Source organism: Ornithorhynchus anatinus, chromosome 5, assembly GCF_004115215.2.
Source record: "Ornithorhynchus anatinus isolate Pmale09 chromosome 5, mOrnAna1.pri.v4, whole genome shotgun sequence".
NCBI classification, from domain to species: Eukaryota; Metazoa; Chordata; class Mammalia; order Monotremata; family Ornithorhynchidae; genus Ornithorhynchus; species Ornithorhynchus anatinus.
Window position 1 is genome coordinate 67,387,656 of NC_041732.1, and position 71,399 is coordinate 67,459,054.

At 48.2% G+C, this 71,399-nt stretch overlaps 1 protein-coding gene across 1 annotated transcript; it reads left to right on the forward strand.

Annotated features, from left to right (window-relative positions):
* The first annotated feature begins 2,123 nt into the window (after positions 1-2,123).
* C5H1orf127 (chromosome 5 C1orf127 homolog) lies at positions 2,124-31,031 on the forward strand. Its single transcript, XM_029066068.2, has 10 exons — positions 2,124-2,196; positions 4,133-4,231; positions 7,111-7,235; positions 9,415-9,558; positions 18,541-18,579; positions 22,245-22,391; positions 23,220-23,304; positions 25,063-25,259; positions 25,519-25,651; positions 28,117-31,031. Exons 1-10 carry the CDS (start codon positions 2,124-2,126, stop codon positions 30,177-30,179), a joined length of 3,105 nt encoding a protein of 1,034 aa, XP_028921901.2. The 3' UTR covers positions 30,180-31,031.
* The last annotated feature ends 40,368 nt before the right edge of the window (positions 31,032-71,399 follow it).

Genomic DNA, 71,399 nt, shown 5'->3' on the forward strand with positions numbered 1-71,399 from the left:
ATCTCCCTCATCAAAAATCTCCAGTGGTTGCCTACTCACCTCTGTATCAAATAAAAACTCTTCACCGTTGGCTTTAAAGCACTCCATCGTCATCCCCCTCCTACCTCACCTCGCTTCTTTCCTACAACCCAGCCCATATACTTCCCTCCTCTGGTGCTAACTTCCCTGTGCCTCCATCTCACCTGTCTCACTGCTGACCCTTGGCTGATGTCCTACCTCTGTCCTAGAATGCCCTCCCTCCTCAAATCTTCCAGACAATTACTCTCCCCCTGCTTCAAAGCCTTACCGAAGGCACATCTCCTCCAGGAGGCCTTCCCAGACTAAGCCCCACTTTTCCTCATCACCCATTCCCTCCTTCGTCACTCTGACTTGCTCCCTTTGCTCTTCCCCCCCTCCCTGCCCCACAGAACTTACGTATATATCTGATTTTACTTATTTATATTGATGTCTGCTTACGTGTATTGATATCTGTCTTCCCTCCTCTAGACTGTAAGCTCATTGTGGGAAGGGATTGTCTCTCTTTATTTCTGTATCGTACTTTCCCAAGTGCTTAGTACAGTGGTCTGCAAACAGTAAGTGCTCAATAAATATGACTGAATGAATGAATGGAGGTGGAGACAGACATTAATATAAAAAATAAAATTACAGATATGTACATAAGTGCTGTGGGTTGGGCAGGGGGGATGAATGAAGGGAACAAGTCAGGGCAGTACAGAAGGGAGTGGAAGAAAAGAAAAAGAGGGCTTAGTTAGGGAAAGCCTCTTGGAGGAGATGCACCTTTATAAGGCTTTGAAGTGGGGAGGGTAAATGTCTGTCAGATATGAAGAAGGAGGCCTTTCCAGGCCAGAGGCAGGTTGTAGGCAAGAGATTGGTGGCGAGATAGACAAGATCAAGGTACAGTGAAAAGTTTAGCATTAGAGGAGCAAAGTGTGTGGGTTGGGTTGTGGTAGGAGACTAGCGAGGTGAAGTAGAAGGGGGCAAGATCACTGAGTGCTTTGAAGCCCTGCCTTCTAATTCATTCAAGTCACTCAATCGTATTTATTGAGCGCTTAATGTGTGCAGAGCACTGTGTTAAGCGCTTGGAAAGAACAATTCAGCAATAAAGAGAGACAATCCCTGCCCACGGTGGGCTTACAGTCTAGAAGGGGAGAGACAGACATCAAAAGAAGTAAATAGGCATCAATAGCATCAATATAAATAAATAGAATTATAGATATAGATACCTGCGTCGGCCCCCTCGTGTGGTAGAAAGGCCAGCACCAGAATACTAGTGGGTCACCTAATATATGACTGACTTGGATCATTAAATAAAAGCAGTGTGGACTAGTGGAAAAAACACGGGCCTCAGAGTCGGAGGACCTGAGTTCTAATCCTAGCTCCACCACCTGCCTGCTGTGGGAACTTGAGCAAGCCACTTGACTTCTCTGTGCCTAAGTTTCCTCATCTTTAAAATGGGAACTCAATACCTGCTTTCCCTCCTTTTTAGAGTGGGAGACCTACGTGGAACAGGGACCATGTCCAAACTGATTATTTTGTAGTCTACACTAGCTTTTAGTAGTGTTTGGCAAATTGCAAACACTTAGCAAATACCACTATTATTATTAGTAGTAGTAGTAGTATCAATTTTTAAAAAGCTTGGAAAACCAAAACTGGCCCATCTGAGGCAAACAAAGAGCATCTTGGTAGGTTATTCTGACTCACGAGGATCTGAACTAGCCTCAGGCCCAATCTGTATGGATAACTGGCTTCACTAGTAGAAGAAGCACGGGCTTAGAAGTCAGAAGACCTGGGTTCTAATCCTGCTCTGCCAGTTGCATTTGTGACTTTGGACAAGTCAGTTAACTTCTCTGTGCCTCAGTTTCCTCATCGGTAAAATGGGGTTTCAATAGCCTGGACTCCCTCCTAGTTAGATGTGAACCTCATGTGGAACAGAGACTGTGTCCAACCTGATTATCTTGTATCTACTCCAGTACTTAGAACAGTGCATGACACATAATAAGTGCTTAACGATTATTATAATTACTTTGGCTTTGAGATAAGGTGTGCTTCTGCTCATTGGCATCACCCGAAGCCACCTTGGTCTTCTCTGTTTCAGGGTAGTTGGTGTTGCCTGGGCTGTACCGATGATTTTCACCTGGACCTTCCCCCGCTTGGTGAACAACGACAGTTCACGCCAGGTGGTTGAAATCTCAGAAGGTAGAGCCTTTTCTTGAGGGCATTAGAAGTGAAAACCCAACCACTCGGGGTGAGACCTGCCTCATGCCCACGTGGATGGTACCACCTCGGCTACCAGCCTGAAGCAGAGGATGTGGGGGACTGAAGGGCCATCTGAGACCAGCCTCAGGCTGCGGGAGTTTGGCTCTGTTCTGACCTGATGGGTCCCATCAGCCTAGGGGACGTATCTGGTCTGGCAGCAAGGCCTAATGGAACTGGGAGTCAGGAAACCCAAATTCTAGTCCCAGCATTGTCCCTGGCTGTGGAAAGTTGTTAAGCCTCTCTGGGCCTCAATTTCCTCACCTGGAAAATAAGGATAGGAACTTGTTGTAGACAGGGAATGTTACTACAGACTCTGTTATTGTGGCCTCTCCCAGGTGTTTAGTACAGTGCAGTGCACACAGAAGCAGCATGGCTTAGTGAGAAGCAGCATGACCTAGTGGATAGAACATGTGCCTGGGAGTCAGAAGGACCTGTGTTCTAATCCCAGCTCTACCACTTGTCTGCTGGGTGACAAGGAGCAAGTCACTTCATGTCTCTGGGTCTCAGTTACCTCATCTGTAACATGGGGATTAAGACTGTGAGCCCCATGTGGGACAGGGACTGAGTCCTATATGATTATTTTGTATCTACTCCAGTGCTTAGCACAGTGCCTGGGGATATAGTAAGCACTTAGCAAATACCATAAAAAAGTAAGTGCTCAGTGAATACCATTGATTGATTTCTGATTTACATCTTAGAAGCCCTACTGAGAGCTCACCTTCTCCAAGAGGCCTTCCCAGACTGAGCTCCCCCCTTTTCCCTCTGCTCCCCCTCCACCCTCTGCTCCTCCCCCACCCCCTTCGCCTCCCCTCAGCTGAGCCCCCTTTCCTTCTGCTCCCCCTCCCCACCCCGTCCTCTGCTTCTCCCCTCTCCTCTTCCCCTTCCCTCAGCACTGTGCTCATTTGTATATATTATTTATTACCCTATTTATTTTGTTAATGAAGTGTACATACCCTTGATTCTATTTATCTTGATGATGTTGTCTTGTTTTTGTTTTGCTCTGCTTTGCTTTGCTGTCTCCCCCATTTATACTGTGAGCCCATCATTGGGCAGGGATTGTCTCTATCTGTTGCTGAATTGCGCCTTCCAAGCGCTTAGTATAGTGCTCTGCATATGGTAAGCACTCAGTAAATACTATTGAATGAATGAATGATGATCCTGGTGTGGGGCAGATGTTCTGCCTGGTCTGATGACTTTGTATATATATTTGTGCACTTAGTTCTGTGCTTTGGTACATAGCATGTGCTTAATAAAAATCAAAATGATTATTTCCTGAGCCCTGACAGAGCTCTACTCAGTGGGTCCTCTGAGATTGGTGCAGCTCCAGAGAACCTGAGATTCTAGGTTCAGGGCCAGAGCATGCACATTGGGAAATCAGGACAATTCCCCTGCACATCTCTGGACTTAGAACTCCCCCTAGGCCATGCTCACTCCACTGCTCTCTTTAGCCTCCTGGGGTTGTGAAGTGATGGGTGGTTCCCAAATTCATTCATACATTCATTCATTCAATCATATTTATTGAACACTCTGTGTGCAGAGCACTGTACTAGGTGCTTGGAAAGTATAATTGGGCAACAAATAGAGAAAATCCCTACCCAACAAAGGGCGCATAGTCTAGAAGAGGGTAGACAGACAACAAAACAAGTAGACAGGCATCAGTAGTGTCAATATGAATAAATAGAATTATAGATAGAATGATAGACAGAATTATAAATGGCCCAAATTCAGGGCCCTTGCTCTGCCCCTAACCAAATGCCCCTCATAGCCCAGGAGAGCCGACTCCTTCACTTGTTTCCATTCCAATCCCTTCATTTCTCAGGTTGGGGCTCGGCCAGGAGGTCCTTCTTTCTCATGAGTATTTTCTCTATCTTGCCAGATGACGTTGAATGCTTCTCGGATTATATGGCCCTCTGGATCCCCAAGAGCCACGCAGACGGACTGAAGCAGTGGTTGTCCCGGACACTGCATATGCCAAGTGAGAGGGCCCAGTTTTCACGGGGTTGCTGCCAACAAAGGCCTAGATTAGTCCTTGCCGTAAAGAGAAAACTGAACGCTTCAGGGAGCCATTCAGATTCCTAACCCCCGTCGGGCTGAGGACCAGGATAAATCATCCCTGAAGAGATGGATTTGAGAGAGGAAAAGGGGATCTCTACACCCAGGAAGGCCAAGGCTGTTTCCGGTTTAGTGGGGATGGGACTGGGCTGGGGAGAGGAAGGGGAGGCACTCCTGAGTTCACCAAGGGCTTTTTCATCTCTAGCCACCAACAGGGACTATTGTCCAAGCCCTAGGCAGCAGTGCTGCTGGGGACAGAGGGAGAGGACCTCTTTTGATGTAGGGGGAACAGAGAGAGAGATGCTGCCAAGACTCTGCAGCCCCTCTGCCAAAACTCCCCCACCCCCAGGGCACTCTAAACTCCTGCTTCTTCTCCCCAGGAGGTCTGAGGTTGAGGAGGGGAGCTCAGACATCACCCTTCAGCTTGGATTAATCCCTCAGGGGCCCAAAGCATCCTCCAAGTAATGCAAAACTAGGAATCAACCAGATGCCCCTACCTCAGAGGTGAACAGCAGAATGGAAGGAACCTGGGCAGTGTTTGTATATTAAAAGGCCATTTTCCAGGAAGAAACCATCCAGATACATTAAGCCATTACCTGTCCTTTGGAGTGCTATTATTAATGAAAAACAATAGATTAATAGTTTTAAAACACTTGTTCAATAAGGAATTTTTATGGTTCTGGATAGAGGCCATTAAACATTTCTGTGTGTTATTATAAAGGAGTTTTAGGCATAAAATTACAAAGTCAATAATCAGGGAATCGGTCTCAGCAGCCAGCTCCAGGCCATTAGTTTCAGGCTGTGTCAGGAGCACCTGTAGCTCTCCCCAGCTAGCTTTCATTTCAGGCGGAGGGGCCGGTGCCCCAGCTGGGGGCAGAGAAACAATCCTCCCTGCTGTCTTCCATAAACTTGAGAAAACAGCAGGCAGGTGTGAACAGCATGGAGCAAAGCAAATGTTTACAAAGTGCAAACAGGAGTGCAAATGAAAACCAGTCAGGTCAATTTGCACCTCCAGGTGAAGACATTTTATTTCCCCAGTGTGAATGGTCGTTTGGCATCCTTCCTTTGGCCAAAATCACAGCGCCAAGATGGAGGAAGCCCAGGCAGTTTACTGTCCTCCCCAATGTAGGGATTTTGAGGCAACCAGAAGAATCACTTTGGGAAATTCTTCTAGTTGCCTCAAAATCCCTGTGTTGGGGAGGACACTGAGCTGGGGAATTCCTAGTTGGAGAAGCAGCTCAGCCTATAGAAAGAGCAAGGGCCTGGCCATTAAAGGAGCTGAATTCTAATCCTTGCTGCTGTGTGACCTTGGGCAAGTCAGTTTACTTGTCTGGGCCTTAGTTTCCTTATCTAAAAAATGTGAGTCCTGTATATGACTGTGTCTGATCTATCTTGCATCTACCCTAGTGCTTACTGGCAAACAGTGAGTGCTTAATAAATACCATTATCATTGCACATAGTAAATGCTCAATAAATACCACTGATGATGCATTATTATTATTATTATTGTGAGATTTTGAAATCTGGTTAAACAGGAACCTTCTAGACCTGGAGCTGTCCATAGTCTTTGCTCACGACCCCATCCTTCATGGCTTGAAACTCTCTATTATAGAAGAGAAGGCCCATCATCCTCATTCATTCATTCAATCATATTTATTGAGTGTTTACTGTGTACAGAGCACTGTACTAAGCGCTTGGAATGTACAATTTGGCAGTAGATAGAGACAATCCCTGCCCATCAACCGGCTCACAGCCTAAGAGGGAGAGACAGACAGCAAAACAGAACAAGTAGAACAGAACAAGTAGAACAGAACAAGTAGAACAGAACAACAGAACAGAACAAGATGGCATCAATACCATCAAAATAAACAGAATCATAGATATATACACATCATTAATAAAATAAAAAATGAATAATATATGCAAATATACACAAGAGCTGTGGGGAGGGGAAGGGGGTAGAGCAATGCGGGGGAGTAGGAGTAATGGAGAGGGGAGGAGGGGCAGAGGGAAAGGGAGGGCTCAGTCTGGGAAGGCTCTCCGTAGGGCTTTGAAGAGGAGAAGAGAGTTAGTTTGGAGGATGTGAGGCAGGAGGGCATTCCAGGTCAATGGTAGGACGTGGGCCAGGGGTCGATGGTGGGACAGGTGCAAATGGACTGTGAGGAGGTGAGCGGCAGAGGAGGGGAGTGTGCAGGCTGGGCTGTAGAAGGAGAGAAGGAGGTGAGGTAGGAGGGGGCAAGGTGATGTAGAGGTTTGAAGCTAAGCGTGAGGAGTTTTTGCTTCATATGAAGGTTGATAGGCAACCACTGGAGGTTTTTGAGGAGGGGAGATACATGCCCAGAGAGTTTCTGCAGAAAGATAATCCAGGCAGCAGAGTGAAGTATAGAGTGAAGTGGGGAGAGACAGGAGGATGGGAGATCAGAGAGGAGGCTGATGAGGTGTTTATTGGATGCCTTCTGTGTGCCAAGCATCCTGCTCAGCACTTATTTGTATTGATATGTGTCGCCTCCCTTCTAGAATGTGAGCTCATTGTGGGCAGTGAATGTCACTGTTTATTGCTGTACAGTACTTTCCCAAGTGCTTAATAGAGTGCTCTGCATAGAGTAAGCACTTAATAAATATGATTGAATGAGTGGGAGAGAACCACAGAAGCAGAACTCACAATCACTGCCCTTCCAGAACTCATGATCCAGTGGGAGGACAAACAAAAATGATCCCAGAGTGTAGGAGTGGCAAGAAGGAAGAGAGTCATACCCTTCTAATCCTGGGCCCAACCCATATCTCCAACCTTCTCTATTACAGTGACCTGGGAATCTCTGGAATGGCCAAGCCCTTTGCTGGCCCAATGTGGCTATTCTCTGCACCCTGATCCGAATGGCGATTATATCTTCCAAGTCCTCTACACAGCCTGCTTTGTGCAACAGGAGGTGAGTGTCTTCACGATGCTCACTACTCTCCTCCCCTCAGTCAGCCAATCGTATTTATTGAGCACTCAGTGGAATATTACTGGTAGCTTACATTATTATCTGTGCAGTGGGAGTTAAATCTTGTATTCAGCAGGAAGAACAAGGCCCCACTTTTCAAAGTTTCCAATATCAGAAAACAATCAATCAGTGGTATTTATTGAGTGCTTACTATGTGCAGAACACTGTACTAAGCTCTTGGGAAAATACAATAGAGTTGGTAGACTCTATCCCTGCCCACAAAAAAATGCTGAGAGTATAAGGATATTTACATAAATGCTGTGGGGCTGGAGTGAATGTCAGAGTGCTTAAGGGCACATAGGTGGTGCAGATGGGAAGGCGTACTGGGAAATAAGGGATTTGCCGGGGAAGGGAGGATGGAGTACCTTAAAGTTAATGGTAAGGAGTCTCTGTTTGAGAGAGAGGTAGATGGGGAACCATTGGAGGTTTTTGAGGAATGGGGAGGTTTGGACTGAATGGTTTTTCAGGAAAATGATCCAGGTAGTAGAGTGCAGTGTGGACTGGAGAAGGGGAGAGACAGGAGTCAGGGAGGCTGGTGAGAAAACTGATGCAGTAGTCAAGATGGTATATGATTAGATCAGCGTACCTGCACTTCAGATGGAGAGGAAAGGGTGGATTCTGGAGATGAGAAGGAATAGTTAATTCTGTCAATTCTTCTTTCTCATCTTCAGAATCCACCCTTTCCTCTCCATCCAAAATCCAAAATCGTCTGGATTTTGTGACAGGTTGAAACAAAAGAAATGCAAGACAGGCTTAATCAAAGGATACAGAGATCAGAGATGGAAGGCTATGGAGAGAGTGACTTGAGTGAGGCAGGAATAGAGAGAGGAAGATTAGGGGAGGAAGAGATGGAAAGAGAGAGGAAGTCTAGGAGAGCAGAAGAAGGATGGGGGAGGAAAGGGTAGTTGAAGAGAAGAAGGCTGGGTCAGGACCCAAGAGGAGAAGGAGATGGAAGGTGAAGAAAGGATGAGTAAGAGAAAGTCCATTCTAGGCCCAGGGTCTCCATCCACTTGAGGACTGATCAATTAAGTACCATTTGAGTGCATACAATGAGTTGGAGCAAGGAGATAGCAGGCTCTTTCTATGCAGTAACAGTTTCCTTAATCAATCAATCAATCAATCAATCGTATTTATTGAGGGTTTGTTAAGTGCTGAGCACTGTACTAAGCACTTGGAGGTACACTACAACAGAAATTAGTGGATTAGTTCCCTTCCTATAAGGAGCACCCCTACCATCCTGATTTCTTTACATGGGGCCCAACTTAGAGGAATCCCAGAATTTGGTCTGGAGGCAACAGACTAAAGACAAAATTCAACCTCCAGATTCCACTCAGTCCCTAGCTGTGGCTGGGCAAGATGTACAGTTATTTCTGCAACATCAGAAGAACCTTGTGCTGTGGGGAAATTGCATTATAGGAACCATTTAGTCAGTGGGAATTAGTGGACTAAGAATAGTTAGTTTGAAGATACCGCCCTGAATGATTTTTATCATACAGATTCCTACAGAATGGTTACATCTACCACTAGCTGAATGCTTTACACTCTTGCCATTCATTGATACTATACTGTATTAAAACCGTAAAGTTGCCAAAACACAAAGACACAAATTATTGTGAAGATGTTGGGAAGCAGTGCTTACTGTGTGTAGAGCACTGTACTAAGCACTTGGAAGAGTACAATATAACAGACACCCCCTGCCCACAATGAGTTTACCATCTAGAGCATTACCCTCCATTGTAATTTTTAAAATCTATAGCACTATCACACTTTGGTAAAAACCATGCTTAAGCACTGAGCCACTCTTTCTAAACTAAATCTAAACTAGAGTAGATTCTAAACTGAACCTACTTGTGCCAACCTGAGTACCCTGCTATCCCAGAACACATTTGTATTATGGGAAGAACATTCCCTAAAACTTCCATCAAGACCTTCCCAAATCATGGCATGAAAACACTCCTTGCATCAACTGATGGCTCATTCCTCTTGTGATGGAAGCAGCCTAGCATATCCTGGCAATTAATGTTAATTGTATTTGCTGTGAATAGTCACTGACCTATAATTGCAGCCCATTAACCACTGTTTTCCTCTTTCATTTACACATACACTTCTGCCCCACCTCTAGGAAGCAAATTACAGGTTGGAAATCAGGATCTTCCAAAAAGGAGCAAAAGGATTCGGGCAAAGAGATAGCTACATAATGAAGTGCCCTGTGATTACTTCCTGGTTGGGCCAAGAGAGTATCCGTTGTGAACCAGAGTTCATTCAGGTAAGCGGAGCAGAGTTTTCTGTTATGGATTCTTGTGTCCTCTCCAAGAGTCGCAGTCCTGGCCTCCTGTTGACAGGCTCGAGTCTTCCTGGGCAGTTTTGTTTCACTGGCCATCTGGACCCCTTCAATTCCCTCTACGACTGAGAAACAGGCTGGCCTAATGGATAGATCACGGGCCTGGGAGTCAGAGGATCTGGGTCCTAATCCTGGCTCTACCACTTGTCTGTTGTGTGACCTGATGCAAGTCACTAACTTCTCTGAGCCTCAGTTACCTCATCTGTAAAATGGGGATTAAGATTGTGAGCCCCATGTGAGACATGGACTGTGTCCAGCCTGATTAGCTTGTCTCTATACCACTACTTAGTACAGTGCCTGGCACAGAGTAAGCCCTTAATAAATTCCATAAAAAATCCCCCAAAAAGCTCTTGTACCTTGAGCTCATTTTGGGTTGAGGCTGGAGTGGCCACCTCCCTGAGGTTTTCACTGTTGTCAAAGCAATGGAGGCAGATGGGAGCATTCAAACATTTACCCAGTGGCTTTTGAGGTAGGCAGAGCTTTTTGCATTTTTCCAGAATGGGGAGCAGCAGCACGCCTAGCCAGTCTGTCACTCAACCTAATAATGCTTTGCCAGCTGCCACCCGTTCCAGAAGCCTCCGTCCTCCACTGCTTCCGGCACCGCAGGACCTGGCCCCACCTGAAGGTGATGCAACCTGGAAAGCAGTGTAGGACTGCCTCTCAAACCAACTTTCTTCTGCCATCACCACACATGCCTGGGATGAGAAGAAAATGGGATGCCCTCCAAGTGGATTCCAAACTGGGCATTGCTTTCCTATAGATATAGGTAGCACTGCTTCTCTGCCCACTACCCTGGGTCCTTGAGGACCCTAGGTGAGGGGAGGAGGGGAGAAAGAGAGAAAGCGAGAGAGAATTCAACAGAGCCTTTGGCAATATACACGATGGAACTGATATGAAGGATCCTGGCAATTCCTGGTCAGAGGACAGCTGGGAAGCATGCAGTTTATGGATGGGTAAAACTCTCTCTCTAGGATTTTCCCAGTGAAACTAGCAGCCCTCCCCAGGGAGAGGGGAGATCGTCAGGAAAAATTCCCAAGCCTTTAAGTTTACCCCCAACTTGCAGGAAGTTCTTTTCTCCCTCCCTGCAAAATTCACACCACCACTTGGAGACCATGGAATAACAGGTGACTGTTCCCCAGGTAACTGGGATTTTGCCTCTCCCAAACCATTTAGGGGCTGGTCAGGGAGTGGTTCTTTCTAACAGCTGTCATCACCACCAACTCCTCCACCTCTTCACCCTTCTTAGCCTGACTAAAAGCACATCTCCAAGAGGCCTTCTTCAAGACCTCATTTCTTCTTCTCCCATTCCTTTCTGAATAGCTCTTGCACTTCGATTTGCATTCTTTATTCACCCCTTTCTCAGCTTCACAGCACTTATATACTTACCTGTAATTTTATTTATATTAATGTCTGTCTCCCTCTCTAGACTGTGAGCTTGTGGGTGGGGAATGTGCCTACCAACTCTGTTGTGCTGTACTCTCACAAGTGCTTAGTACAGTGCTGGCACACAGTAAGCACTCTCTATACAATGAGCACAATAAGCAATCAGATTGATACGATTGATTCAGCATGATCAATGAATAATAATAATAATGTTATTTAAGTGTTTACTATGTGCCAGGCACTGTTCTAAGCACTGGGATAGATACAAGGTTATTAGGTTGTCCCACGTGGGGCTCACAGTCTTGATCCCCATTTTACAGATGAGGTAACTGAGGCACAAAGAAGTTAAGTGACTTGCCCAAAGTCACATAGCAGATAAGTGGCAGAGATGGGATTAGAACCCATGACCCCTGACTCCTAAGACCGTGCTCTTTCCACTAAGCCATGCTGCTTCTCTGAATACAGCCCCTACTCTTTTCATGGTATTCTGTTGTAATTATCATTGCTATTATTAATAATAATTAAAATACTTGTGGCATTTGTTAAGTGCTTACTATATGCCAAGCACTGAACTAAGTACTAGGAAGTTATAATCAGGTCCCACATGGGGCTTACAGTGTAAATAGGAGGGAGAACAGATATTGAATCCCCATTTTGCAGATGAGGGAACAGAGGAACAGAGTATTTAAGTGACTTGCCTAAAGTCACAAAGCAGGCAAGGGACAGAGACAGTATTGGAATACTAATAACAACAACCGTGGTAGAGAAGCAGCGTGGCTCAGTGGAAAGAGCTTGGGCCTGGGAGTCAGAGGTCATGGGTTTGAATCCAGGCTCCACCATTTGTCAGCTGTGTGACTGTGGGCAAGTCACTTAACTTCTCTGTGCCTCAGTTACCTCATCTGTAAAATGGGGATTAAGACTGTGAGCCTCACATGGGACAACCTGATTACCCTGTATCTCCCCCAGCACTTAGAACAATGCTCTGCACATAGTAAGCGCTTAACAAATACCAACATTATTATTAGACTACTAGTCCTCTGATGCCCAGGCTCTTTCCACACTGCTTCCTCTCGATTCATAAGGAGAAGTAGGGGATGCATCCTGAAAGGAAGGGACTGGGAGGCAGGATTCCTGGGTTCCCTTCCTTTCAGTTGTTCTGCTTAGTAATCAGAAGGTCTCACCCTGAAGACCTCCAAACACAAACCAATCAGTGGTAATTATACTGTGTGCTTACCGTGTACAGAGCACAATACCAAGCATTTGAACCTCTGTAAGCTATATGGGTGGGAAGAAGCGCTCCTTATGTTCTCCAGATAGGGAAACAGAGACAATAAAGCAGCGTGGCTTAGTGGGGAGAGTATGGGCTTGGGAGCCAGAGGTCATGGGTCCTAATCTCCGCTCTGCCCCTTGTCTGCCTGGTGACCTTGGGTAAACCACCTAATTTCTCTGCGCTTCGGTTACCTCATCTGTAAAATGGGGATTAAGGCTGTGAGCCCCACAGGGGAAAACCTGATTACCTTGTATCTACCCTAGGGCTTAGAACTGTGCTGGGCACATAGTAAGCGCTTAACAAATACTATAATTATTTCCCTCTAGACTGTGAGCTCGTTGTGGGCAGGGATTGTCTCTCTTTATTGCTGTAATGTACTTTCCAAGCACTTAGTACAGTGCTCTGCACACAGTAAGAACTCAGTAAATACTACTGCATGAATGAACTGAGAGGCTATGACCTGTGATAAGGAATCAGGCAAACCAGAGAATCAATCATATTTATTGAGTGCTTACCATATACTAAGCCCTTGGGAGAGTACGCTATAACAATATAGCAGAGTTGGTAGACACATTCCCTTCCCACAATGAGAACCCAGGCATCTTGCCTCCCAACCCCTTCCTTTCAGAGACTGCTTCCAGAAAACCTCATCTAATTGAGCCATTCTCTGTGATTTTTGGAGCTGTTTCCGTGCTGCACTTTGAACTTGCATTAAGTTTTAATTAAGATAGCTACACCAGCGATGCCCTTGGTTAAATGCAGTTGTGGGCACTAGGCACATAGATATTTAATACACTGGGTCTCCCCTGCTGATAGCTCAGTGTGCCCACGGGTGTACACAGAGTCAGTGCCGTGCTGGTAGCTATCTAGTGCACTCACTTAAGTGTGCCCACAGGCACAGAACAAAATGCAGCACAATAACTATTCATTGCCCTGGGTTAAGTGTACCCAGGGGTACCCATAAACTCAATGTAGTGATTAGCTATTGCTCCCAGTAAAGAGTACCCAGAGGTTCTAATGAATGTCCACAGGCACCTAAATATAACCTTGTACAAAAAGATTCAGCCATAGATACTTAAAGAGCGCAGAACATTTGTCTCTAGGTATTTTCTAAGCTCTTCCCTCCCATCTTTACTATTTTTCTTTCTGTCAGAACGTTTCTCCCTCCCTCCTGCTGATCAGATGCCTCACTTCCCCCCCTAGGCAATGGGTAGTAGTTTCTGAGTGGCCTGTGGGGAGAAGGGGAGGGCGATGAGGGGGCATTTTAAAGGCATCTGCTCTGGGTTCAAGCCAATGGTTTTTAAGAAACACTTCGGCCTCCCTCTCCCTGCATCTCAGCAGGCATTTCCCCATCTCTTACTATCCTTCTGGAATTCATTCATTCATTCTTTTGTATTTATCAAGCACTTACTGTGTGCAAAGCACTCTACTAAGCACTTGGGAGAGTACAATATAGCAATGAACAGGCACATTCCCCACCCAGAGTGAGTTTACAGCCTAGTAAGATATCACTTCATCTATCAATCACTTGATAATGTTAATTGAGCACTTACTGTGTGCAGAGATCTGTATTAAGCTCTTGGGAGAGTAGGATATAACAGTTAGTAGATACGTTCCCTGCCCACAACCAGCTTATACTCCATCTCATCCTGAATTTATGTCACCTGTAGCTGGTGGCTCTCTCAGAGATAATAAATAATAATTATTATGGTATTTGTTAAGTGTTGAACTATTTGCCAGGAACTGTACTAAGCACTGGGGTGGATACAAGCAGATCGGCTTGAACACAGTCCCTGTTCCACATGGGGTTCACAGTCTCAATCCCCAGTTTACAGATGAGGTAACTGAGGCCCAGACAAGTGAAGTGACTTGCCCAAGGACACACAGCAGACAAATGGCAGAGCCGGGATTAGAACCCATGGCCTTCTGACTCCCAAGCCCGTGCTCTATTCACCTCACCATGCTGCTTCTCTTAATGAATCCCCTTCCTCTGAGCACTTAAATACTCACCTTTTCCTTGTCCCCATAATCCCAAAATGCATATTTTTATACTTGGTTGCTTCCTTGCTATCTGCAATTTATTTAGTGTCTGTCTTCCCCCTGGACTGTAGAATCTTTTATCTTATCTAATTCTAATCTTATTCTCTTGTTCTTGCTCAAATGTTTGCTTCAGTGTTCAGCACTCCTCTCACAGTGTGGCCTGGGGGGTAAAGCATGGGTCTGGGAGCCAGACGATCTGGGTTCTAATCCCAGCTCTGCCACTTGCCTGCTCTGTGACCTTGGGCAAATAACTTCTCTGGGCCTTAGTTTCCTCAACTGCAAAATGGAATTTCATTACCCATTCTCCCTCCTATTAGACTGTGAGCCCCATGTTGTGCAGGGACTGTTTCCGGCTTGATTGACTTGCATCTATCCAGCACTTGAAACAGTGCTTGACACACAATAAGTGCTAAACAAATACCTTAAAATAAATAAATAAATACTACTGATTGAGCATATTATCAACATGCCTCGAGGAGAAGGGCTACCTCAAACAGAAGCATTCTAGGGAGACCCATGGCTGGCTGCCAACAGATCATCTCAAATGCCATGCATCATAGGTCTCTGGGCAAAACCAAGGGTAAGGAAATTATAATTATGGTATTTGTTAAGCACTTACTATGTGCCAGGCACTGTACTAAGAACAGAGTTTTCAGGTGTGAATTGGAAAGTGACAGAAAACTAGCCTGGGAGCTGCAATCCATCGATCAGTGGTATTTATTGAGCATTTACTGTGTGCAGAGTACTGTACTAAGCACTTAGGGAGAGTACAGTATAACAGTTGGTAGACACATTCCCTGCCCACAATGACCTTGCGGTCTATATCACCCTGATGGAGAAATTCTGGAGGCTGAACACAGACATTAATATAAAGAAATAATCAGTGATATTGAGTGCTTATTGTGTACAGAGCATTGTACTAAGCGCTTGGAAGAGTACAATATGGAGTTGATAGATACGGTCCCTGCACACAACGAGCTTACAGTCTACAGGAGAAGCCTCTTGCACCACCTCTTGCACCACCAGAGGAAGGGAGAGGAGATGGGGGAATTGACAGGTAATTAGAGGCTAGAAGAGAGAGGCCATGTGAAAGGCCAGATGAGAGATGCAATGCCATTTTGAAATGGGGTGGTGTGGAAAGTTGTTCATTCATTCAATAGTATTTATTGAGCGCTTACTAAGTGCAGAGCACTGTACTAAGCGCTTGGAATGTACAATTCGGCACCAGATAGAGACAATCCCTGCCCACTGACGGGCTTACAGTGTAGTCGGGGGAGACAGACAAAAACAATAGCAACAAATAGAATCAAGGGGATATACACCGCATTAACAAAATAAATAGGGTAATAAAGATATATACAAATGAGCAAATGAGTACAGCGCTGAGGGGAGGGCAAGGGGGGGGGGGAGCAGAGGGAAAGGGGGGAAAGGGGGCTTAGCAGAGGGAGGTGAAGAGGGGGCAGAGAGGCAGCAGAGGGAAAAGGGGAAGCTCAGTCTGGGAAGGCCTCCTGGAGGAGGTGAGCTCTCAGTAGGGCTTTGAAGAGGGGAAGAGAGCTAGTTTGGCGGAGGTGAGGAGGGAGGGCATTCCAGCACCACTGGAGGATGTGGCCTAGGGGTCGACGGCGGGCTAGGTGAGAACGGGGGACGTTGAGGAGGTGGGCTGCAGAGGAGCGGAGCATGTGGGGTGGGCAGTAGAAAGAGAGAAGGGAGGTGAGGTAGGAGGGGGCAAGGTGATGGGGAGCCTTGAAGCCTTGAGTGATAAGTTTTTGTTTCGTGCGGAGGTTGATAGGCAACCACTGGAGGTTTTTAAGGAGGGGAGTGACATGCTCAGAGCGTTTCTGCAGGAAGATGATACGGGCAGTGGAATGAAGAATAGACTGGAGCAGGGAGAGGCAGGAGGAAGGGAGATGAGAGAGAAGGCTGACACAATAATCCAGCCGGGATATTATGAGAGCCTGTACCAGTAAAATAGCCGTTTGGATGGAGAGGAAAGGGCGGATCTTGGCGATATTATAAAGGTGAGACCGGCAGGCCTTGGTGCTTTAGGGTCAAGCTAGTCTTTTGTTTCCAACAGCCGCTTCTCAGACACCATACCTCTTTGAAGAGCCCTGTTGAAATAGTAATAATAGTAATAATAGTAATAGAAATAGTAATAATAATTAATTCATTCAATAGTATTTATTGAGCGCTTACTATTTGCAGAGCACTGTACTAAGCCCTTGGAATGAACAAGTCGGCAACAGATAGAGACGGTCCCTGCTGTTTGACGGGCTTACGGTCTAATCGGGGGAGACGGACAGACGAGAACAATAGCAATAAATAGAGTCGAGGGGAAGAACATCTGGTAAAAACGATGGCAACTAAATAGAATCGAGGCGATGTGCATTTCATTAACAAAATAAATAGGGTAATGAAAATATATACTGTTGAGCAGACGAGTACAGTGCTGAGGGGATGGGAAGGGAGAGGGGGAGGAGCAGAGGGAAATTTGGGGGAAAGAGGGTTAAGCTGCGGAGAGGTGAAGGGGGGGCGGTAGAGGGAGTAGAGGGAGAAGGGGAGCTCGGTCTGGGAAGACCTCTTGGAGGAGGTGAGTTTTAAGTAGGGTTTCGAAGAGGGGAAGAGAATCAGTTTGGTGGAGATGAGGAGGGAGGGCATTCCGGGACCGCAGGAGGACGTGGCCCGGGGGTCGACGGCGGGATAGGTGAGACCAAGGGACGGTGAGGAGGTGGGCGGCGGAGGAGCGGAGCGTGCGGGGTGGGCGGTAGAAAGAGAGAAGGGAGGAGAGGTAGGAAGGGGCAAGGTGATGTAGAGCCTCGAAGCCTAGAGGAGTTTTTGTTTGGAGCGGAGGTTGATAGGCAACCACTGGAGGTGTTTAAGAAGGGGAGTGACATGCCCAGATCGTTTCTGCAGGAAGATGAGCCGGGCAGCGGAGTGAAGAATAGACCGGAGCGGGGCGAGAGAGGAGGAAGGGAGATCAGAGAGCTGGCTGACACAGTAGTCTAGCCGGGATATAACGAGAGCCCGTAGCAGTAAGGTAGCCGTTTGGGTGGAGAGGAAATGGCGGATCTTGGCGATATTGTAAAGGTGAAACCGGCAGGTCTCGGTAACGGATAGCATGTGTGGGGTGAACGAGAGAGACGAGTCAAAGATGAGACAGAGATCGCGGGCTTGAGAGACGGGAAGGATGGTCGTGCCATCCACGGTGATAAGGAAGTCTGGGAGAGGACTGGGCTTGGGAGGGAAGATGAGGAGCTCAGTCTGGCATATGTTGAGTTTTATAGTAGTGTTGGTATTTGTTAAGCACTTACTATGTACAGAGCACTGTTCTAAGTGCTGGGGTAGATACAAGGTAATCAGATTGTCCTACATGAGGCTCACAGTCTTCATCCCCATTTTACCGATGAGGTTACTGAGGCGCAGAGAAGTTAAGTGACTTGCCCACAGTCACACAGCTGACAAGTGGCAGAGCCGGGAATCAAACCCATGACCTCTGACTCCCAAGCCTGTGTTCTTTCCTCTTTCCACCGAGCCACGCTGCTTCCAGGGAAGCAGCAAGATCCAGGGAGATCTAAAGGGAAATATTTATTTTAAAGGTAGCTTTAAGTGCTTACTATGTGCCAGGTGTTGTACTAAGTACTGGGATAGATACTCAAGCTTATCAGGTCAGACACAGTCCATGTCCTACATGGGGCTCACAGTCTCCACCCCCATTTTACAGATGAGGTAACTGAGGCCCAGAGAATTTAAGTGATTTGCCTAAGGTCATGTAGCAGGTAAGTGATGGAGCCAGGATTAGAACACTTGTCCTTCTGATTCCCAGGCCCGTGCTCTATCCACTAAGCCATGCTACTTCTCCAGTTATTCAGTACTCCTAGTAAATTATCAGCACCTCCACTGCTTCACCCCAAGAACAATGCCCGCCCCAACTGCTGCTTCTCTAAATTCCGCTTCCCAACCTCGGGGTCAGGTCCAGAGAAGCCACCGGGAGCTGCCGAAAGCAAAGGAGGTAGCTAGAGACAGCAGTGTCCTATCCCTGCTGGCCCTGTGAGTCTCAGAACATAACAGGCATTTTCCTCTTAATGAGCAATGACCAGAGCTTGGAACACTACTTTTGCAAGTTACCTACTGGGGTAATTGCCGGACTCTTCTGTACTCCCACAAAAATGTTTATGAGCTTCCTCTAGAGCACTGCTTTCTTTCTTATTGCTCCTCAGGTGTCTCGGCCCTTGCCCCAGCGAAACCCCAATGGACAGGTAGGTGTGGCCCGAACATCTTGCCCAGAACGGGCAGAGAAGACCCGGGCTGTCCCTCCCTCCGTGACAGGGAGGGAGTGTGTGTCAATCAGTCGATCGATCAACTGTATTTATGGAGTGCTTACTGTTTGAAGAATATTGTACTAAGCACTTGGGAGAGTACAATATAACCAAGTCGGTAGACACGCTTTGAAGCCAGTAGCTGCCTTGAATGTCTGAGGGGTCAAGATGAATTCAGTTTGGGGGTGAAAAAAAAAGAATTTACATGGGACCTGCTCCCTCACTCTTGGGAAAGATAGCGGGGGGAGCAGGGATAGACCAATTGTGTAATAATAGTAATAATAATTGTGTTGTTTAAGCACTTATTTTTTTATGGTATTTGTTAAGCACTTACTATGTGCCAGGCACTGTACTAAGTGCAAGAATAGATGCACGTGGATAAAATAATAATGTTGGTATTTGTTAAGCATTTACTATGTGCCAAGCACTGTCCAAAGCACTGGGGTAGATACGAGGTCATCAGGTTGTCCCAAGTAAGTCTCACAGTCTTCATCCCCATTTTACAGATGAGATAACTGAGGCCAGATAAGTTAAGTGACTTGCCCATGGTCACACAGCTGACAAGCGGCGGAGCCGGGATTAGAACCTATGACGTCTGACTCCCAAGCCTTGGCTCTTTCCTCTAAGTCATACTGCTTCTGTCCCACATGGGGCTCACAGTCTTAATCCCTATTTTATATTTGAGGTAACTGAGGCACAGAGAAGTGAAGTGAGTTGCCCAAGGTCACTCAGCAGACAAGTGGCGGAGCCGGGACTGGAACCCAGGTCCTTCGGAATTCCAGGGCCATGCTCTACTCACTAGGCCATGCTACTTCTAACTTATTATATATAAAGCACTCTGTTAAGCAATGCAAAGTACAGTCAGATCAGACAGACAGAAGCCCCATCCCACATTGGGCTCTGAGCCCTAAAGGAAAGGGAGAACAGGGGTTCCCCATTTTACAGATTGGGAAACTACAGCACAGAGAAATTAAGTGACTTGTCTAAGGTCACCAAGCAGTCAAGTGACAGAGCTGAGTTTAGAATGCAGATTTTCTTACACCAGCCTGTGCTCCCTCCACTAGGTCAAAGTCAAAATCTTGAAGCCCTTATTATTGTTCTAGATTTTAGTCCAGAGCCCTTGGCCCAAAGAGAGTTGGGAATCTCCTTTTCACTCCGCTCAGGGTGCAGCATTCTCCTCTCTGTCTCCACTCCTGGTACATATGAGTTCCTGGCAGGTGTTTTGTGTGAGGACAGACTTCTCCCCAATCTGCATTATGGTACTGATTGAAATTCCCCATTGGCTTTCATCTTGCGTGACAGGGTAAGGCGTCCCCCCTTCTGTGAGACCCTCTGGAGGCCTGATATTTCCCGGAGTGTTCGCCTGAGGCCTTCTCCTCTCTCTGTGTTGCTGCCATCATACTGCTCTCTCATCACAGGGCCCGGCCCCTTCCGAGGCGGGTCCTGAAATTGTTGATTGGAATCAATTATTATTATTATTAATAATCACTCAATAAATGGTGTTTATTGAGCGCTTACTGTTTGCAGAGCACTGTACTAGGTGCTTGGGAGAGTACCATACAATAGAATTAGTGGACATGTTCCCTGCCCCAATGAACTTACAATCTAGCTCCTTACAGGCAGGGATTATCTACTAACTATTGTACTCTCTCAAGAGCTTAGTACAGTGGGCTGCACGGACTACGTGCTCACTAACTATTGTTTGATTGATTGGCAAGTGCAAGCTCTAGGCTTCCCTCGTCACAGTAAGCACTCAATAAATATGATTTATTGATTGCGGGCCTCTTTTCTCTTCCCCAAAGTCTGACCCAGAGCTCACTGTAGTGGAGAGGTAGAACAGCCGAAGACAGGAAAAAGACTGCTGGGGCTTGTGATTGATCAGTAATGAAGGGGTTTTGCCTGGAGAAGCAGTGTGGCCTATCGTCTTGGGAGTCAGGGGGCCTGGGTTCTAATCCTGGCTCTGTCTTTTTCCTCCTGAGTCACCTTGGACAAGTCACTTAACTTCTCAGTGCCTCACCATCAGTGATATTTATTGAGCACTGTGCACAGAGCCCTACCCTAAGAGCTTGGAATAGTATAATACAACAGAGTTGGTAGACACGTTCCTTGCCCACAAAGAGCTTACAGTTTCCTCATCTGTAAAATGGGAATCAAATACCTACTTCCCACTTAGGCTGTGAACCCTATGTAGGGTAGGAACTGTGTCAGACCTGGTTACCTACCCCATTGCTTGTCTTAGCAGGAGTCCTGAAAGTAACTGACTAATGTGAGTGGTGAAAGCCATAGTGATTATAGTTCAAGGCATTCTGGCACAGCATCAGCATTGGGCTGTGGTCTTTTCAGCCCTACAAAGATCATTCATTCATTCAATCATATTTATTGAGTGCTTACGGTGTGCAGAGCACCATACTAAGTGCTTGGGAAAGTACAGTTCTACAATCAACAGACACATTCCCTGCCCACAATGAGCTTATGGTCTAGAGGGCAGGGGGAGACAGACATCAATACAAATAAATTACAGATATGTACATAAGTGTTGTGGGACTGGGAGTGGGGAAGAACCAAGAGAGGAAGTCAGGGTGATGCAGAAGGGAGTGGGAACAGAGGAAAAGAGGGGCTTAGTCTGGGAAGACCTCTTGGAGGAGATGTGCTTTCAATAAGGCTTTGAATGGGAGAAGAGTAATTGTCAGATTTGAGGAGGCAGGACGTGGGCTAGAGGTCGGCAGTGAAATAAATGAGATCGAGGCAAAATGAGAAGATTAGCATTAGAGGAGTGAAGTGTGCAGGCTGGATGGTAGAAGGAGTGTAGCAAGGTGAGGTAGGAGGAAGCAAGAAGGTGGAATGCTTTCAAGCCAATGATAAGGATCCTGCATGTAAAGCACCAGCCTGGGAACTCAGAGGACCTGGGTTCTAATCCCAGCTCTGCCACTTGCCAACTGTGTGAACCTGGACAAATTGCTTAACTTCTCTTTGCCTCAGCTCCCTCATCTGCAAAATGGGAGTTCAGTACTGTTCTCCCCCCTCCTTAGACTGTGAGCCCCACGAGGGACCTGATTGTCTTATATCGACCCCAGTGCTTAGTCCAGCGCTTGGCACACAATAAGGGCTTAACAAAGTGCCACCATTATGTAAACCTCTTGCTTGCAAATCTGCTGCAGCACTGCCCCCTTGGACCATTCCCTACCCTGTGAGGTGGAAGCATGACGGACAGGGATTGGTGAGTGAGAGTTTACCCAGGGTTTTGGTCCTGAAGTCTTCCATGGTTCATCTGTCATTTTGGACAGGTGACTCCATCATCCTCATTATTTTGCTGCAAGGGACTGGGAGATCTTGGCTTGCCTTTTGGATTTTCTGTGTGCTGGTTTACTAGATGATGTGACTGGATGACTTTAATGACTGGCTGACTGACTGTCTGGCTGGCTGATTGACTAACTGACCAGCTGATGGGATGGCTGACTGACTGACTGACCGGCTGACTGACTGACCAGCTGACTGACTGATTGTCTGACAGGCTGACTGGCCGGCTGACAGGTTGACTGATTGACCGACCGGCTGACTGAATGACTTACTGACTTACTGAGCAGTGTTTTTTCCCATTTGTCTAGGATGCCTGGTTGCTGTCCCTGCGAGGTGAAATGGTAGCCTCGCTTGAAGATGCCAGTCTGTTGGGCCTCTATGTGGAAACCAATACCACCACCATCACTGTCCAGGGCTCAAGACAGCCCCTCCTGCAACGGAGGGAGGTTAGAGGGGTACGAAGCATCTACTTGGGAGGCTAGCCAGGCTCTGAGACTTTTTGTTTTGTTTTAAATATTTGTTAAGTGCTGACTTTGAGCCAGGCACTTACTAAGAGCTGGGGTAGACACAACCTAATCAGGTTGGACGCAGTCCCTGTGCCACAGGGACTCACAGCCTTTAATCCCCCTTTTACAGGTGAAGTAACTGAAGTCCAGAGGTGTGAAGTGACTTGTCCAAGATCACACACCAGACAAGTGGCAGAAGTGGGATTAGAACGCAGATCCTTCTGATTCCCAGGCTTGTGCGCTATCCATGAGGCCAGGCTGCTTCACATGTTGGTCTGACTTTGGAAATTGTCACCAAAATCCCTCAAAAGCTGGTTGGATTACCTCCATGCTGATTAGACTGCCACACGAGGAACTGGACAGATTTTGACGTCTGCATTTGAGAAGCCAGTCCTATTAGCGAAAACTCTGTTCAGTGTTGTGTGGCAGATGACAGAATTCTGCAATCATGTATTCAGTCTGTGCTGATCACCGTGGCAGGGGCATAATTACCGTCGCCTTAAATAGCCCAAAGTTACCGAGTGAAAGAAGACGGCTCACATGACATTTGCTTAGCATGATATTCCTGCTATATATAGCTTGGTTAAACAATATTTTGTTGGATAAATTTCAGCAATATTCATTGACCAAGGGGCTCTGACAGCCAGGATTGTGCTCTAGAGCCTTGTGTGTAGGGGTGGGAGGTGGGGGTAAAGGGGCAGTTGGAAAGAGAGTTAATTTCTTGAAAAGGAAATCTTTAGGGATCTCAGGAAGAGACTAATTCTCGTGCCTTGGCAGGAAATGAACATGACGGTGGAGATTCTACCTCTTTGGATGGTTCAGGATAATTACGCCTATTCTTTGGAAGCCAGCTGCCCCCTGGGTAAGGGTTCTGTGTTGTTCATGTACATTCAAATCTGGCTACATTTTGGACCCAAAGGCTCTTAGTTTGATTGCCCTTTAGCCTGATGACTCCTGAGCACTCGTATCTCATGAATGATTGATTGATTGACCAGTTACGGTATCCCACCGTATGCTGAGCATTGTGCTAACACCGGGGAAATGCAAATAAAATAGTCCCAGGACGTCAAAGGGGTCCCACTCAAAAGGGAGGAAGATAATCACATTGAATTTATTTATTTATATTAGTGTCTGTCTCCCCCTCTAGACTGTAAGCTCATTGTGGGCAGGGAATGTGTCTACCAACTCTATTGCATCAATCCATCATATTTATTTAGTGCTCACTATGTGCTGAGCGCTATACTAAGCCCTTGGGAGAGTACATTATAACAGAGTCGATAGACAAGTTCTCTGACCACAGTGATCTTAAAGTCTAGAGGGGAGACAGACATTAATATATATATAAATAAATTATAGATATGTACATAAGTGCTGTGGAACTGAGGGAGGAGTGAAATAAAGGGTGCAAACCCAAGTGCCAAGGGGCCCATTGTTGGGTAGGAATTGTCTCTGTTGCCGAATTGTACTTTCCAAGTGCTTAGTAAAGTACTCTGCACACAGTAAGCGCTTAATAAATACGGTTAAATGAATGAATGATGCAGAAGGGAGTGGTGGAAGAGGAAATGAGGTCTTAGAGAGGGCTTCTTGAAGGAGATTTTACTCTCCCAAGCATTTAGTACGGTGCTCTGCATGCTGCAATTACACAATAAATATCGTCGATCGACCGATAAGACTAAGGAAAGATTGTCAACAGTGGGAGCTAAGGCAGGTGCAAGTCAGAAACTAAGACACTGCAGGGAAGAAGAGTCCCTGGAGGGAAGGGGAGTTATCGAGAACTGTACACTGTCCAGGCAGCAGTCCTTGGCTCAGCAGGCCTCTCCAACATTTTAGAAGTTCCACCAGATGGGGAGGCAGATTCTGCTGGCTCTGCTCCTCCTAATTCATGGAACCTGGGATCATTATTTCCCCAAGATGGTATGTAGGAAAGAGCATACTGACTTAGGTATCAGCAGCTGTCCTCACCTGGAGTCCCAACAAATGCCAAGCAAGTTCAACAGTTCCGCCAAAGGCAATCTTGGTTGCACGCAACATGGGAAGGATCGTCTCAGCCACGCTTGCACAACCTGATACTCTCAAAAACAGTAGAATCACCTTCAGTAATGATAGCAAAATAACTGTGGCGTTGGTTAACCACTTACTATGTACTAGGCACTATGCTAAGTGCTGGGATAAATATCTGTAATTGTATTTATTTATATTGATGTCTCTCCCACTTTAGACTTTGAGCTCGTTGTGGGCAGCGGTTGTCACTCTTTATTTCTGTAATGTAGTTGTCACTCTTTATTTCTGTATTGTACTTTCTCAAGTGCTTAGTACAGTGCATCACACCCAGTTAGTGTTCAATACAATTGACCCATTAGCTTTACAGATGAGGAAACTGAGGCGCAGAGGTTTCAACTGACAAATCCAAGGTCATTCTGCGGGCAAGTACCAGGGCTGAGATTAGGACCTGGGTCTCCTGACACCCAGTCCTGTGTTCTACCCTTAGGACACACAGCTTCAAATTTGAAGAATAGCTTCCTAGTGGTTCGAGGGGTGACAGGAGCAGTGGCTCCATCCTGCTCTAAAGTGGGCGTTAGCACTCGTGTGCCCAAACCTGTTTTTTCTCTCCCCATTGTAGTGTCATCCCAACCAGGGTCAGAAGTCTTGGTGCACATCCCTAAAAGGAGATTGGGACTGGTCAAAAGAGGCTCCCACGCCCTAGAGACTCTGAGTCTGAAAAATCTCCACGTCAACCAATCAAACACCTTCACAGTCACGGAAAACAGACATTTTGTGGTGATCGCCATCCCCGCCACCGCTGTGCTCCAGACCCAGGTCAGCGGTCTCCTCTGCTTTGAAAGTTTCCATTGTGTCTTGGCCCCTAGCTAGCAACGCAGCTTCGCTCCTCTGACTTTATAAGAGATGAGGTCAGTGGTTATGTGCCTGCGGGTTTTTGCTGGCTACCAGCCCACCATTCATTACCTGGAATGATCTAGGCACTAAGCCCAGGTGGGGAATGTAGCTGGATGGCAGGTAGGCGTGTCCCGGAGTGAAAATGCAACCAGATAACATGGGATTCTCTCTTGTTCCACAGCAGTGTCAGGAAGCCCAAGAGCCCCTGGGGTGGCAGGCTTTCTACAGATTAGACCTGAGTTTGGAATTTGCTGAAGTTCCCAGGCCCGTCCACTGGACTGTGGAGAATTTTTTCAACTGCATCGATAAGCCCGGTGAGATTCCCCTCCTCCCACACCCCCCAAGCCCCCAAACCTGTCCAGGACTTCTTTTTGTCCTTTTTCCAGTACCATTCTTGAGGCCAACGACAAAAGAAGTGTCTTGGGTGGGGTTAATTAAACAAAGGCCCAGGATTTCTGTTCTCCTCAAGTCATCATGGTATAGCACTTTAGCCTTTCTGGACTCAGTTTCCCCACCTGAAAAAGGGGGTCAAAAAACAGGAAGTATGCAAGCTACTTAAAACAGGCCATATCCCCCTTCTAAGACTATAAGTTCATTTTGGACAGAGAACGTATCTACCAATTCTCTTTGTTTCATTGTGCTCTCCCAAATGCTTAGTCCATTGTTCTGCCCACGGTAAACGTTCAATAAATATCACCGATTGATTGATATCCAGCAGGACCAGGATCTAAGCTCAACAAAGCCTAGTTAATGTGACTACTAGTAATAGCAGCAGCATGCATTGAGCACAAACCTGATGCTTAGATAGAACAAAATACCAAAGCGACACTTCCCCTGCCAAGCAGGAACTTACATTCTAACAGGAAAGACAAGCATAAAAGTTGTTACAACTAAAGTCTTCAAAATAAATAAATTGAGCAGCCATATCCATACGAGTGATGAGTGTAAATACATTCAGTAGTGCTAGAGGCAGCTGAAGGGATGATAATGATTCAGTTGCTGGGAAATTAATCTGGAAAAGCTTGTAGGAAGAGGTGTGATTTTAAGAGGGGTGATAATAAAGAATGTTTCACGTATCTGGGGGTCACAGAAATCTGGTCGTGGGAGGGTTACTTGGGGTACCAAACAGCTTGACATTGACACACGCAAAATCACCAGGAGCAAAGCTCATTAAAATGCTGTGTAGCGACATGCGTCTAATTCACAAGCGATGTTGCCCACTTTCATCTTACAAGACCTAACTGTCCTCAATAGAAGACAGACGCAAAGGAGATTTAACTCAGATGTTTGGGCCGTAGGAATGCCCTGGCTACTAGGATATGCTGTTTCAATGCTGCATAAAACTATAATTATATTTAGAATTTCATTTAGCATAAAGATGAAAGAGCAACCGCCTACTTGTTCAAGTCTGAAAATTTTGGATCAGAAGGAGAGAAGCCGGTATAATACTTGTCAGGAACTGCACAATTTTTGGTGTATTTCTATCTTTGGTGAAAATCTATCTTTATTTCATAGTTAAGTTTCCCGTAAAACACTGCCAACCTAATCCAAGAGCACTGGGGTCATTTGTAAGAGCCAGGAGGAGAAAGGTGCAAGAAACTAAAATGGAAATGACCCACCTATTATGAAAGAAATTCAAAATCAATCAGTGGTATTTACTGAGCCCTTGTGTGCAGAGCACTGTACTAAAATGTTTGGTGAAGTATAATACAATAGAGTTAGTAGACAATCCCTGCTTACAAGGAAATTACAGACTACAGGGAAAGACATTAAAATAAATTACAGATAGGGGAAATAGAGTTCAAGGGTGACAAACAAAACAGGTTTTAGAAATCTTTTGACTTCTCTGTGAGGATTTATACAAGGAGAGGATATAATTTTTTCACTGTAATAATCCAAAATGCTTATTAATAAGAGGATCAGAAGAGATATTTTTTCACTTCAGGTTTTAAACTGACAGTATTTCAATTAATCAATCACATTTATTGAGCATTTACTGTGCACAGAACACTGTCCTAAGCACTCGACAGAGTACAATAGAACAGACTTGGTAGACATATTTCCTGCCCCCAAGAAGCTTACAGAGTTTAGGGTCAATTTAGATATCTCTTTGTCTAGATAAATGACTAATTCACTATTGCCATGGAAGGAGTCTCAGCTGGCCCCCATAATCTGGGCCGAATTTTCAGGGCAAACCCCTGGTTTTATATAAAAAAAAATAGTTACATATAGACTCTGAGCTGAATCCCCTCTCGAAAGCCCTGGATTTGAAGGACCAAAGGCTTCTGGTGGAGTAGTGTATCTTCAAATGCACAAAAAGCCCATGGTCTAAAGGAAAGAGCACAGTACTGGGAGTTGGGGCACCTGGGTTCTAATCCTGGATCCTCAACTTGCTTGCCATGGGACCTGGGGTAAGTCACTAACCTTCTCTTTGACTCTGTTTCCCCATCTGTAAAATAGGGATCTAACTAACACCCCTGTTCCCTTTCTCCATGGCCCCATGTGGGACAGGGACTATGCCCAACTTGATTATCTTGTATCTACCTCAGTCCTTGGAGCAGTAAGTGTTTAACAAATACCACAATTTAAAAATTATTATTATTACCATTGTTATTAATACTAATAAAATACAATAGAAAGTTTCATTTTGCTTCATGGCTGCAGCACCTAAAGGGATTTGTAGATTAGGAGGAAAAAGTAAATTTCAGTGCTTTTCTAATCCTGAAGGACCTGTCTTTATGAGTTGGTGTTGTAGTAACTATCGTTCCCTCTTCGGCAGTACCTTCAGGCACAGAACCATCTTTCTCAACTGCCGCTCGGAATGCAACGTGTTCCTCTCCGTCACCTTCTCATCCCTCAAACCCTCCTCTAGCAGGTTGTCAGCCTGCTCCCTCTTCCCAAGTCACAGCCTGGACTTCGGGAAGAAACCTGCATGGCCGGCCTTCTGGTGTTCCAGAAAACACCAATCCAGAGCCATTTCTAGAGCTGGGAGCCTCCAGGGAACAAAGTCTTGCTGGAAACCCTGCTGTGGCTGACAGAACAAACTTCCACCTCCCTTCCCATAGGGCTACAGAGGGCACCCTTAGGACAGTCAGTGATCCCACAGTGACCACCACAGCAATCCCAGCCTCTCCCTCGCCAGATAGGGCCAGAGTCCTCAAGAGCGTCCACTTCAGGAGAACCACCCCTGCAGCTCTCTCACCTGGTCCACAACCACTTTCTCTGTCCTTGAGGAGGAACAACACGAGAACCAGGATGGGATCATTGGCGAAACAAACAATTGAGGCTGCTGGGGCTCCCCTCCCAGTATTGCCAAGAAGCACTGTGGCGGAAGGGCTGACCGCAAGCCTGCAGAGCTCACTTCGACTTAGAATGTCCACTGTTCCTGTTAAGGGGCAGGATGGACCTCTGAGAACCTCAGAGCTGGCTGGGACAGACTTCACCGAATCGGCAACACCGCCTTCAGAATACATGGCCTCTCCCTCCACTGCCCTTTCTCAGAAGAAGGAGCAAGTGCCATCCTTGAATGCTTTCCTGCCAGACGAGGCTGGTAGAATCAGGGAATCCATAATGACCAGTCCCACCCATGAGGTGGGTGGCTGGAAACACAGCATGACAACGCAAACAGCATTTGTGTTCCCTGAACTCCCAGCAGTAACGGCTTCTACCATGATTGAGAAAGACCCTACTCTTCCTTCAGTGACCCCAGCGATTGACCCCAAGGGGACAAAGCACCTCCCCATTGTCTCCTTTGTTCCAATCAAGTCACAGATGTCACCAGTGTACTCCTCCTCTGGGCCAGCTACAGGTTCCTCTCTATCTCCTTTGCTACTCCCTGGATCAGAAACAAGCTCAGTGTCCTTGGAGGAAGGAGCTTCTGCTACCCCAGCAGGCAAACCTGCCACACTGTGGCCCAAACAGAAGGCATCCCTGATGAGAATTTTCCAATATCCAACAGATAGCCGAGGAGTGAAGGTAGAAATCCAACATGGCGGTCTCAAGTCTGCAAAGAGAGAGGAGGGTGCGCACGATTCACCCAATGGCACCCGGGAATCGGCAGGCTCACAGACAGAATTCTCTAGATCAGACGTTCCTGTTCCAACCAAGCGCACCCCTGATTTTCCCCAGGTTAGAAAGAAAGGGCTATGGGTAACAAATCAGCCCCTACCTAAACCACCAGGACAGACAGCTCTGAATTCTGAGCCTTGGACAAACGTCCCTTTGCTTTGGAAAGAATCAACATATGCTACAGCAGAAGGAATAAGAAAGATCTCAGCAGCAGCTCTGGTTGAATTTAATAGCTCCGAGGCTTCCAGGGAGCTGCTAAGGGCCTCTGTGTCTCCACCCTCCGCGTCATATGCTGCCAAACATCAGGGTAGGCTCGGCTCTGCAACACACTCTCTCCCAGCATTCTCATCAATGGATAACGATCACCTGACAGTTTCTTCAAAGAGTCCACTGACCAACCTCTCTCAGCCCGCTCTGGTCATCAATAAAATCAGAGGTGGGAGGGTAAGAGCGAAACCGGCAAATAGTGACCCCGAGGACTTTGAAATGCAAAGCACAGGGTCACCACCGGGCCCGATAGGAGGCCTTGCCGAGTTGGCAGGTGTACAGAGGTTGAGTCTGTGGCCTCCCTGGATACCAACCCCTGGGCCATCCTCTTCATTGTTTCCTGAAACTGGTCCACCTTCCATCTCTAGCCTGACAGAGCCCAGCGAGGATCCACTCACTGACAGTTTATCATTACAACAGGAGTTTATGAACACCACTTTGTCAGCAGGGACTGGTGCTAACATGCCAACTGGGCTTCAAACTGATGCAGCCAAAAGCTCCCCGTGAAAGGCTGCATCTGCCCGGCTTGGCCCGATCACCACTGAAGAGTCAATAAAGAGGCAAGCATCTAGTGGACAGCAGGGAAAAGTAGAATCGTGCCTTCTGCAAAAGAGCATGTTTTGATGTTGCTTAAAGAATTTGCCTCTGTACTGATGGAGCTCTCTGGGGTGACTAGTTTTCTTAGGGAACGGGCTGTTGGAAGATTTCTCATTGCAGACTAGAGGCTTGGAATCCAATGGGCAGAGTGGCTTGCAGTGACCCTAACTAAAAGATTTTTCTCTCTCCCTTCCCGCCTCCCCTCTCACTCCCTCCCTCCCCCCTGGCCCCCCAAGCTGGTCAGATTAGGAAGTTATCATTCGTCTTTTATACCTCTTAAAAAAAGCCAGACCATCAGAAAGAGGGGAATGCCTTGGCAGAAATGAGCTTGGACAGTCATATTCTTCTGTAGGTCTGTTTCTCACTTAAAGCCCAACCTTGTCCCTGATTGGGGTCGGATGTGAATAGGTGAAGGAGGGGAGCCTGGGCGGGAAGCTGGTCCTCTGGGAGCCTTCCCCGAACTCCCCCACGGCTGGCCCAGGCTCGGCTCCTGCCCGCCCGGCCCGGCCCCTGGTGTTCCGCTGCCGGCTACTTGAGCCCGTCGACCAGCACGTGGCCGAGTGGCGGCCGCATGTGGGGCACATCCATCTGCGGTTGGAGTTCCGGGCCTGGCTGGGCGCCGCAGCCAGGCCTCGGGTCTGCCTTCCACCGGCCGCCCACCCCTAGGACCGCCCCGGGCCGCCGGAGGCCTGCCATCCCCTCCCAGCAGTGGAAGTGGGTTTTGAAATGCAGCCAAGACGAGGAGGATGTCAATTTCCCCCGAAACACTCAATAAATAAATAAATAAATAAATGAGGTATCATCAGCGCTGTCTTGGCTGATAAACTGTTTCTGCTTGGGAGCCTCTCCCTCGGCCCCCACCCCCTCCCCCACGGGCACTCTCTCAGCAGATCCAGGCCACGGAGAAGCCTAATAGCCCCATTTAGGTTTTTCCTTTTCACCACGGAATTGAGCCGCCCCTGCCATTATGAGGTTTTCAGCTTCTCTCCGAAATCAAATTACTGAAGCCATTTAATTTTTTAAAAGCTCTGATGATTTCCCCTTCTCCGATCGAAGAAGTGGCTTCCAGGCCAGACCCCCGCGCAGCCCCCCTGCCCCAAGGAAGTGGCGATGCCTGAAGAGGAGAAGGAAGAAGAGGAGGAGGAGGAGACCCAGGCCCAGGGCCCGGGCCTTGGTGTACAGGGTGAGGCTGACACCTAGAGGGAAAAGGGCCATGACGGTGGTTGCCTCAACCCCGGCCGGCCCACGGGAGACCCGCTCTGACCCACGATTCCTGGCCCGCAGGCCTGGGCCTATGGAGAATGCATCCGGCGGAGGGTGTGAGCTGGACAGTCCGTGCAAACCAAGGCCACCTGCCTGCCTCCCTACCCCGCCCCGTCCCCAGCAGAGAATTGTCCTTTCAGCTCTCCCCACCTATAGTAATAATAATTGCCGTATTTGTTGAGCACTTACCATGCGCCAGTCACTGTTCCGAGCTCTGGGGTAGATCCAAGCAAATCGGGTTGGACACAGTCCCTGTCCCACATAGGGCTCACCGTCTTCATCCCCATTTTGCACATGAGACAATTGAGGCACAGAGAAGTAGATTGACTTGCCCAAGGCCACACAGCAGAGAAGTGGCAGAGCCGGGATTAGAACCCGTGATCTGATTTACAGGCCCGTGCTCTATCCACTATGCCATGCTGCTTCCCTGTTCTAACAATCTCTTTTTGCTTTCATATTTTTTTTTTCGTATGGTATTTAAGCGCTTACTATGTGCCAGGAACTGTATTAAGCATTGGGGTAGGTACAAAGTAATCAGGTTAGGCACTGTCCCTGTCCCAAATAGGGTTTGCCATCTGACTACCCACTTGACAGATGGGTGAACTCTGTCCCAGAGAAGTGAAGTGACTTGTCCAAGGTCACAGAGCAGGCAAGTGGCAGACCTGGGATTAGAACCCAGGTCCTTCTGATTTCCAGACCCATGCTCTATCCACTAAATCATGGTGATACTTCCTTCTTTTGCCCAACCCCAGGAAGGGGTAGCTGACTTTGGGGAATGCCACCGTGGGTAGTCAGGCAGACAAGTATGCAAAGTTTACCACCTCACAGAAGCATCCAGCCAGCCTGCCCGCCTTCAGGTGGGCTACAGGGAATTGAAATCAGGGGACTCCAGAAACTCCCTGGACTCAAATCGCTACTTCCCCGGAGCGAGGGGCCAGGAAAGGACCAGTTCCTTGTCTCTCCTAGCTCGGCCACTTGCTGACAGGTGATTTTATCACTCCTCCTCCCCCACCCCAGCAACCACCCACACCTCTAATGCTGGGCTAGTGATAATGGTGAGGGAGTCTTCAGTCAAAAATGAGGGATGACTTCGCTCTCCAGAATTCAGGACCGAGGAGCGGTGCAAAGTAATGAATGGAATGCTTACAGTTTTAAATGGTATATTATAAATTATTTACAATTATGGTTTATAATTAGACTACACTTATTGTGGGGAGGGAGTCTGCCAACTCTGTGGTAGTGTGCTCTCCCAAGCACTTAGTACAGTGCTCTGCATATAATAAGTGCTCAATAAATCCCACTGATGATATGATGCAAAATACCAATCGCACTCTCTTGTCCCTGCCAGATGTGTTTCCGCTGGGACATGAGTGGAATAAGCAGCACGTGGACACAAGTTCAGCCCTTGACGTGCAAGTTTATCGTTGGGTCATTTTGTTTTTTACATGCTGTTTTACAGGAAACGGTATGGCCTAGTGGATAGAGCCCGGACCTGGGATTCAGAGGTTCTAATCCCAGCTCTGCTGCTTGTCTGCTGTGTGACCTAGGGCAAGTCACTTAACTTCTCCGTGCCTCAGTTACCTCATCTGTAAAATGGGGGTTAAGACCGTGAGTCCCACGTGGGACAACCTGATTACCCTGTATCTACCCCAGCGCTTAGAACAGTGTTTGGCACATAGTAAGCACTTAACAAATACCATCATTATTATTATTATTATTATTACTGGTTACTTGTATTGCTGGGCCACGTCTTTGGGCCTCTATTCCCCTTGATTTGGCCAAGCTAAGGTAAGCACTCAACAAATACCATAATTATTATTACTGCTCTGTGCCTCAGCTACCTCAGCTGTAAAATGGGGATTAAAACTGTGAGATCCATGTGGGACAGGGAAGGTGTCCAACCTGATTAACTTGTATCTACCCTGGCACTTAGAACAGTGCTTGACACACTGTAAGCGCTTAGCAAATACCATCATCATCAATGGACAGAGTGACCCCAGCACTATTCTGTGTTGTAGAACCAGCAGGAGGTTGCCTCAGAATTTGCTATGGTCTCTGCCAGTGCCATTAACCAGCTGTTTTTAGGATCCCTGATGGGCTGTCCACCTTGCAAAACACCTAGGTGGTTTTTTCTGTTTGTTTTTTTTCTGTGGGGAGGAGGGTTGTGGTATTTGTTAAACATTTACTGTGTGCCAGGCACTATACTGAACACTGGGATAGATACAAGATAACTGGTTGGACCCAGTCCCTGTCCAATATGGGGCTCACAGTCTGAATCCCCATTTTACAAATGAGGTAACTGAGGCACAAGAGAAATTTAGTGACTTGCCCAAAGTCACCCAGCAGACAAGTGGCGGAGAACCCAGGTCCTCTGACTCCCAGGCCTGTGCTCTTTCCACTAGGCCACACTGCTTCCTGATGGTAGTTCTTTGGTCAGAAACCTTCACCCAGCCTTCATTCCCGTACTTGTAGAGCAGGCCTTCTGAGTCCCAGAGTTGTACCTTTTCCCCTGGACCAACAGCAGGGCTTTGAAAAAGGTTTCAAAGCCTGGGAATTGCTTTACCACCTATCATGTGGGTCTGAAGCAAGGGGCCATTTCAGCCCAACCTTCTTGGCAACTCACAACTGTAGAAAATGAACAGGTCTCTGTGGGGCTTTTTCTCTCCTTGTGTGTGTCTAGGTTTTTCTATGGCTCAGACCTCCCAGCTCTTGTTTAGTCATTTGTTTATGGCGAAGTCGTGGGCAGCGAGCCAGTGAGCGATCAGTAAGAATCACATCAGGGTGGAATTTTCCCCTCAGGTTGAGCACCCGCGAGCAATGCGATCATCAAATGTCTTGAGGTGTTTGGGGTTGATTACTCTTCGGGTGTTGACACCACACTTCAATTTTTTTGAATCTCCCCCAAATCACTGTGATGAGCAATTTCTGGTAAAAACCCCAGGGGCCTTACTATACCTTTATTTATTTTTCTTATTTCAGTGACACTAAAGTCTCCCCAGTTTCCTCCTCCACCTCTACAAAAGGAATAATGCCAGCTGATTTTCTTGCAAGTTGGTTTCAGCTTCACGAAGAGCCTGAGTTCATTTTAATCCTACACAACCCTAACTCTATCGCGATTTTATCTCGAGGGGGATTGTGGTAATCAGCTTGGTAACCTCTAAATTAGTTGCTTCTATGTAAATGTCTTTGGCTGGTTGGTTGGTTGGTTGTTTTTTTTTCCGTGGAACAAGACCAGGCATCATCTTGGTATTCATATACTCCCTTGATTAGGAGCATGATGGGTTGATAACAGGCGGGCAGAATTCCCTATATAACTCTGCCAGTCGCCCTCTCCTTTCCCACTGCTTCCCGCCCCCTCTTCTCCAGCCCCAAGAATCTTGTCTGTCCTTCAGGGTGGAACCCTTCAATTTCAACTTCCAGCTTCTTGAAACATTTCCCTCCCCAAGCCTTTACAGCACTAGTGCCCCATTTGTTTTAACCCACGGACTCAGCTTTAGAGTGTACTCTCCCAAGCACTTAGTAGAGTGCTTTGCACACAGTAAGCGCTCGATAAATGCGATCGATTGATCTCACTGGACATTTCCACTTGGGTTCCAGTTAGTGAGGGAGTGATATGACAAACATAGTCTCACCAGCTCACTGTCTCTTTTATGTTGATTTTGTGGTTTTATTGCTTTTTTTTCCCTTACGTTTCTGTCGACGTTGTCTCTTCCCCCTTTCTTAGATTGGGGGGCCGTGGGGCCCAAGGACCCCGTTTAATTCTCACCCGTGTTTTCTTTCCCAGTGCTTCGTACCGTGCTTTGCCCAAAATAAGCGTTTAAAAAACCCTAGTATTGCTATTACTCCAACTATTACTCTTAACATGTTTCATAGGCAGGCTCTTTCAAGCCCGAACTTCTTTATCTTTTCTGTCTCCCAGATTCCCTGATTCCCTCTTTCAGGGATTTGAGATGTGGGTCAAGCAATCGATCAATCAGTGGTATCTATCGAGTGTTTACTGCGTGCAGAACGCTGTGCTAAGCTCTTGGGAAAATATAATACGATAGAGTTGATAGACAAGATCTCTGCCCACAGAGAGCTTACAGTCTTGAGGGGAAGACAGAGGTGAAAATAAATTTCAGGTAGGGGAAACAGCAGTGGGTACCTTTGGGGGCAGGGAACGTGTCTTGCAGCTCTTATATTCTGCTCTCCCAAGCGCTTAAAACAGTGCCCCGCACACAGTGAGCGCTCAATAAATACGATTGATAATCGATCGATAGGTATATAAGTGCTGTGTGGCTGAGGTTGGGGTGCATATAAAGTGCTTAAGACAGTCAGATCCGAGTGTGGAGCGGTGCCCGGAGAAGCCACCGTCGCCTTAGAACGTTAAATCGGTCCCCTGACTTAAGATGCTCTGAAAATAAGTCAAACGACATTGACGCCAAAGGAAATCGGTACTTCCAGGCCGACCCTTCCCCTGGGGAGAATGCCGGGTTTCCACTTCGCAATCCCGAGAGGAGACGTCGAGGAAGCATAAATTCCGCGGGCGGCTGAGTAAAGAGCTGCGAAAGGAATAACGTGTCAGGGAGATGTGACTTTATTTCACAACGAAATAGCCTTTTTATGGTTGGAATAAAAATGCCAGGAGTGTCTAATGCCAGGAAGTACCGCACTTGATAAACTCCTGGGAGGAGCTGGGGGGTGGGGGGAGAGGGTAAATCAGGGAAAGGGGAAGCTCGTGATTCATTCTTTGTTAGGGGAAAAAAATAGGAGGGAGCCCCGAGGTCCTGCACAGTAGCTACCAGAGTATGGCCAAGGTTTGCACTATGACATGAATGTGAATTCACTCGACACGTTCTGCTCTCCGGGCCTAGAGTCGGGGCGGCGATTTCTCAATCGGACGTGAGGGGGCGCCATTTGCTACGGTTCCATCCTGCCCGTTGGCTCGGCGGGGAAGCGCCTCCCTCTTCTCTCCCAACTCCTCCATCCTACCTCCCTTGCAAAATCTGCAGCCCCCGACCCTTTAAACACAAAGAGCATTCTTCTCCCTCTTTCACCTCTCTCCCTTCCCCTTCCCCAAATCCTTATCCATGGCGGGAATCTCTCTTTCACCTCCGCCGCATCTTCCTCCCAGAGGAAAGCTGGCTATAATAATAATAATGTTGGTATTTGTTAAGCGCTTACTATGTGCACTGTTCTAAGCGCTGGGGAAGATACAGGTTGTCCCACATGAGTCTCCCAGTCTTTATCCCCATTTTCCAGATGAGGGAACTGAGGCCCAGAGAAGTAAAGTGACTTGCCCGCAGTCACACAGCTGACAAGTGGCAGAGCCAGGATTCGAATCCCTGACCTCTGGCTCCGCAGCCCGGGCTATTTCCACTGAGCCACGCTGCTTGTTTCAGACTCCCTCTCTGCAGCCCGCGACAATGGCCTAGTGGCAAGAGCAGGGGCTTGGGAGTCGGAGGGACCTGGGTTCCTACCCCCTCCCTGCTGCCACTTGTCTGCTGGGTGACCTTGGATGAGTCGCTTCGCTGCTCTGGGCCTCAGTTCCCTCATCTGTAAAATGGGGATTAATAATAATAATAATAATAATGATGGCATTTGTTAAGCGCTTACTATGTGCAAAGCACTGTTCTAAGCACTGGGGAGATGCAAGGTGATTAGGTTGCCCCATGTGGGGCTCACAGTTTTTAATCCCCGTTTTACAGATGAGGTAACTGAGGCACAGAGAAGTGAAGTGACTTGCCCAAAGTCACACAGCTGACAAGCGACAGAGCCGGGGTTAGAAACCATGATCTCTGACTCCCAAGCCCGGGCTCTTTCCACTGAGCCACGCTGCTTGTCTACCGTGAGCCCCACGTGGGACAACCTGATATAACCTTGTATCCACCGCAGCGCTTAGAATAGTGCTGGTACGGTCTGCTGGGTGACCGTGGGCAAGTCACTTCACTTCTCTAGGCCCCAGTTATCTCATCTGCAAAATGGGGATTAAGACTGTGAGCCCCACATGGGCCAGGGACCATGTCTACTTCGATTTGCTTGTATCCACCCCAGCACTTAGCAACCCAAAGTAAGCGCTTAGCAAATACGATTATTATTATTAATAAAGACCCACGGCGGAGTCGGCCTCGGTGTCGGCTCTCGCCCTCCGAATAGCCTCTGTTCCCCCCCTTTGCCGAATCAGAGGAACTGACCACGCGAAGGGAGAACTGCTGAGTCCTCTCCTTGCCCGACCTTTCTTCGACGCGAGTTGATGAAATTCATCCTTTTGGTGCATGCGGGGCCAGGGGCCGGCCCTGCATTCTGAGGCTAATAATACACTTTAATATGCGCATCGGGGTTGTAAAAAAAGAATGAAAATTTCCTAATTTGAAAATGAACTTGATTGGCAGGTTTATGGTCTCTGGAAGGTGCATGATATTCCACACAATCAAGTCATTTTTAAAAATAATCTCGCTGCTTAAGTCGTACACGCTACTAATTGCATTTTAATAAGTCTCTTAAAATCTTTCCATATTTTTTAATATCCTAATATTAGGTAAGTGATTGCTGGGGACACTGGAGGGCATTGAAGTTTATATAAAGACGAGAAGGGCCATAATGAAGCTTTATTGGTGTGGTAGCACCAGCCTGTAAAGTTTGTGCATGGGTGTGTTTGTATGTCACAATAATAATCATGGTATTTGTTAAGCGCTTACTATGTGCCAAGCACTGTTCTAAGCACTGGGGTGCTGAACAAGCTGATCAGGTTGTCCCACGTGGGGCTCACAGTCACGTGCAGGGCTCTATATGTGAGTGCTATACTTTGACATAATCGATGGGTAAGAACATCGCCCTCTAGCGGCTTCAAGGGAAGAGGGGATCAATCAATCAATCAATCAATCAATCAATCAATGGTATTGACTGTTTACTGCGTGCGGAACCTTATACTAAACGCTTGGGAGAGTACCGTACAATAGAGTTGGTAGACACAATTCCTGCCCTGAAGGAGTTCATTCATTCAGTCACAGTGGTATTTACTGAGCATTTACTGTGTGCAGAGCACTGTGCTAAGCGCTTGGAAAGTACAAGTCAGCAATAAAGAGAGATGATCCCTGCCCACAGCAGGCTACAGTCTAGAAGGGGGGAGATAGACAGCAAAACAAGTAAACAGGCATCAATAGTGTCAATATAAGTAACTAGAATTATAGATATATGCACATCAGAACAAGTAGCGTGGCTCAGCGGAAAGAGCCCGGGCTTGGGAGTCAGAGATCATGGGTTCGAATCCCGACTCTGCCGCTTGTCAGCTGTGTGACTTTGGTCAAGTCACTTAACTTCTCTGTGCCTCAGTGACCTCATCTGTAAAATGGGGATTAAGTCTGTGAGCCTCACGTGGGACAACCTGATTACCTTGTGTCTACCCCAGTGCTTAGAACAGTGCTTGGCACATAGTAAGCGATTAAAAAATACCAACATTATTATTACTAAGAGGTGTTAATATTACAGTCTAGTGGGGTAATGGGCCTGAAACTTCTGCAGAATCAAGGAGATTCTCCTTTGGAGAGCAGCATTGTCTAGTGGAAAGAGCACAGGATTGGGGGGGCAGGAGACCTAAATTTTAATCTCACCTTTACCATTTGCCTGCTGTGTGACCTCAGGCAAGTCACTTGATTTCTCTGTGCCTCAGTTGCCTCATCTGTAAAATGGGGATTACATACCTATTTTGTTAATGAAATGTACATCGCCTTGATTCTGTTTAGTTGCCATTGTTTTTACAAGATGTTCTTCCCCTCGACTCTATTTATCGCCATTGTTCTTGTCTGTCCGTCTCCCCCGATTAGACTGTAAGCCCGTCAAACGGCAGGGACTGTCTCTATCTGTTGCCGACTTGTTCATTCCAAGCGCTTAGTACAGTGCTCTGCACATAGTAAGCGCTCAATAAATACTATTGAATTTCTCCCCCCACCTTAGACCTCTTCTCCCCCCACCTTAGACCGTGGGAGTGACTGAGGCGATATCTAATCTGATTGGACTGTACCTACCCTAATGCTTAGCCCAAGAGTAAGTGCTTAAACAACTGCCAACATTAAGAATATTCTCTCCAAGATTCAGGAAGGAGGTCCAGAGATTGGTGCCTCCGTAGCCTGCGTGATGTGTTTTTAAGTTATCCACAATGAAGACCATAGTGTTCAGTGATCTTGATTAGGCCTCCAGGAGAGAGTGGTGGCTTAGTGGAAAGAGCACGGGCTTGGGATTCAGAGGACGCGAGTTCTAATCCCCGCTCTGCTGCTTGTCTGCTGTGTGACCTTGGCCAAATCACTTAACTTCTCTGAGCCTCAGTTACCTCATCTGTCAAATGAGGATTAAGACTGTGAGCTCCATGTGAGGCAACCTGATAACCTTATATTTACCCCAGCACTTAGAACAGTGCTTGGCACATGGTAAGCGCTTAACAAATACCATCATTATCATTATTATTATTATTGCTAAGCATAATAAATGGGGATTAAAAAATGTGAGCCCCACTTGGGACAATCTGATTACCCTGTATCTACCTCAGTGCTTAGAACAGTGCTCAGCACATAATAAGCACTTAACAAATACCGTGATGATGATTATTATTATAATTGTTTTCATTATCTGGCTTCTTATCAGTCAATCAGTGGTGTTTATTGAGCACTTACTATGTGGAGATGAATGAAGGAGTACAGGTGACTGTTGGACCAACTCCAGGCAATGGTCACCTCTGGAAAATCAAGGAACACATCTCAGGCCTTAAAGACTGGACCATCCAAAGACCTCTGGAAAACCTCTTCTTCAGATCTTCCTGGCTACTACAACTAATGATAGTAATAATGATATTAATATAATCCAGTGGGATTTATTAAGTGCTTAATATGTGCCAAGCACTGTACTGAGTGAGAAGCTGCTGAGAAGCAGCGTGGCTTAGTGGCAAGAGCACGGGCTTGGGAGTCAGAGATCGTGGGTTCTAATCCCAGCACCACCACTTATCTGCTGTGTGACCTTGGGCAAGCCACTTAACTTCTCTGTGCCTCAGTAACCTCATCTGTCAAATGAGGATTAAGACTGTGAGCCCCATGTGAGATGACCTGATTACCTTGTATCTACCCCAGCACTTGGAACAGTGCTAGGCACATAGCGCTTAACGAATATCATCATTATCATTGCTGTTATTATTACTAAGCAATGGGGTAGATACAGTGCAAGCAGATCTGACACAGTCCTTCCCCCGACCCCAGCCCCCCGACCCAGGTATAATAATAATAATAATAATGGTGGTATTTGTTAAGCGCTTACTATGTGCAAGGCACTGTTCTAAGCGCTGGGGGGATACAAGGTGATCAGATTGTCCCACGTGGGGCTCATAGTTTTAATCCCCATTTTACAGATGAGGTAACCGAGGCATAGAGAAGTTAAGTGACTTGCCCAAAGTCACACAGCTGGCAAGCGACAGAGCTGGGATTAGAACCCACAACCTCTGACTCCCAAGCCCGGGCTCTTTCCACTGAGGGAGAAGAGGTATTGAATGTCCCGATTAATCATCTCCTTCCCAGGCTGGGTCACTTCAACAACCGCTTTTAGCAATTATTATACAACTACCCTTAGGACGTACATGTAACTCATATATATGCAATGTTAGTACTAACATAATGTTCATTCATACACATTTATTCATTATTTTGTAAATTATTGTTGTCTGCCTGCCTCCCCCAATAGACTCCCTGCTCCTTGAGAGTAGGAACTGTCTTCTACTTTTATTATACCTGCCCAAGTGCTTAGTACCTATTCACGTGGATCTGTGCTCCTTAAACATTTTGATATTCACTCCTTCCCCACTCCACAGTGCCTACGTATATATCCATCTGTAGATTATTTTAATGTTTTTCTTCCTCTCTAGCCTGTAAACTCCTTGTGGGCAGGGATCATTTCTACCTTATCTATTGTATTGTACTCTCCCAAATGCTTAGTTCAGTGTTCTGAATAAAGTAAGCACTCAATAAATACCACTGATTGATTGACTGACTTACACATAGATGGTGCCCAGTAAATACCACTGATTGATTGGCCACTGTGGCACCCGCTTGGAAGGGTCATCCTCCTCGGACCTCTTTGAGCTGAGAGGTAGCTAATAATAATAATGATATTTATTAAGCACTTGCAAAATAATCAAGTTGGACACGGTCCCTGTCCCACATGGGGGTCACAGTCTAAGTAGGAGGGAGAACAGGTTTTGAATCCCCTTTTTACAGATGAGTATCCTGAGGCACAGAGAAGTGAAGTGACTTGCTCGTGGTCACCCAAGAGGCAGGTGACAGAACAGGGATTCAAACCCAGGTCCTCTGACTCCCAGACCCCAGGCTCTTTCCACTAGGCCTCTAGGCCTCTCAGCCCCCCACTCACTTCCCCAGCTTCCTTCCTCTCTCTGTGGGGAAGGAGGAGAGAGAGAGAGAGGAGCTCCTGCAGAAGGTCTCGCTCGCTCTGCGCGGGCTGGGGGGCACATGTTGAGCGAACTTCTGAACAGGAAGTCAACGTCCAGGTCGTATTTAGCCCCTTTTCATGTGGTTCTTTTAATCCCCTGGGTTGGGTTTCAGACGCGTTTTACAGTTTCAGTTTTACAAAGCAAACCTTCCTTTAATGTTGGCATTTTTCGAGGGGGGGGAAGCGACTTCAGTCAAAACATGTGTGTTTCACATCAGCCAGCTGCCGCATGTGCAGGAGGAAGGAGAGCAATGTGGCGGCCAGCACCGCAGCCGGCGGGAGCTTCCTGAACGGAGCCAGAGCTGCCTGAGCCAGGGGGCTTTGGGGGCCCCTGGGGTGCAGGGGACTGGCGGTGGGGGGTGTTGGGGGAATGGCTAGCAGCCCCATTTGATTCACTCTCTGGTCCCCTCCAGAAGTCCTCAGCTTCTTCCAAACTGGAACTCCCCCCATCAGGCATTCTACCCAGGGAGCAGAGCATCGGGTAGTGGCCCAAGGAGGGAGTGACGGGGACCTCAGTGAAGATGCTCAAAGCCCTGAATCAATCAATCAGTGGCATTTATTGAATGCTTTATTGTGTCAAGAGCACTAGACTAAACACTGAGGAAGGCTGCCTTAGCTTTGGAAGTCCTAAGAAGACTCTGGAGAAGAGTCCAAAGAACCCAAGGCTCAAGGGGAGAATTTGTTTCTTGCGGGGTTAAGGGACTCACAGCCACCCACCCACTGGCAAAACATTGAGGAGAAACTAGAAGGGAAGAAAATGTAGAAGGGGCATATTTGTTGGACTAATTTTCCTCTTAAGTCTTGGATATTTATGGTTAAAGCCCAGGTTCTCCGGGCTTTTTTATAAGAACAAAATGGAAGCCATAACAATGAATGTTTATAATATTACTCTGTTGTATTCACCCAAGCACTTAATACAGTACGCTGCACACTAAGTGCTCAATAAATACCACTGATTAATTGACTGAAGAACATTGACCACAGCCTCAACCCCCTCAATGACCAGGTTTCTTTGAGCCAGAAGATAGAATTACAGATGTGGAAACTCAGAATCACAGTATCTAGAGCTGGAAGGAATCCCAAGAAGTCATCTGGTGTAGGCTTCAGCCCCTAGGCCAGGGCCATCTTAACCATCTCAGTAGATCCCCCACTAGCCACAGCTTCCTTCTTACCGGAAGGAAAGTTAAAGAGAAAGTTAGAGTCATCTTCAGCACTTATTAATCAATCAGTCAATCAATAAATTGTATTTATTTAGTGCTTACTATGTGCAGAGCAGTGTACTAAGTGCTTGGGAGAGTACAACACAACAGAGTTAGCAGACACCTACCCTGCCCCAACAAGATTTTGATTTCTACCCATCCTGAACAATTTTGTATGAATGCTTTTTAGTTGTTCATTCAACTGATTATTTAATTTGCAAATATTTTTATGCCTGTTTCCCCCATTAAAGGATAAGTTCTCAGTGGTTAGTGAATTCGTCACTTCACTGTTCTGTACTTCCCAAGCACTTAACACGGTACATTGCAACCACCTATTTCTAGAGATGAAGAGGGAAAAGTTAGGGCTGTTGGAGGGTCCTTGGATAACCATCAAGGACCAACTGGTCCTGAGAGTCCCAAGGGGGAAAGGGATTGGGTCCAACTTGATTAACTTATATCTACCCCAGCACTTAGTGCTTGACACATAGAAGCACTAAATGAATACCATTTAAAACAAAAAACAGAAAGTGACAACTGAGATCCTTCCTCCACACACCTTGCTGGTAATGTGAGAGACAGACTACCAAGCTGGATGGATCATCGGTCTGATCCAGCATGCACAGTGCTGATGGTCTTATATCTGCCAACCACTCGGAAAACTGGGAATTTGGAAAGCTGGGGGGAGCTGGGTCATCTGGTAGAGGATCTCTGCAGAAGTGCACTTCTGCGGCCTGGGATGTGAGTGCTATAATTACTGTGATCTCAGATAGCTGATGAAGATGTCAGAAGGGGGGAGCAGACACAGAGGGCAGGGTGAAAGGTATCTTAATAGTTGTCACCAGCATTAACTTTCCCCTCCCTTTCCACCCAAATGGCCTTAACCCCGGTTCAAGCTCTCCTCTCCAATTGGATAACTGTATCAGCTTCCTTGCTTGTCTCCCTGTCCCCAACCTTTCCCACATTCAGTCCATCCTCACTCAGCATCCCAAATCATCTTTCTGATCACATCTCTCCCCTCTTCAGAATCCCCCAATGGTCACATGTCTCCCTCTGCGGAATTGACCATTGGCTTCAAGGCTCTCCACCAGCTTTACCTAACCGCTCTCTTCACCCACTAGCTCCCGGCCCACACTCTACACTCTTAATAAGAATATTAGTAAAATGATGGCATTTACTAAGCTCTTACTATGTGCCAAGCGCTGGGGTAGATATGAGATAATCAGATTGGACACGGTTTCTATCCCATCTGGGGATCCCATTTCAAGAGGGAGAAATGACAGGTATTTTATACCCCTTTTTACTGCTCTCTTCTGCCCCACAAACAGCCTCCCCCACTGGTCTCAGGATTATGATTGGATAAATCAGCCAAGGGTCTTGCTCAGAAGAGAAAGTTGGATTAGAAGGTCCAGCTGGATGGACTAGGCCCCTCCTATCCCAACTCTTGGACCGCGAACAATCACTTGGGCCAGACAGAGCGATGCCCATCCTGATGGGTCAGAGGGAGTTGAGGGGAGGTCCGGGTTGGGGAGGGCGAAGGGAGGCCCAGGGGCGTCTCACCAAAGTGAACTTGAAAGTGCAGGCACCTTGGGGGGCCTGAAGGGAAGAGCCTTGGCTTCCCTTCCAACCCTCCCTCGGCCTCTGTTCCTGTGGTCAGTGAGCAGGGAGAGCCTGATGGAGAGATATGAACCAGGGGACCCACGGCAAACATGGGTCTGTGCCCTTCTGGTTCAACCCCCGAGCTGGCTGAGGGTTTTCACACCCCACTGAGGCAGGGGGAACCTGGGACTGCCAGGGTGGAGAGGGAAAAGTTTCAAATACTTCCCAGCTTCTCTGCCGCCCCTGCCAGGGGATAGTGAAAACAGTTCAAAAATGGGAAATAGTCCCCAAACAACTGCCCTGAACCTACTAGGCCCTGTTTTTCCCGTTCCCTCTGCATTTCACCATTCTTTGTTGAATTTCCTTGAAGTCAGGACTCGCCAGAGCAAGGCACCTCGGAGTTTGGGGGGAGAAGCGAACGCAGAGAGGAAGGGGGGAGTGCTGGCGCTGCAGCTGCAACAGGCCCAGTAAGAAGCTAATCAAAGGCAGCCCGTGTGGAGGCCTTTCATCTCTCATCTTCAAAGAGGTGCAAACAAACACTGTCCTCCTGCCAAGCTGCAGCAGTCGCAGCCCCGGCCTGACACCCCCTTGCTCCTGCAGCACCCACTCCATCCTCTGCCTCCTCCCCTTCCCCCCACCCACAGGGCCCCAGAAAGCTCCGCCAGGAAAGCGGCACCGCAGAGCACCTTCTCTCTGCAGCCCCAAGGGGACAGGAAACACGAGGAAGACCAAAATAGCAAGCCAGGGAGCTGCCAGTTCATTTCCCTTTCTTGGGGTCAGGGGTGTGGGGGAAGGGTCCATGTGAACCCTCTGGTCCGAGGTCAAGCCTAGGGATTCCCACTCGCCTGGGGTTAGCTCCCGGGGGCCGTAGACCCAGGGGTGTCTCCAGTCTTCCCTGTCACCAGTCAGCTTGGTGTCATTCTCAAATCCTCACTGTCCTTCTGTTCCAATGAAGCAATCAGTGGTATTTATTGAGCATTTACTGTGTGTAGAGCACTCTACTAAGCACTTGGAAGAGTACAGTACATCAGAATTGGTAGGCCCGTTCCCTGCCAAGACCGAGCTTACAGCATAGAGCGGGAGACAGACATTAATATAAATAAATTACAGATACGTACATAAGTGCTGTGAGACAGAGGGAAGGGTGAATATCAACTGCTTAAAGCGTACAGATCCAAGTATATAGGTGACCCAGAAGGGTCACTCCACCACCTTGCCTTCTTCTACCTCACCTCGTTACTCTCCTCAACCCAGACCGCACACTTAGCTCCTCTAATGCTAACCTTCTCACTGTGTCTTAATCTGGCCTATCTCACCACCGACCCCTCACCCACATCCCCCCTCTGGCCTGGAACGTCCTTCCTCCTCAAAACAAACAGACAATTACTCCCCTACAATTCAAAGCCTTATTGAAGGTACTTCTCCTCTATGAAGCCTTCCCAGACTAAGCCCCTTTTCTCCCACTCCCTTCTTCATCATCCTGACTTGCTCCCTTGGTTCTTCCTCCCTCCCAGCCCCGCAGCACTTAGGTACATATCTATAACTTATTTATTTGTATTGATATCTGACTCCCCTCCTCTAGACTGTAAGCTCATTTGGGGCAGGGAATGTGCCTGTTTACTACATTGTACTCTCCCAAGCGCTTAATTCAGTTATATGCACACGGTAAGTGCTCAATAAAAATAACTGAATGAGTAAATGAATGAGAGGGAGTAGGGAAAAAGGGGGCTTAACTGGGGAAGGCCTCTTAGAGGAGATGAGACCTTAATAAGACTTTGAGGGTGGGGAGAGTGGTGATGTGGCGTATACGGAGAAGGAGGGGAGTTCCAGGCCAGAGGGAGGATGTGGACCAGGGGTCAACGGCAAGGGAGACGAGATTGAGGTGAAGTGAGCAGGTTGGCAACAGGGGAGCTAAGTTGTGTGGGCAGGGTTGTAGAAGGAAATCAGCAAGAAAAGGTAGGAGGGGGCAAGGTGACCGAGTGCTTTAAAGCCAATGGTAAGGAGTTTCTGTTTGATGCAGAGGTAAATGGGCAATCACTGAAAATTTTTGAGTGGAAAAATGTGGACTGAACGCTGATTTAGAAAAATGATCTGGACAGCAGAGTGAAGTAAGGACTGGAGTGGGAAGAGACAGGAGGCCAAGTGGTCAGTAAGGAGACTGATGAGGTAGTTAAGGCATTATACAGTAAATTCCTAGATCAGCAGAATAGCCATTTGGATAGAAAAGAAAGGGTGGATTTTGTAGAGATGTCGTGAAAGTAGAACCGACAGGATTTGGTGGCAAATTGAATAAGAGAGATGAGTCAAGGATGATGCCAAGATTATGGGCTTGGAATACAGGGAAGATATCGATTGTTATATCAGTCAAACAATGGTATTTATTGAGTGCTTTCTGTGTGCAGAGCTCTGTACTAAGTATTTGAGAGAGCACAATGTAACAGAGTTCATGGACATGTTCCCCATCCACAAGAAGCTTCCAGTCTAGAGAGGGAGATAGACATTAATGTAAATAAATTAAAAATATGTACTAAAGTGCTGTGGGGCTAAGGTTGGTGTAAATAAATGATGCAAATCTGATTCTGATTATCATAATCTGATTCTGATTATAATATCATAATGATCATAATCATGATTATGGTATTTGTTAAGCGCTCACTATGTGTCAAACACTGTTCTTGGCACTGGCTAGATGCAAATTAATTAGGTTGGGCACAGCCCCTGTGGTGACACAGAAGTAAGTGGGAGAAGAGGAAATGAGGGCTTAGGGAAGTCCTCTTGGAAGAGATGTGCTTTTAATAAGGCTTTGAAGGGAGGGAGAGTGTCAGGTGGGGAGAGTCTGTCAGGTAAGGAGATGGGGGAGTTCCAAGCCAGACGCAGGATGTGGGTGAGAGGTAGACAGCAAGATTGAGGAGATTGAGGTCAGTGAGTAGGTTGGTATTAGAGAAGTGAGGTGCGCGGGCTGGTTCGTAGCAGGAAATCAGAGAGGTGGGTAGGAGGACGCAAGCTGGTCTGGTGCTTTAAAGCCAATGGGCAGGTGTTTCTCTTTGATGCAGAGATGGATGGGCAATGACTGGAGGTTCTTGAGGAGTAGGGAAACATGGACTAAATGGTTTTGTAGAAAAATGATCTGGAGAGCATGGACTGAAATCGGAAGAGACAGGAGGCAGGGAGGTCAGCAAGGAGGCTGATGCAGAAATCAAGGCGGAATAGGATTAAGTGTTCGATTAATGTGGTAGCAGATAGGATGCAGTTTGGATGGATAGGAAAGGGTGGATTTTAGTGATGTTTAAACCAACAAGATTTGGTAATAGATTGAATATGTGGGTTGAGTGAGAGAGAAGAGTAGAGGATAATGGCAAGGTTATGGGCTTGTGAGACAGGGAGGATGGCGGCATTGTCTACAGTGATGAGAAAATCAAGGGGAAGGCAGGGTTTGGGTGGGTAGAAAAGGATTTCTCTTCTGGGCATGTTTTAGTTTGAAATGTTGGTGGGTCATCAAGGCGAGATGTTCTGAAAGCAGAAGAAAATACTGGACTTCAAATCAGGGCTTCTTTTCTTCTTCTTTAAGGTATTTGTTAAACGCTTACTATGTGTCATACACTGTTCTTGGCACTGGGTAGGTGTAAATTAATTAGGTTGAGCGTGGAGCTCACAGACTAGGAGGGAGAATAAGTATTGAATCCCCATTTTACAGGTTGAGGAAACTGAAGCACAGAGAAGTTAAGTGATTCGCCCAAGGCCACATAGAAAGCAATTGGCAGAGTGGTTATAGGAGGCAGGATTAGAACTCAGAACCTCTGGCTTCGAGGCCAGTGCTATTTCCAGTAGACCATACTGCTTCTCAGCTGGAGATGTAGATTTGGGAATCATCTGCATAGATAGGGAAGTTGAACCCAAGGTCATGAATGAGTTCTCCAAGACAGTGGGTGTAGATGGAGAGTAGAAGGGGACTGAACCTTGAGGGAGTCCCACAGTTGGAGGGTGGGAGGCAGAGGAGGAGCCTGCAAAAGAGAGTGAGAATGAGCAGTGAGAGAGATAGGAAGAGAATCAGGAGAGGACAGAGTCAGTGTTGCCAAGGTTGGATAATGTTTCCCCGAGAAGGGGCGATCCTCAGTGTCAAAGGCAGCTGAGGAGTAGAGAAGGATTAGGATGGAGTAGAGGCCACTGGATTTGACAAGAAGCTCAGAGAGAGCACTTTCCCTGAAGGAGAAGCAAGCCAGATTGGAAGGGGTCAATTGGAGAGAACTGGAGGAGAGAAAGTAGAGGCAGCAGGTAATAATAATAATAATAATAACAATGATATTAGTAAGCACTTACTGTGTGTCAGATACTGCACTAAGCTTTGGGTGGATACAAGCAAATCGGGTTGGACACAGTCCCTGTCTCACATGGGGCTCACGGTCTTAATCCCCATTTTACCAATGAGGTGACTGAGGCACAGGGAAGTTAAGTGACTTGCCCAAGTTCACCCAGTGGACAAGTGGCAGAGTCAGGATTAGAACCCAGTGGTAGACAACTTACTTAAGGAGGTTTGGAAAAGAATGGTAGGCTTTTTTAGGATACTTTGGGATTTTTTAGGGATAAATGAGCATGTTTGCAAACAGCGGAGAGGAAGCCATTGGACAGTGAACTGTTGAAGATGGAGGTCAGAGAGGGAAAAAGGAAGTGGACAAGTATTTTGATAAGGTGTGAAGGGATAGGGTTGGAAGTGCAGGTGGAGAGGGTAGTTTTTGAGAGGAGGTATGATATTCTGCTGGGAGGAATGTGAGAATCAAAGACGGGGAAGAGCAGGACGGGACTGGAAATTTTAAGGACATCTCACCTGACGGTTTTGATTTTAGCAACAAAGTGTGTGGCCAGGTTATCAGGGACAGGAGATGTCACAAGGGGCAGGGGGTTTGAAGATGGAGTCAATGTCTGAAACAGCTGGCATGGGCAATGGTCATTGGAGTCAATAAGGATGGCAAAATAATGTTCCTGGGTAGTGGAGAGGGGAGAGTGCAGAGTTATAGCAGGTGAGGATTAAGTTATCAAAGACAAGGTCAGCCTAGTGTCTGGATTTCTGCCAGCAGCACTCTGCAGTTTGAGCACAGGAGCAGAGGAAGCATATTGTGGAGGTAAGCCAGGGCTGTGGGTTAGTGGCACAAAAATGAGGAGCAGGGGACTTGAATTCAGTGGAGAGGTTGGTGTTGAGGGTGCCGATTTGTGTGTCAAAAGAAGGTAGTTCAGGTACGGAGACCAAATGGTGCTTGATGACTTTAGAAAATTGGAGGTCAAAAGATCACAGGTCTCTTTGGGGGAACCGGACAGAGTTGGGGGAGTGGGTGTGTGGGAAAGAAGGAAGATGAGAAAGTTGAGGGTGGGTAGTCAAATTTCAGTTGGTGAGGGTAGAGATAGAACAGTAACTAGAGATGATGAGATTCATTCATTCATTCGTTTGTATTTATTGAGCGCTTACTGCGTGCAGAGCACTGAAAGTACAATTCAGCAACAAATAGAGACAATCCCTGTCCACATAGATTGCGTGTCCAAATTGGTGAGTGAGAGAGGTGGGATGGAGCAGGTGGTCAGTGGAGCTGAGGCGTGAGAGGAAGCAGACAGTGGAAGGGTCATTAGGAACATCTGCTTGGATATTGAATTCCCCAAGGATCAATGTAGGCATGGGGAAAAGGAGAAGGAATGTGAGAAAAGGATCAAAATGGTTCAGAAAGTTGGAGGAGGGGCCCAGTGGGTGGTAGATGACCGTGACTAGTAACTGGAGTGGCTGAGTACGGGCAGAAGATATGGGCTTCATAGGAAGGGAAAGAGGGGAGGGGAGGATTGGGAGAATGGCATTGGGGAGTAAGAAGAAAGCTGACTCCTCCCCATTTCCTAGGGAGAGTGGGAGAAGATGAGTTCTCCTCTGGAGAGAGTGGCAGGAGAGACATCCAATCTCTTGCTGAAACATACCAACTCTTCCTCATAAACATTTTGTGACTGTCTCTCCCTCTGCATCTCTGAAAAGCAACTTGACCTAGTGGGAGTCAGAGAACCTGCATTTCTAAAGCCTGCTCCACCAGTTGTCTGTTGTGTGACTTTGGGAAAGTGGCTAAACTTCTCCGACCAACAGTTCTCTCATCTATGAGATGGGGATTCAATGCCATCTACTTAGACTATGAGTCCCATGTGGGACAGAGATTGTGCCCGGAGTGCCCCCAAGGTGATTAAGTGCCTTTAAAGCAGTCAGTCGATCGCCTTGCTATTCCTACTACAAACCGGCCCGTACACTTCACTCCTCTAATGGTAGCTTTCTCACTGTACCTCAATCCAGTCTATCTGGTAGCCCACATCCTGCCTCTGGCTTGGAACACCCTCTGTCCTCATGTCTGACAGATAATAACTCCCCCAGCCCTAGCCCTAGCTCAGTCCCTAGCCCTTCCCCATTTCAAAGCCCTTCTAAAATCCCACCTCCTCCAGTAAACCTTCCTGACTGCTTTTTAGCACCTTGAATTACATCATACCCTCAGCTGCCTCTGTAACTGATTAAACTGTAAGCCCGTCAGAGGGCAGGGCCTGTCTCTATCTGATACCGATTTGTACATTCCAAGTGCTTAGTACAGTGCTCTGCACATAGTAAGCGCTCAATAAATACTATTGAATGAATGAATTTCTGTTATTTATTTACACTCATCCTCTGCACTTGTGTACACCTGTATATTATACTGAAATTCAGTTTCTTTATTCTGTTGTTACCACTGGTAATTTATAACTGTGTCCCCCAGTAGAGTAGGAGCTTCTTGTGGGCGGGGAATGTATCCCGTCTTCTGACTTACTTTCTCAAGTGCAGGGAATGTATCGCTTTTGTTTTGTACTTTCCAAATGCTTACTACGGCGGGTGTTCAATAAGTACTAATCCAATCAATCATTGCAGGGCACTTAGGAGTTCCTCAGTAAATACGATGTATTGCTGTACAGTTGTACAGCCTCAGTTACCTACCTCCAACCTACCTCAATTAGGAAAGGGGAGCTGGGTGAGAATTAGGGCTGCCTGGGATCTAATGCCGGGATGGGAATAGACTGTCTTTAGACTGTAAGCTCCTTGTGGACAGGGAATAGGTCTGTTTATGGTTATATTGCACTCTCTCAAGTGCCTTGCACACAGGAAGCATTCAATAAATACAAATGAACAAATGAATGAACAAGTAGGGGAAGGCAGCCAGAGAAGACAGGGAGGCGAGGTCCCAGTAACGTCCCATTCACTCCGTCCCATCTCCCCATTGCCCCCTGTTCCAAATGGGCATTTGGTGGGATTAGAGAGTAGCTGCCCCATCGGCAGCAGCAACAGGAGGAGGAGGAAGAACGGAGGCAGCAATCTCACCGGCCTTGTCATGGACAGTAGCAGGAAATTGGAGGATTGGAACCAAATGGTCAGCTGACTGCAACCAGATGTGACCCCGGCGATGGGGCGGGAGGGTGCTCGTGGTACCCAAACACTGAACCGTTTTCATTCTGATGTATCTGCGGGTGGAGGGAAGGGGGCACGGGGGGACCCTCGGGGCTAGGGGGTGGGGGTGGGGGGCGGTCCTGGTTCCGTCCGGTGGCCGCCCCCCTGCAGCAGAGAGGCCGACTCTGGCAGCCCTGTGGGATGAGACAAGGGGGAAACCGAGGCTTCACGGCAGCTTCCGAATGGTAATTCAAACCAAACGGTAGGGGGGCATTTGCATAACCGCTCCCATGTTGTCTTGTGGTCAGAATGAGAATGTGTGTGTTTTCGTGTGTGTGTAAGGGTGTGTGTGTGTGTGTGGATTTGTCCTAGGCCTCCCGGGATTCCCGTTACCTAACTCAATTAAAGTCTCAGAGCTGGGGGCTGCGGAAGGGGAGAGGGAGAGCAAGAGAAATGAAGTCATCTGAAGCTTGGTGAATCCTTTCTCCATGGGTCCCTCTCTGTCTCTAAGTTAGGGAATTCCGGGATTTATTCAGCTCTCACTGTGGGTCAAGTTCTGGGGTGGCTCCAAGATGTGGTAATTAAATAGACGCTGTCCCTGTCCTGAACGGGGCTCACAGTCTAACAGCTAGGGAGAGCTGACATCCTAGCCCCATTTTTTTTGTTTTTCAGATGAGGAATCTGAGATACAGAGACTTTCGGTGATTTATCCAAGAGCACAGCAGGCCAGTGGCAGAGGAGGGATTAGAACTCAGACTCCTGCCCCCTAAACCCATGTTCTTCCTACTAACCCACACTAGCTCTTTGGGTCCCTTTTTCAATCTCTCCAAGAGGCCTTCCCTAACAAAACTCTCATTTCCTCTTCTCCCACTTCCTTCTGCATCCTCTTGCGCTTGGATTTATCCCCCCTTACTCCTTCTCAGACCTACTGCACTTATATAAATAACAAGACACAGGGAAGCAGCATGGCTCAGTGGAAAGAGCCCAGTCTTAGGAGTCAGAGGTCATGGGTTCTAATCCCAGCTCAACCGCTTGTCAGCTGTGTGATCTTGGGCAAGTCACTTAACTTCTCTGTGCCTCAGTTACCTCATCTGTAAAATTGGGATGAAGACTGTGAGCCCTATGTAGGACGACCTGATTACCTTGTATCTACTCCAGAGCCTAGAACAGTGCTTGGCACATAGTAGGTGCTTAGCAAATACCAATATTACTATTATTATAGCCACAATTTATTTATTTATATATTAATATCTGTTTCCCCCCTCTAGACTGCTCATTTTGGGCAGGGAACATGTCTACCAACTCTCTTACAATGTCTTTCCCCAAGCACTTAGTACAGTGCTTAGTACAGTACAGTGTAAAAAGAAAGCGCTCAATAAATATGATTGACTCCAGAATTTCATCAAAGAAGCAACTTTGCCTAGTGGAAAGATCACTGGCCTGGGAGCCTTGGAGTTAGAAGGACCTAGATTCTAATCCTGGCTCTGCCACCTGTCTGCTGTGTGACCTTGGGAAAGACACTTCACTTCTCTATGCCTCAGTTGCCTCACCTGCAAAATGGGAATTAAGACTGTGAGCCCTACGTGGGACATGGATTGGGTCCAACCTGATAGGCTTGTGTTTAACCCAGCACTTAAAACAGTGCTTGACACATAGTAAGTGCCTAACAAATACCATCCTCACCATCTGCATCAGTGGGTTTACTGTTCTCACATCCTCCTGACCTTCTGGCTTCAGCTTCTATTCCTTCTCCTAATAATAATAATGGCACTTGTTAAATGCTTACTATGTGCCGAGCATTGTTCTAAGAGCTGGGATAGATACGAGTCGTTCAGGTTGGACTCAGTCTCTGTCCCACTTGGGGCTCACGCTCTTAATCCCCATTTTACAGATGAAGTAATTGAGGCCCAGAGAAGTGAAGCGACTTGCACAGCAGACATGTGGCAGAGCAGGTATTAGAACCCAGATCCTTCTGACTCCCAGGGCTGTATTCTACAGAACCGACCCAGGTCTGGCTGGTGACTAAGGCAGAGCCAGAGCCCAGGAGCCCAGGCTTCCAAGCCAGGGCTCTAGCCTTAAGCTCTCCCTTTCTCCTCTTCTCCCCATCTCTAGGCCTGGGAGAAGCCTGTGGGGGGAGGGGGAGGGGTTGTTATTGGGCTGGAGTTGTTATTGGGCTGGACTCGGGGAGTCCAGTGACGAGCGAGTTCAGAGCAGCTCTACCTATCTAGCCAGCAAGGAGGATCCACCAACCCCCAACTTGGCCTCTGCCATATCTCCCTGCCTGTCCCTGCGCTATACTGTTCTGCTCAGGCCACCAACCAGGCAAGAGGAGGGGTGAGGCTGAGAGCAGGGGCCCACGCTAATCAGACTGGATTGAGGAGGAAGCAAGATTGGCTTTGGGGTCACAGCATGATCTCTAGCATCCCATCGATGTGCAGGGATCATCCCCTGTGAAGGGCAGGACTGTGCCATGCCCGGGTTGGGAGCAGCACCCTAGACAGATGACAGGAAATCTAAGCAATGCTACCAAAATCTTGGGGCTCTGGTCTCCTTTGGGCGGGAAACACTGGGTGAGCCCCAGGGAGAGGTAGATCCCTCTTGGAGGCAGGACTCTTGACAGCAAGATGGAAAGGGGAGGTCAACTGCTCCTCCAGGTCCTCCCATAGACAGTCAGGAGTTGTCAGCCCCTGCCTGAGCCTCTCCCCCAAGGCCCCTAGAAGGTTGGAAATGACGGAATCTGCCCTAGCAGGGGGTACTGGGTAACTGATGCCTATCCATTTGACCATCTGAACACTCTTGCATTATTGAAACAATGCACCCCAGCCACCCTGCAGAGAGATCTCCTGCCCCTTAGACATCTTACCCACCCATCCCTTCCAAAGCCCAAGAGGTGGCAGGGACCACAAGGAGGGGCAAACCCTGGACGGCTCATGGTTTTCAATGATTAAAATTCTCTTTTCCCCTGAGGCCCAGCCACGTTTCTCAGAGGTCTTGGGTTTATGAATCCAAGCTAATCCGCAGGGTTGGACTGGAGCCAAGCCCTTCTCAAAGGCAATGGGGGAGGAGGGGGCGAACTCGCCCTAATAGCTGTGGGCCTGAGATGGAGCCTCTAGCTGCTGGGCATGTTTTCCACATGCTTTGAGGGCTGGGCATCATTAGGGAGGACGTGGAAGGGCAGTGTGGAGTTATCTGGGGAGAGACGGGGGTCCAAGAGGGGCCAGGTTGTCAATAGAGTGACTGGACAGTACAGTTTCCAGCATATGTTGCCCTGTCTTGTGTAGATAGGTCATTGGTCACCTTTATGTCCACTATTTTTATTTTCAGCACCCAGTCCCCCTCTGCCTCCCAACCACCACTGGTTTCCAGCCGTTGGGCCTGGAGCCCTGGTTTAAGTAGACCTGGGAAGGGAACCACAGTGGCTCTGGAGCGAGGTCAGGGTCAGGAGTCCCATGGGAGGAATGCCCTAGCAAACGCATAGGGCATATGTTATTTCCACCTAACAACCTCTATGACATTACCACATTAGACCAGAGAAAAGCTTAATACATGTGACATCACTTATGACTCAAATGAACAGCATTCTCAAGTGATGGCAATTACAACCCCTACCCCGGGCCCTAGTCTTTATGGGAGGAAATATGTCCCAGTGGAAAGAGCATGTGGGTGGGAGTCAGGAGACCTGGGTTCTGATCCCAACTCTACCTCTGACCTGCTGCGTAACCTTGGAGAAGCTAATTAATATATCTGTTCCCCAATTTCTTCAAGGAGATAAAATACTTAATCTCCACTTCTGAGATTATAAACCCTGAGGAACAGGAGTGGTCTGATTATCCTAGAATTTAACAGTGTTTGGCACATGGTAATCCCTGAATCAATCAGTGGTATTTATTGAGTTCTTACTGTGTGCAGAGCACTATACTAAGTGCTTTTGGAGAATATGATACAACATAGCAGAGACTTTTCTTGCCCACAGGAGTTTACTGCCTGGAGAAAAAATGCAGTACAGTATTAAGTGTAATAATAATAATAATAATAACTGGCCCATAGAATCATGCCTTTGACTCCAAAGGGAGACACAGAGTCGGATCAAATTCTTATTCCATCTCACAGACTGCAATCAATGGTTTCTTACCCTGTGCAGCAAAAGAGAAGAAAGATGGCGTGGAGCAGGTTGGAGCACAGCTAGCATGGCCACCTTGTCACCCTTTCTCTGAGGAGGAGGGGTTTTCTCAGTGGTCAAAGACTCACATCCTAGATGAGCAGCAGGAATGACATTGCTGCTCTTTTGGCAAAGCTCAGGTGGCCTGCCAGGTGCTCAAGGAAAGCAAATAAGATGGGGGAAGCCATACTCCGATAAGGAACCCAGTCTCATGTGTCATGAGAAGGAACGGGAATGGGAGGGAAGGAGACTGGGATCACTTCTAGAGAATCTCTCCCTAAAGTCCCAGCAGGGAAGCACATCTAATCCTTTCCCAAAGACTTCTCCAGAAACCCATTCCCGTAAACTGGGAAGGAGGAAAACACTAATAAAAATCCTAGGCAAAATAGACCAAGTTGGGATTGATAATAAATGTCTCTTGGGCAGACATACCTGCTGGGGCTGATGCCATGGCACTGGAAGAGGGATTTATCCCCCCAACCCCATCTTCTTTCTATTCCGGTCTTTCCCGAGATTGGTGGAGGTAGGAAGTGCAATCCAGAATGAGGAATGAGGGATGGGAGGGAGTTGTTGGGGAGGAGTGGGGAAAATAGCAGCCCCACCCTGACAGACTCAGAGCTCCTCCCCCAACCTCCACTGCTGCCCACCCCCATTCAGCTGACTCACCGTCAGAAGCTGAGGTAGAGCTGGCTCCGAGGGACGGGGGAGGATTTTGCTGCACCTCAGTCGTCCATTATCCGCCATCTACCCTTTCCCCCCACCAATAGCCGATCAGTCAATCAGTGGTGTTTATTGAGCACTTACTGGGAGAGTTGTAGATACATTCCCTGCCCTCAACAAGCTTACAGACGTTAGTATAAATACATAGCTCTCACGTGTCTCTGGGTTTTTCCTTCACTCTTCTTCCCCAAACCCCTCCACCCAACTTTCTTCATCCAAATAAGTCTCAGAGAAGATGGAAGGGACATCAAGCGGTCAACTGGTCCAGTTCTCTGCCTCCAGTCAGGTGAGTGACTAAGTCAACCCGAAGAGATATGGACATCAACTCCTTTTCTAAAGTAGGTGTCCTACAGTCTTCAGGAGCCTGTCCCAATAACCAATCCCCCTGAACATCAAAGAAGTCAAGAAGCAGCGTGGCTCAGTGGAAAGAGCCCGGGCTTGGGAGTCAGAGGGCATGGGTTCGAATCCTGGATCTGCCACTTAACTGTGTGATTGTGGGCAAGTCACTTCACTTCTCTGGGCCTCATTTACCTCATTGTAAAATGGGGATTAAGACTGTGAGCCTCATGTGGGACGACCTGATTACCCTGTATACCCCAGCGCTTAAAACAGTGCTCTGCACTTAGTAAGTGCTTAACAAATACCAACATTATTATAAATTAAGCCCATTTCCTGTAGGCGTTTGTGGTCGTAGAGAACGGCTGTGGCACCCTCAAGAAATCTCTTCCTGGTTTTTTAGCATCTAGTTATTGAAGGCTTGACCTTCCCATCTCCAGGCACAATCCTTGCAGTTTGTTTTTAATGGTATTTGATAAATACTTACTGTGTGCTGGGCACTCTACTAAGTGCTAGGGTAGTTGTAAGTTAATCATGTTGGACACAGTCCATGTCCCACATGGGGCTCACAGTCTTAATCCCAATTTTACAAATGAGGGAACTGAGGCACAGAGAAGTGAAGTGACTTGCCCAAGGTAACATGGCAGACAAGTGGCAGACCTGGGATTAGAACCCTGGTCCTTCCGACTCCCAGGCGTACTCTTTCCACTAGGCCATGCTGCTTCTCTTATTGATTCCAGTTGATTCCAACATTCCTTCCGGTCAATGCCATCAATGGAAAGAGTGTGGGACAGGGCATGGCATGGAGGGAGGCAGGTTGGGGAGGGTGGAGACAGGAAGGGCAGCAGAAGATGGCCAACATCTGTCCAGCCCCTTGGGTAGCCAGAGAAAGAGGCCCACTTGGGTCCATCTCCTAAAGGTACTTCATCGGGGACACAAATGAACACCAGGCTTTTGAGGAAATGCATCCTTCGAGACCCTGAAAATACCCTATTATTAATTAAAGCCTGGGGTACAGAGGGGGCTGCCTGCTTCTGCCTTAGGTTGGGTCTCCGACTTGCGTCTCTACCTCCGTCTCTTCTTACTACATTTTTCAGTGTTTTTAACATCAGACTGATGTTAGGTATAATTACCAACTTTGCACCAAAATTATATTTGACACGGCTTGTGTGGGAAATTAGAGCATTTCAGAGACTCAAATTCACCTGGGAAGCCAGGGCGGGAGAGACCCAGCAGAGCAGAGTGGAAGTAATTTCAGTATTACAAGTGCCCTCCTGAAAATGCCAAAATCATTTAAATGGTGAGAAATAATCTTTTCCCCCAACTTGGGGCCTGGGAGCCAGGTGTGTGTGTGTGTGTGTGTGTGTGTGTGTGGTGGGGGGGTGTCCCCCCATTAATTTTGCACGCATCGTTTCTCGCAGCCCTAGAGCACTCCCTTCCCACCTCTGCCCCAAGAGCCTTCTCCTGGGGTGCCCCCTGCTGGCGGCCTTGGCGCCCTGCGCTCCGGACCGGTCAGGAGCCTCCAGGGGCTGGACAGGCCTCTTGGAGATCCCCTGTCCCCCCCCCAGTTTTCCTCCCCCAGCTTCCCAAAGGCGGCTGGAGACTGAGTCCAAACATCCCAGCCACCGGATCATTCAAATCCCCCATCCCTCCCCAGCCCCCCATTCACTTTTGGCCTCAATTCTTGGTGGGGCAGATGAATAATTGAAATCGCCGGATAATTGAGGTGTAGGTAATTGGGCTTTGAGTTATCTGAATAATTTACTGGTGTAGACCCTGCCTCCGAGGTAGTGGAAGGTCGAGGGGGGCCGGGGGGCTGCTCCTCCAAGCCACACTCCAGCCAAGCCCGGCCACCTCCTCAAGCCCTGACAAAGTAGGAGAGGTTAAGTAGAAAGAGGAAAAACTCTCTTGCTTCTCTCCCTCTTTGTCCCCTCTCTATCTTGGTGAGGGTGGCTCTCTCTATCTCTGTCTCTGTGAGTGTGGCTCACTCTGTGTCTCTGTGTGTGTGGCACTCTCTGTGTCTCTATATGTATGACTGTGTCTCTATGTGTATGACTGTCTCTGTGAGTGTGGCTCTGTCTCTGTGTCTCTGTGAGTGTGGCTCTGTGTGTGTGTGTGTGTGGCACTCTCTCTCTGTGTCTCTATGTGTGTGATTCTGTGTGTGTGACACTCTCTGTCTCTGTGAGTGTGGCTTTCTGTGTCTCTGTGTATGTGGCTGTCTCTGTGTGGCTCTGTTTCTGTGTCTCTGTGAGTGTGGCTCTCTATGTCTCTGTGAGTGTGGCTCTCTGCGTCTCTGTGTGTGTGGCACTCTCTCTGTGTGTCTCTATGTGTGTGACTCTGCATATGGCGCTCTCTGTCTCTGTTTTTCTGTCTCTCTCTGTGTGTGACTGTCTCTCTGTGTGGTGCTCTCTGTCTCTGTGTGTGACTCTCGCTCTCTGACTCTGTGTGTGGGGGCTCTGTCTCTGCGAGTGTGACTCTCTCTGTGTCTCTGTGCTTGTGGCGCGCTCTGTCTCTGTGAGGGTGGCTCTCTCTGTGTCTCTGTGTGTGTGACTGTCTCTGTCTCTCAGTGTGTGGAGCTCTCTCTGTCTCTGTGAGTGTAGCTCTGTGTGTGTGTGACTGTCTCTGTCTCTCTGGGTGTGGCGCTCAGTCTCTGTGAGTGTGGCTCTCTGTGTCTCTGTGTGTGTGTGACTGTCTCTGTGACTGTGGCTCTCTCTGTGTCTCTGTGTGATTGTCTCTGTCTCTGCGTGGGGAGGACTCTGTCTCTGCGTTTGGCTATCTCTGTCTCTGTGAGTGTGGCTTTCTCTGTGTCTGTGTGTGACTGTCTCTGGCTCTGTGACTGTGGCTCTCTGTGTCTCTGTGTGGGACTCTCTCTGGCTCTGTGAGTGTGGCTCTCTCTCTGTGTCTCTGTGGTTGTGTGACTGTCTCTGTCTCTCTGTGTGGGGATCTCTGTCTGTGCGTTTGTCTCTCTCTCTGTCTCTGGCCCGCCCCCATCCCTCTCCCTCTCCCCTCGGCTTCCTGAGCATCGATTTGTTTAATGGTAAACGGGCTGCTCCGAACTTTTTCGAGGTTTTCCTCCCCACCGGCCTGACCCCCCGGGGAAGCGAGCGGCGGTAATGCACGGGAAGATTTCCACCGGCCGCAGGGACCGCGCTCTCCCCGCGCAATCCCCGCGCAATCCCCGCGCTCCCTCCGCGCAACGCGTTCCGTTGCAGTCATTAACGCGCCCACCTGAGAGCCGGGAGGGGGTGGGAGGGTGCGGGGGAGAGGGAGAGGCATAATTAGCATCTCCCAGCCGAGGAGTTGCCAACCCTGCGAGGAAAGAGGATTTTGGAAAGCTGCACTAATAATAATAATGACGATGTTGGTATTTAAGTGCTTACTATGTGCCCAGCACTGTTCTAATAATAATAATAATGTTGGTATTTGTTAAGCGCTTACTATGTGCAGAGCACTGTTCTAAGCGCTGGGGTAGACACAGGGGAAGCAGGTTGTCCCACGTGGGGCTCACAGTCAATCCCCATTTTACAGCTGAGGGAACTGAGGCACAGAGAAGTTAAGCGACTTGCCCACAGTCACACAGCTGACAAGTGGTGGAGCTGGGATTCAAACTCATGACCTCTGACTCCAAAGCCCACGCTCTTTCCACTGAGCCACGCTGCTTCTCAGTTCTAAGCACTGGGGGAGGTACGAGGTCATCAGGTTGTCCCAGGGGAGGCTCACGGTCTTCATCCCCATTTGACAGATGAGGTCACTGAGGCACTGAGAAGTTGTGACTTGTCCAAGGTCACACAGCTGACCAGTGGCAGAACCAAGATTAGAACCCACGACCTCTGACTCCCAAGCCTGGGCTCTTTCCACTGAACCATGCTGCTTCTCATAGCTTGGGGCACCCGAACCCTCTCCCCGTTCCCCAGCTCCCCTTCTCCCCATCTCCCCCACTCCTTCCTCTGCCCCGGCTGGAGCCGGGATGGGAATTAGGAGATGGGAGCAGCAGCTGCATCTGCCCAGTGGGAGTCGAGGCCTGGTGTCTTGGGGTCCAGAGGGAGCATCAGCTTTCCGGGGGGCTGGGATGAGAGAAAACCGCCCTGCCAGGGAAACCAAGCCTTACTAGTCTTTGGCAATCCCCCATCTGACAAGAATGCAGCCTTCTCTGACAGCCTCCATCAAGGGACCAGAGGCAGCTCAGCTCCTCTTCGCAGCCCGGGCCTCTGGGCACAATGAGGCTTGTTCTTTTTCCTCCCAGCCTGCCTGTCCCAGTCCTGTCATCATCCCCGGATTCCAAAATGCTGGGGTCCTGGAGACAGAGTCCTCCTCTGAAGGAGCTGGGCCCGGCCAGGTCTCCCCCAGGTGGATATCAAAGTCAATCGACCCGGAGAAATCCATCAGTAGTTATTTACTGAGCATCTACTGTGGACAGGGGAAGGCAATAGTTGGAAGACACAATTCCGGCCCTCAAGTTCAGTGTTCTCTGCCCCCTCTTGAGAACATCCCTTAATCAAATTATAAAATCTAATTTGTTCCAGACCCCAAGATTCAGGGAGGTAGGTGTCCAGAGACCATGGCCTCCTGGCATGTTGGGTTTGCTTGGGTTTGCTTGGGAGTAAGGTATTTTCCAATTACAACAGACCACCCACAGGCAGCATGGGTGGGTGATATTACTCCAGCTTGTTGTGATGCCTGGGTGGCCCAGTGGAAAGGGCACTGGTCTCGGAGTCAGGAACCCCAGGTTCTAATCCCAGCTCTGCCAACGACCTCCTCTGGGAACTCGGACGAGCCACTTAACCTCTCTGGACATGTTTCCTCATCTGTCAAACAGGGATAAAATCCTGCTTTTCCTAGACTCCAAACCCCATGTGGGACAGGGACTGTGTCCAATTAAATGATCTTGTATCTAACTCAGCTTTCAGCCCTGTGTGTTGGCACCTAATAAATACCATTTTTATGATGTGGGCCTACATAATGGTTCCATGAGGAATCTTTGAATGCAGAGTGAGTATAGGGAAGCAGCATGGCCTACTGGAAAGAGCAAAAGCCTGGGAGTCAGAAGTCTTGGGTTCTAATCCCAGGTCTGCCATGTACCTGCTGTGTCACCTTAGGTAAGTCACTTCCCTTCTCTGTGCCTCAGTTCCCTTATCTGTAAAATGGGAAGTCAATCGCTGTACTCTCTCCCACTTATACTGAGACCCGGTGCTTAGTACCGTGCTTGGCACATAGTAAGCACTTAACAACTACCAAAATTGTTATTATTTTATTACGACCTTCAGATCCATCTTTGTACTGGTAACTAGAGGCTGTGCTTGTCCGTTGAACCTGATTTTGGATTTCCTCACCCCTGTCAGGCATTTTGGGAAAGATAAATCTGAGGTATGGAAAGTGTTCCCCATTCTCTGGATTTTCCATGTATTGGTGGAACTGGGGATGGTGGAATGAACGTTTGTGGATGGAGGATCATGACCTTTCCCATGTTTCCTTGTTGGTCTCCTCTTTCCACCTTCCGCATCACGAGTGCACTGAAGTTTATGGATTGATATCAGGGTACCATTGGTTATGAATCTGGATTATCTGGTTTTCGCCAGGTAGGCCCCCACCTTCCGGTTGTATAGGGATTGTATGGGGTTCAGCAGCGAACCATTCATTTGGCAGTTGGTGATCGTGTGAATCATGGCAGAAAGAAATGAAGACCAGAGTTTGGGCAGTGATCACATAGTCTTGTTTCCTTCTTATTGCAACAGCCATCATCATCAGCCTTTACTGAGTGTCCACATTGTGCAGAGCACTGTACTAGACAATTCACAGAAGAAATAAATGACCAGCCCCTGCCCTCAAGGATCTTAGCCCTCGATAGGGTATCAGAACAGAGGCCAAATTGATACCCAGTGCTCAGAAATGGACAGGGAATTTAGGACTTCCTCCCACCCATCATTGTGGCCAACTCACAGTCTCCATTATGTTCATGTTCTGCAGCTCGGTCAGGAAGAGGATGCTGTCGGAATCAACCAACCCCACAGCTTCCTTCCTTCTGAAGAACACAGTCTGACACGTAGATTAGGTTCCCCTGAATGCCTAGAATCAGAAGTCCGATATCACCTGCGACTGAGACGGGCACAGCTCAGGGGAATGTAAAATTCCACCTTTGTTTTGTCCGAAGGGTCAAAATTTGGGGACTATGGGTTGAGGCCAGGGAGTCAGTGCCAACTTTTCATTTTGAGTGAGGAGACAAAAAGGGGGTGAGGCTCTTAGAGGAAGGAACAGGTTGGGCAGGGCTTGGGAGTGGCAGACAGACTTCAAAGACATTTGGAATAAGAGAAAAGGGTGTGCTACCTTTCAAAAGATATGTGACTGCATCTTTGTTTTTATGAACTGATTTTATAGGGGACTTTTGTAATCCTTAAATAAAGAAAAATCCTCAAAGAGCTAATGAGCCAGAAAAACCTGATTTGGAATCTTTTCAGCCTAGTTTAGAAGTTCCCATGTCTTATAGAAGCCCTGGAATGGGTGAGGCCAAGAGTCCAGCTCCCACAAAAATTATGTGGGTGGAAACAGTGGCTTCATCCCTACAGATAGCTACCATCTGTGGTCCCATCTCTTTTTCTGAGTTGGCATCAAAGGGATCATGCCTATCGAGTCCCAGCTGATAATGAGGAAATCAAAAGGGATGGGAAACTTTCAGGGAACCCAGTGGGAAGCTTGCTGAGGTGGTTTAGAAACTGCTCTGGGGAGCAAGAGAAACTCTCTAAAGTTAGTCCAGAAAAGGAGATTTCTTTGACCTTGAGCCCCCAGTGTCGGAGTAAGGACACCATGTTTTATCTCTGGAGTTCTCGAGTCACAGTTGTTACGGAGAATTGGCTGGTTGTTGAGCAGTGTCCTAATGCCGGTAACTGACTGCTGACGCTCCAACATTCTGGGACTCCAGGAGTCAACTGCAGGAGGGGATCCCATTGGATGAACTTATGGTGAGTGAGTGTTTTAAGGGTCTTTTCCAGGCCTTCCTTGTGGGTCTGAAAAGGGACAATTTCAGATGCCAGATTTTTCTCTGCTCCCAGATCAGCACCACCTCCATTCACCAGACAGTGGTTTTGCCGCAAGCAGCCTTCCTTTGACCCCGCAGCCAATAAGATCCTGGCAAACTTTGCCTGCTCTGCCTTTGGGGATTTTATATTTCCCCTTCCAGAGGGCGTTTCCACTCTCTGCCCTCAATGGACAAGCCCTGATACTACTTCAGTCAAGGGAGTGTCTCCCTCAGATGCCATCCACCCCCTTCTCGCCTCAAGTGCCATTAACCTGCTGGGCTGAGCCTCTGGCAGAGAGATTATCTCACAAGAGTCTGGCGAGGTGCCAGAATCCCCCCTGTCCCTGAGCACCACCTCCCCCAGGTTTGATTGTTTTAAATGAACTTTATTTACACGCTCCTGCTCCTCGCTCTTCGGGTGGTTCAGGCAGGCGGCTGCTGAGTAATTCCCACTGTGCCCAAGAACAAGCAGAGGGGGAAGTGTGTGAACAATGTTTCCGCCCAGTGACTTTCCCCTTGGTGCAGGAGGTGTGATTATTTGGTGGTAATTACAGCCCCTGTCACTGCTGTGCCCGCCCCCACACACATATGTACATACCCAGCCCTGCTCACATGCCCTTCAGGACTTCCCATGTGTGTGAGTTCACACACACAGACACAGACACACACACACACACACTCCCTCTCCTCTCTCCTCCTTCTGTTAGTCCTACCCTGCTGAGTGAAGCAGAGGAGTTTCCTAGGGAGGCACAGCCCTACTTCTACCCCCACTAAGAGGCTCCGTCTCCTCAACATCTCCCTCTAGTCTGCATCTCTTGCCCCTTGCCCAGGGTCCAGTGAGACTGAGGCAGGTTCCTCAGTGGGTCCTGCCTTTATTTAATAATAAAGGTCCCTCATTATTCAAAGATGGCAGCTTGAGGGACCGTGGCACCAAGCTCCTTCCATTCAACCCATCAGTGGTATTTTGTCGAGCGCTTACTGTGTGCAGAGCGCTGTACTAAGCGCTTGGAAGAGTACTATATACAGAGTTGGTAGATACATTCCTTGCCCACAGCGAGTTTACAGTCTAGTGTCCAGTCCTCCCTATCCACATGCCTCGTACTGGATAATACTACTACTACTGCTAATAATGGTATTTGTTAAGCGCTTACTATGTGCCAAGCACTGTTCTAAGCACTGGGGTGGATACAAAAAATCAGGTTGGTCACAGTTCCTGTCCCATATGAGGCTCATATTATTAATCCCCATTTTACAGATGAGGTAACCGAGGCCCAGAGAAGTAAAGTGACTTTCCCGAAGGTCACGCAGCAGGCAAGTGGCAGAGTCAGGGTTAGAACCTACGATCTCTGACTCCCAAGCCCATATTACTGGATTTATACATGAGTGCCATGATCTACGCCCAATGTACAGGGCTCACATTTCCAAGGCCAAGTGGTCTGGGCCAGGGGCTGACCCCCGTGAGCAGATACTCCAGGATGTCCAGTGGGACTGCCTGAGGGGACTTGGGAGCAGGAATGATGAGGGTTTCTGTTCCGGATCAGTGCCTGGCTCTCTGGTGTTGGACCCTTCACAGGAGAGCCCTTGTTTATGCAGGAGCCCTTCTGGAGCACCACTCTCAACCGGTCAAATTTGCTCCTCTTGAAAGCCAACATGGTGGAGCTCACGGTGTGACCCATCCCCACACTCAGGACCCCCATGCCTCCCTGCTCTTTTTTATGGCATTTATTAAGCACTTACTAGGTGCCAGGCTGGGGAAGATACAAGTTAATCAGTTGGATACAGTCTCTGTCCCCCATCGGGCTTACGTTTTATTTCTCATTTTACAGATGGGGTAGCTGAGGCCCAGAGAAGTGAAGTGACTTTCCCAAGATCACACACCAGATTAATGGCGGAGTCAGGATTAGAACCCAGGTCCTTCTGACTCCTAGGCCCTAACCACTGGACCACCAGCTAAGAGAAGCAGCGTGGCTCAGTGGAAAGAGCCCAGGCTTGGGAGTCAGAGGTCATGGGCTCAAATCTCAGCTCAGCCACTTGTCAGCTGTGTGACTTCGGGCAAGTCACTTCACTTCTCTGGGCCTCAGTTCCCTCATCTGTAAAATGGGGATGGAGACTGTGAGCCTCACGTGGGACAACCTGATCACCTTGTATCCTTCCCAGCCCTTAGAACAGTGCTTTGCCCATAGTAAGCGCTTAGCAAATGCCGTCATTATTATTATTATTATTATTATTATTATCTTTGAGATTGTCTGGGCCCGGTCATCATCCAACCCCAGTCTCCCCCACCTCCCTCCCAGGACAACGTGCTTCCCTCTCACCGCTAGATGGCGCTGTAAACCCTCGTGCAATTATGGAATTTCTGGGGACCCCCCCCACCCCATTTTCCTCCTTCCCCGCCCCCGACTCCCCATGGCCCTGGACTCCAGACTCCAGAAGATTGGTCAGACATGAGATTCAGATGCATCGCCCCTCTACCCCTCCCCTTTAGGCCTTTGCCCAGGTGCCACCCCCCTGTCCAAGGAGAGCCGGTCCTGGGGAGTGGTTAGGAGGTGGGGTGGCCGGGAGGTAGGATCCACTCTTCTGTCCATCTGGAGGAAAAGGAGCAAAAGCAACAGCTGGGTTTGAGAAGCGGGTAGGTGAGGGAGGAGAGGATGGCTCCAGCTGCTGAGGGTCCAGAGAAGGAGCGTGGTCTAGTGGAAAGAGGCACGGGCCTGGGAGTCAGAGGACCTGGGTTCTAATCTCGACTCTGCTTTCTGGGTAACCTTGGGCAAGTCACGCAACTTCTCTGTGCCTCAGTTTTCTCAAATGGAAAATGGGGATTAAATGCCTGTCCTCCCGCCTACTTACACAGCGAACCCCATGCGGGACAGAGCCTGTGTCTGAGCCAATTAATTCGTACCTACCCCAGTGCTTAGAACAGTAGTTGACACATATTAAGCACTTAAACATACCATAAAAAAGTCAGTTAACTTTTCTGTGCCTCAGTTCTCCTGTTCTCCCTCCTACATTGACTGTGAGCCTCAGGCAAGGCAGAGACTGTGGTCAAACTAATTAACTTATATCTACTCCAGTGCTTAGAACAGTGTTTGACATATTGCAAACGCTTAACAAATACTATAATAAAAAGAGGATCGTTATACTCAGCTGTTGACTCGTTCTCTGGAGAACAAAACCTGCCCTCAGGGTCAGCTCCATCTCGAGTTGAAGTTCAGCCCATCCTCCTTTCCAAACCCCCCAGTTTACTTCTGCTGGGTCGAGAAGACCTGCTCCAGGGCAGGTGGGAGGAATGTGGTCCCGGGCCCCAAGAGAGGGAGGGCTCACTGGCTCCAGAGAGGTGGCCCCTTGGCTAGCGCTGCTGCTGCCAGGAGGAGGAATCCGAGGCCCCAGAGTGTCCAAAATTTCCCCAGGGCCCCCCAGGTTGATTGCCCAAAGACCAGGCCCTCTGTCCTTCCTCGGGGGGAGCAGAGGAGACTAATTGGAAAGCAGCGTGGCCTAGTGGCAAGTGCATGGGCTTGGAAGTCAGAGGTCGTGGCTTCTAATCCCGACTCCGCCACTTGTCTGATGTGTGACCTTGAGAAAGTCCCTTCACTTCTCTGTGCCTCAGTTGCCTCATCTGTAAAATGGGGATTAAGATGTCCCACCTCATGTGGGACAGGGACTGTGTCCAGCCTGATTGCCTTGTAGCTACCCCAGTGCTCAGAACAGTGCTTGGCACATAGTAAGTCCTTAACAGATACCCTAACAATGATAATAATACTTTCCAGAAATAGTTGCCGTGGGTGTGCCTCCTCCTTCCCCTAGTGACCTAGGGAGGTGTGTGTGGGGTGAGGCCTGGCTCTGTCCATGGAGGGGGTTGTGGGATGGGGCCAGGCTCTGGCAGGCAGAGGGTCAGCACCCCTGAGGAGGCCAGGGACAGGAGAATGGCGGAGGGACCTGGTTCCGGGTGAGGGAATCCAAGAGGATAAGAAGGGATAGAGGATCTGCCAGCTCCTGTTCTCCCTTGAGCACCACCTCTCCCTCTAGCCCATATTCCCCCTCCTTCCCCCGCCCCACTCCTTCCTTCTTCGGGGAGGGAGTGGAGAGTGGCAGAGCCCCGAGTGAGTCCAACATCACTCCCCCACCCCCGCTTTCCCTACCTCCTTTTTTTCTCATCGTCTTTTTAAAATAAAAACGCCCGCTGATGGTTATGCTCCTGTAATACATTATGTATTATTTTGTTTTAAGCTCAGTCTTTTACATCCTGACAGTAACAATAAAATGTGAGTATGGGATTCCTAATACAGACAGACTAATGTTTCCATCGCTCGCCTCTTTTTTTTGCGCCCTAAGCACTTTTGAAAAGGCTCCTTTTATATTCCTAATAAAATTATAGCAAAATACATCGATTTACTGGAAAAGAGTTTAGGGTTGGGGTTTTTTTCCCTCCTCCTCGATGATGGCACTGACTTTTTTTTTTCCAAACGCTGATGAATATTCTAAATCAAACACTCTAAATGCTTTTTGACCTTTGACTCTGGCTTCCATCTGTCCGCAGGGGGTGGGGGTTGCTGCTTCGCCATCCTGACGGCGGCCTGCGGGCTAGGAGGGGAGGCCGATTGGGGTGGGAGGAGGGCAGGAGAAGCGGAAGGGGGTGAAGAGGCTTTTCCCCCTCATCCTTTCCCCTTCTCTTCTTTCCCCTCTGCCCTTCCTCTCCCCTCTCCTGGTCTCCTCCAGCTAGCGGGCATAGACAAACTCAGATTGAGGGAGTCGGTGACTTCTTTTCCTAGAGAAAATGTAGGGGGTCTCTGCTCAGATTTGGGAAGGAATCCAGGGTAGGGGGAGAGCTCAGTGATGGAGGACTAGCTTAGAGTTGGAATGACCATTTCGGATCCCCAGTCGGGCCCCTCTTCTTGTCTCTTAGGCTTCAGGAACCCATTGCTGGAGAGAAGAAAGGAGAGGGGGAACAGGGCCCCCTGATGTTGCTCTCCTCCCAGCCCCCAACCTCCCTGGGGAGGGAAAACCTCTCTTCCTTCCTCCATTTACTGTTTCCTCACCTCTTTTTCTTGGTCCCCAGACCAGGATTTGGACAGCTGATCCAGTGATGCTTTGGATCTGCTCATTGCCTGCCTGCTGGGAGCCACAGAAGAAGACATTGGCATGAGCAATGTGGGGAACCAACATCCCTGCCCTCTATATGCCAGCCTCTTCCAGATGGGTTCTGGTCCTCAAAGAACAGACCCTATCCATTAAACACTAAGCCCCAGTTGGGTGGGGCTGTGGGCAGTTCCAGTCCTCCACCTCCTTGTCCCCAGTTTTTAGCTCCCCATTGTCTGAATCAGGTGGAAGTGAAAAGAGAGACAAGGCAATAGGCAATGGGATGGGGAGGAGGCTGTTTCCCTACCTGGAGAGCAAGGTGGGGAATCTGGGAAAGCCCCTCCCCTATATAGCCCATACCCCAGCCCTGGATGCTTTGGCTTTCTGGAGGGCCATCACTTGGGAGAGGGAGGGGGTTGCCATAATGGAGGAGAGAGGAGACTTTCCTCTTACTGTAGAGGAGTGAAATCCTATTCACCACCTACATTGTCCTCAAATTTGAAAGAAGATTCAGCTCTAGGACTTCTGCCATCTGGTAGCTCTGGTTTAGGATCTCAGTTCAAGAAGTCGTGCTTTTTACTGAGGGGCCCTACTGGCCAGGGTGGGGCCTTCTCTGGGGGCTGCCTTTCCTCAACACCCAGGAGTCCACTCAAATCCAGAGGGGTCTGGGGTCAGATAGAGATGGGGATGGGGTAGCAGGGTGAATATCTGAGATGCCCAGCCTCGGGTAGAGCCTCCAGGGGTGAGTCTTCTAGTTATTGGTGGCCATCCTGAGAGACATGGCTGAGACAGGGCAGGGTGTGGCTGCTCTTCTACCCTACTCTGGAAAATGACAAAAAGTTGTTCCCTCTACCCAAGCCTTGGGGCAAATGCCTGAATGTCCTGTGGCTGTAAGGGAGAAAGCAAGTGACAGACCTCACCAGCCTCAACTGGGAAGTGGATACACCCAACCCTGATCTAAACTAGCTTGGGGCCCCCTTCTCTTCTCTCCCACCCCTCATTACTCCTTCAATCTTCAGATGTCTTGGGATCCAGGACACTGCCTCCCTCCTTTCCCCTGGGGACTCCAGGTTCAAATTATCACAGCTCACCAGCCTCGCTCTGCAAGAAACCACAAGGAGGGAGTCAAATGGGCCCTGACCCTCTTTGCTGGCTGGGGGTGCTTTCGGGTGGTGATACTGCACTTTGGGCTGGGATTTCTGAAAGGGATGTCTGTCTGACTGACTGAATGTCTGTCCCCGATTTCTTGCAACCTTGAGCAAGACTGCAGAATGTCACAGCCGGTGCCTTTGCTGTTTCCTTGAGTGGGCACCTTTTAGGGGATGGTACTGGAAAGGGCAGGAGTGGCTGGTACAGGGGACAGAAGGCTCAGGGAACCCAGCTGCCTCACCCCTCTAGACCTTCTGCCACACACCATAGCTTCTGGGCAGTGCTCTCGGGGGGTGGGGGTTCAATGGCCGGAGACAGCCAGGCACCCACCTCTCAATTCTGGTCCTACTCCCCAAAATGAGATGTCCATTCACTTCAGTAGTTGGAGCAGTGCCAACTCCAGGCTGGTCCAAGGCAAGTATAGCTAGGACTCCAGGGAAAACCTCTGCCCCACCCTCCACGGCACAGGCTGGGCCCAGCTGGAAGACCTCTGTTCCCCAGTCATTAATGAAGCCCCTTCTGAGGTGAAGGAGTTAGCTCTGGGGCGAGGGGGACCTTTACTCTGGTGCTCTTCTACTCCGGAAGCTGTGGATACCCTGGGAACTCCCTCTTACCCTCCTTAGCATCCTTTTCTCATCCCTGGTGATCACGGGACCACTGGGAGGAGCTCAATAGTGGGGACTCTTCCCCCGTTCTGACCAGCCCATTAAGGGGGCCCTGCTCCAATTATGAGAGTCCCAAAAGT

Bases quoted from the DNA above. Each gene is read 5' to 3' on its own strand.
- C5H1orf127 (XM_029066068.2), top strand. From the start codon at position 2,124: ATGATTTTCACCTGGACCTTCCCCCGCTTGGTGAACAACGACAGTTCA. The intron at 4,232-7,110 runs GTGAGAGGGCCC...TCTCTATTACAG, and splicing joins CCGGACACTGCATATGCCAA to TGACCTGGGAATCTCTGGAA. The intron at 7,236-9,414 runs GTGAGTGTCTTC...CCCCACCTCTAG, and splicing joins CCTGCTTTGTGCAACAGGAG to GAAGCAAATTACAGGTTGGA.